General features: G+C 41.7%; 5 protein-coding genes across 9 annotated transcripts in view; 2 read left to right on the forward strand and 3 right to left on the reverse strand.

Moving 5' to 3' along the window:
- Positions 1–4,414, forward strand: part of LOC111578066 (serine/threonine-protein kinase PAK 6) — a 17,097-nt gene extending 12,683 nt beyond the window's left edge. The window contains exons 5-9 of the mRNA XM_023284659.3: positions 49–182; positions 1,278–1,404; positions 1,497–1,622; positions 1,760–1,894; positions 2,877–4,414. Coding sequence (XP_023140427.2) covers positions 49–182; positions 1,278–1,404; positions 1,497–1,622; positions 1,760–1,894; positions 2,877–3,044 — 690 coding nt within the window. The 3' untranslated portion in view covers positions 3,045–4,414. The remainder of the gene's footprint in view (positions 1–48; positions 183–1,277; positions 1,405–1,496; positions 1,623–1,759; positions 1,895–2,876) is intronic.
- Positions 4,415–4,481: 67 nt separating this feature from the next.
- On the reverse strand, positions 4,482–6,604 carry LOC111578082 (uncharacterized). Its single transcript, XM_023284679.3, has one exon. It carries the CDS (start codon positions 6,497–6,499, stop codon positions 4,889–4,891), a length of 1,611 nt encoding a protein of 536 aa, XP_023140447.1. The 5' UTR covers positions 6,500–6,604; the 3' UTR covers positions 4,482–4,888.
- Positions 6,605–21,757: 15,153 nt separating this feature from the next.
- plcb2 (phospholipase C, beta 2) lies at positions 21,758–41,934 on the reverse strand. Of its 2 annotated transcripts, none has more exons than XM_023284528.3 (32): positions 41,719–41,934; positions 41,360–41,437; positions 40,737–40,805; positions 39,736–39,876; positions 39,254–39,333; positions 39,073–39,126; positions 38,910–38,985; positions 38,591–38,691; positions 37,931–38,091; positions 37,705–37,851; positions 37,423–37,580; positions 36,551–36,633; positions 36,317–36,401; positions 35,209–35,422; positions 35,038–35,120; positions 34,839–34,935; positions 34,633–34,717; positions 34,302–34,426; positions 33,865–34,016; positions 33,184–33,348; positions 32,970–33,069; positions 32,682–32,786; positions 32,414–32,478; positions 32,170–32,260; positions 31,581–32,048; positions 31,212–31,395; positions 30,497–30,638; positions 28,434–28,498; positions 27,870–27,929; positions 27,526–27,583; positions 24,158–24,241; positions 21,758–22,747 (listed from the first exon to the last, which is right to left on the reverse strand). In XM_023284528.3, exons 1-32 carry the CDS (start codon positions 41,800–41,802, stop codon positions 22,577–22,579), a joined length of 3,831 nt encoding a protein of 1,276 aa, XP_023140296.2. In that variant the 5' UTR covers positions 41,803–41,934; the 3' UTR covers positions 21,758–22,576. The 2 variants fall into 2 exon arrangements, with proteins under 2 accessions (XP_023140296.2, XP_035810674.2); XM_035954781.2 differs by having other exon boundaries at positions 24,158–24,244.
- A 3,354-nt stretch (positions 41,935–45,288) lies between these two features.
- Positions 45,289–47,270, forward strand: LOC111578043 (uncharacterized). Its single transcript, XM_023284628.3, has one exon. It carries the CDS (start codon positions 45,818–45,820, stop codon positions 46,499–46,501), a length of 684 nt encoding a protein of 227 aa, XP_023140396.2. The 5' UTR covers positions 45,289–45,817; the 3' UTR covers positions 46,502–47,270.
- Positions 47,271–51,977: 4,707 nt separating this feature from the next.
- Positions 51,978–71,486, reverse strand: part of LOC111578140 (coiled-coil domain-containing protein 9B) — a 24,379-nt gene continuing 4,870 nt past the window's right edge. For 3 of the 4 annotated variants that reach the window (XM_035954852.2, XM_035954891.2, XM_035954885.2), the window contains exons 2-13: positions 66,511–66,618; positions 66,312–66,416; positions 66,018–66,173; positions 63,071–63,220; positions 60,759–60,821; positions 58,922–59,100; positions 57,307–57,356; positions 57,169–57,219; positions 56,989–57,085; positions 56,068–56,101; positions 55,387–55,978; positions 51,978–55,310 (exon numbers count right to left, since the gene is read on the reverse strand). In XM_035954852.2, coding sequence (XP_035810745.2) covers positions 55,195–55,310; positions 55,387–55,978; positions 56,068–56,101; positions 56,989–57,085; positions 57,169–57,219; positions 57,307–57,356; positions 58,922–59,100; positions 60,759–60,821; positions 63,071–63,220; positions 66,018–66,173; positions 66,312–66,416; positions 66,511–66,618 — 1,701 coding nt within the window. In that variant the 3' untranslated portion in view covers positions 51,978–55,194. The remainder of the gene's footprint in view (positions 55,311–55,386; positions 55,979–56,067; positions 56,102–56,988; positions 57,086–57,168; positions 57,220–57,306; positions 57,357–58,921; positions 59,101–60,758; positions 60,822–63,070; positions 63,221–66,017; positions 66,174–66,311; positions 66,417–66,510; positions 66,619–71,486) is intronic. The other variant, XM_023284751.3, reaches the window with a different exon arrangement.

Here is a 71,486-nt window from a genome sequence, read left to right on the forward strand (position 1 = left end):
TTATGTCTCCAAAGCCTATGGTCCTAACATGAGTGTTTTGTGATGCAGGTGGTCATCATGAGAGACTATCAGCATAGGAACGTGGTGGAGATGTTTAAGTCTGCCCTGGTGGAGGAGGAGCTGTGGGTAATCATGGAGTACTTGCAGGGTGGAGCACTAACCAACATTGTGTCTGAAACCAGGTAAGAGTACGACCAATAGAAAACGTCGTAAATAATCCTTCTTAAAAAGCTGCAATTGGTGCATTCCAACTAGTTGTCAGATTATTTTTAATAACCAAATCAACCACAAGGGGGTAGTGTGGGATCAACTGGTGAGTGATCGGTGTTGATCCAAGCAGCAGAGTGACTGTCATTCACTCTTCTCTTGCACCCCACGTCCGCTGCTTTTCTCTTGGGAAAAATAAAAATTCAATAAGGTAATTGAATTTGCGCATGTTTACATGCCATGTGGAATGTCAATTTTGGGTGGAAATTTGATTCCCCAGTGCTGTCATATTGCTCTGTAGTGCATACATCAAAAAGTAGGAAAACATATTGACCAGCAGCAGGGAGTTGAGTTAAGTCAGGGTGTATTTGTTTTGAGCTGTCACTGTGTTTTATATTATTAACAGATGGCTGGCTCGATCTCCATAGGACGACCTCAGGGTTAGATCACTTGACTCAAAGGGATGAAAAAATTTCTCTCAAGCCAGATGACATATAAAATGAGCCAGCTGTCACAGCCATTGCTTGTCAAAGACTAAAATAATCAGTGTATCGACAGAACAATCATGAAGGAGAGGCTTTCTTTTTTTCGAGGCTGCAATCTGGTGTTGAATAATTTTTAGATTTATTACAGCCTCTCTACATGAATTACACCATCTAAATGAATACATTTTACTTTACACAGTTTCAGCTAGTGATGGTAGTCATGTGTGGGAGAATACAACACTGAGCCGTAATTGTTACTTTGTGTTATCTTGCTTTGCAGTGCTCACCTGACCTTTCTTGCTGCTTGAAAATGGCTTTTTGTCTCCTGTCCGATATATTTATGTTGCACCTGTAAAATATCAAAGTCACATTAACCCTGCAGAGGAATGAACATGTTCGGCTCATCATTCTGCTGTGTGGGAGCTGTTGTTGTGAACCTTGCACTCTCCATCATTGCCTTTAATGTGCAGTGATTCATGAATTTCAACTTGCAGGGCTGCTGATTTGCTGCAACTAGTAATGGAAAACTGTGAAATGTAAAATCTGTGTGTATGTGTGCTAACTTGTGTGTACGTTTTCCCGCAGGCTGAGTGAAGAGCAGATTGCCACAGTGTGTGAAGCTGTTCTGCAAGCCCTGGCCTATCTCCATTCACAGGGAGTCATCCACAGAGACATCAAGAGCGACTCTATACTACTCACATTAGACGGAAGGGTGTGATGTGTTGTTGTTCTTTCATGTTTTCTCTTTTTTTGGCATCTTGATGGTATTGGTAATTCGTTTTTTTTCTCCTTTTTTCCACACAGGTCAAGCTTTCAGACTTTGGCTTCTGCGCTCAGATCAGTAAGGACATCCCTAAGAGGAAGTCCCTCGTGGGGACACCTTATTGGATGGCTCCCGAAGTCATCTCCAAATCACCATATGGCACTGAGGTGTGGAGGCACGAATTCAACTGTTGCTCCCACTGAATAACAGTGGTGATCTCTGTCAGGTAGCATGAATGCCAACAGTGGCAATCTGTGCTAAGAGATCTGTTACACGTTTTTTTTTCTTTGTCACGGTGTGCCAGGTCGATGTGTGGTCGATGGGCATCATGGTGGTAGAGATGGTGGATGGAGAGCCGCCGTACTTCAGTGAAACCCCTGTAGCAGCGATGAAGAGGCTGAGGGATGAGCCAGCTCCCACTGTACGAAATGTCAACCAGGTACGAGAGCAGACTCACACACACTCACAGCATATTGTCTCTTCAAAGAAAGTGTAGCAGATTTACAACAACATGGTTTTTGGTCTGTCAGGCAGCTGGTTCACCATTTTGATCCAAACCGAAATATCTCAGCAACGGCTAGAAGGATTGTGTTCTAAACGAACAGACTCTTATTACCTTAAAAACATGAACACTTTGCTGGTAAATTTTCATCTTTTTTAATTGGGAGAAAAGCAGAATTTGTCTATTATCTCTCAGACAAAGAGAAATACAAGAGTGACACCTTATTTAGAGTAGTACAGTGAACATAAAAACCCTTTTCTCATTTGCTGTTTTTGAACGGTTTGACAAGTTGAACCTATGGAATTTATTTTGAGCATATCAGAGGCTCTTAATTCCATATGACAAAGCAGCTTCTTCACACTTTAAGCCCATTTCTCATAAGAGGCTGAAGTCTCTATTTTTGACACTACTTATGTAACACGCACATGTGGTTCAGCTTTAAACTAAAAATACGTACGCGTTGTGTTTCGCTGAAAATGAATAGTAAACCTGCAAGTATCTGATTGTACCCAGATGATTAACACATAAATCAATGATAACCTATGAGCTTATAATTAAGCTTCTTTTCAGAATGTCATATGAATGCATCAAATAACAAATGAAATGATTCACTGCAGTTAAAATTTGGTGTACACTGTATTTCTTGTGTGGCTTGGTGGTTAGCACTTTCACCTTGCAGCTAGAAGATCCCGGTTTGGTCCCAGCCTTCCCGGGATCTTTCTTCATGGAGTTTGCATGTTCTCTCTGTGCATGCGTGGGTTTTGTCTAAAACATGCTCAGGTTAATTAGTAATTCTAAATTCTAGACTGGTGACCTGTCCAGAGTGTCCCCTGCCTTCACCCTAAGTCAGCTGGGATAGGCCCTAATGAGGATTAAGTGGTGTAGATAATGGGGATGTATTTCTTGCTCTGTGGTGCAGATCTCTCCAGTTCTAAAAGACTTCCTGGACCGTATGCTCACTCGGGACCCCCTAGAACGGGCCAGCGCCACTGACCTGCTGGAGCACCCCTTCCTGCTGCAGAGCGGCTCACCTCAGTGCCTGGTCCCGCTGGTGGAGCAATATCGCAAACGCATGTCCCGCTGCTGACCCCATGGGGCTCCCGGTCTCCAACACCCAGCTTCAGTCTGACCTGTCCAGGCCTCGGAAGGAGGACCAGCACCGAGGTCCAACTCCTCTAGCACCCAAGCCAATGGGGCTATCAGCTCCAGAGAAGCAGCCGCAGACGGCATTTTGCTGCCAAAGTGATGGCGGCTAAGACGCAAGTTTGGTTGGTTGACAGACATCGCATGGTCTCGGGCATGAGAGAAGCACTTTAGGAGCGAGTTAAAGGCAGCATGCAATTCCTCACCTCTCAACTTGGTTCAATCTGAATGTTGATTGGCTTCCTGTAACATTCAGAGGGATTCAACACAGCACATGGTGCATAGCAAAACGCAAAATTCTACATAACTATATGTAATGAACACATGCTACTCTAAAAATCCCGTATAGTGTTCATAGTGGGCATTACGGCTAGCTTTGTAAAGCTTATAAAGTTGGCATTAGGCTCAAACCACAGTAGCTCATTGTGACATTATCAAACAAGGATGAAGTTACCTCTGCACACTCACACTGTTGTGGAAAGTGGACAACAAACCGGTCAATACACACTCTTTGCATGGCCAAATGGAGGCACACCTGGCCTGATGTGAATGCTTGAATATGTACCAAACTGGGATGTGAAAGACAATTCTCCTTTATTAGCATAATAAATGGGTAGATGAAAGCCCAGCTGCTACTATTGGGCTATTGGAAATTCACCAGTACCATATTCCTCTTTTTCATATTTATTCTTTATTTCAAAAGGTGTTGTGTGTTGTTTGTATGATGTGAAGTTGCAAATAAGGTTTCATTATTAAGTATGGACTTGAAACATAAACAGATAAATTAATAATGTAAATAAAAATATTGAATATTAGGTCTTATACCTGCTGACTCACTGCAGTAAATTATATGAAATGAGTTTAAACTGTTACTTTTCTTTACTGAAATGTGAGCGTATAGTTGTGTGTGTGTGTGTGTGTGTGTGTGTGTGTGTGTGTGTGTGTGTGTGTGTGTGTGTGAGCACATGGGTGTTTGCGTTATGTGTGTGAGAGGCGACGTCTCAGTGTTTGCTTCTGATACAACCCTCTTTGTATTGTGACGGACTTTTTAAAAATCACAAGACGTGTGTGTTGCTCCTGAGGAAGATGCGTGTATGACTGTATTTGCATTTGTTTGCCTAGATAAAGCACACAGGCCTGGCATGTGATGCTGCAGGACATCAGCCTGCTGAGAAACACTTTGCACATAGTCTTTGTATTCTGACACGGATACATGTTGACATGTTTCATGTATTTCTATTTCTGTGTGGATCATTCATGAAAAAGAATTACACATTTTAATTTTGTATAAATCAATAAATAATGCATACTGAATCGAATTCTTTTAATCCTTTCCCCTTCCCTCACGTGCACACACACGCATACATTAATCCAGGCAGAATATGTTTTAAAGTATTTATTTAGCATGATTGCACAGTCACTGAATATCTTTAAGCAAAATACATTTTTTCTTATAAACACAGAAGCAATATCAAAGACATTTAATTCCATGTAATATAAATCTTTTATATGTGAAAGAAAACATTCACTTTAGTAGCTCACAGACTGTTAATATATTAATCTATAAATAATTTAAAATATGAGATAGCAAAATTGTATGCAGCCTTTTACAACTGAACAGCTTTACACCTCGTTTTTAAATCAATAAATACTGAAAAAACTAAGTGCACAAAAGCAAGGGATTGTTATTTCTCCCCTATATAGGCTACAAATAATTACATGTAAGAATTTCATGTGTTGTAAAAACAACACTACCATCCATTTCTGTTGTTTGATATTGTCCTCATCCTAATTGAGGGTGGACTGAGACGAGCAGCTTTCAAATTCACACTTCACTCCGCTGATGCTGTCGACGCTCGGCTGACTGTTGACCTGCTGATGTGTGTGTGACAGAGGGAAGGTTTCGGAGCGGGACATCCGACCTCTGCCGTTTGAGGAGCCTGACGAGCAGTCTATCACCATCCTCATAAACTCTGGAGCGGTGAATCGACGCAGCAGTCTGGTCCCCAGCCCCATGAACCCGGGGGTGCGGCTGGGGAGCTTCCCTGACTCCATCTCCTCCCTGGCAAAAAGTAGTTTGTTGTGTCTGCTGGTCGGGCCGAAGCTGCCCCTCTTCTGCTGCTCTCTTCTGCTCGATGCAGGCATGTCATTAGCCTCTTCGTTCTGCAATTTGACATTGTCCTCGAGTGCTCTCACCGGTTGGCTCTTGCCGTTTAAAAGAGGTTTTGGCACTGAGACAATTTTGTCAGCATCGTTTGTCAGGCCCCGGGTGTTCCCTTGACATTCCATCTTGTCTATCAGGCATCTCTCATCCTGAAGCGAGGCTCTCTTTAATTTGCTGGCTGACAGGCTCATGTCACGCACATCACCCTGATAGGACTGCTTTCTGCTGCTCAGAAGGTCCAGGTTAAATGACTTTGCCTTTCCCCAGAGAGGAAAACTCTCTGGTGTTTGCTCTGGGAGTCTCGTGTCTCGGCTGACATCTTTCTGGCTTGGCTCAGGAAGAGAGTTCAGTGTTTTAGCCCCCCTTAGCTCCCTAAGCTGGCAGTTTTGCAGTTGTTTGGCAGTGAAGAGAATGCTGTGATCCCCTTCAGTCTGGCTTTTCTCTAGCTGAGGAGGCAGAGCCCAACTGTGGGGATGGTTGTCCTCTTGAGACTGACTGCGAGGACATCTGAACCGGTTCCAAAGTCCGTTGTTGTCTGTAATCTTCAGCTGTCTCTGAAATAGCCCAGGCAGCTGGTCTTCATTATTCAACTGCTTTGAGAACCTCTCCAGAACATGCCTGGGGAGCCTGTTGGGCAGACGGCACTCACCTTCAACAGTGGTACCCGCGTCAACAAACGGATCGTCTGTGCCAAGACTCCTCCGGCAAGGAAAGTTCAGAATCTGGACACACTGGTTGTGCCCAAAGAAGTTGGCTACTTCGATGGCTGAGTGACCGGCATTATTGGTCCTGTCCAACCTCAGTCCCAGTCTCTTAAAAGCCCTGACCAGGAACTCCAGGACTTGGCTGTGGCCAGAAAATGCAGCATACATGAGAGAGCTGTTACCCCAGGCATCAGAGACATCCGGGTCAGCATTGAACTGCACTAGAAGTTTGACCACGTCCAGGTGACCCATCTCGCAGGCGTGGCTCAGGGCTGTGCGACCGTCCTCATCCTGGCAGTTGACATCTGCCCCTTTCTCCAGCAGCAGCCGGGTGAACTTAGCTCTGGTCCCCTGGTCTTGGAGGCAGACGGCGTACATGAGCGGGGTGCGGCTGTTTTCCGTCTTGGAGTTGATAATGCGCCCATCCAAGGCGTCCAGGATGAAGCGCGCCAGGTGGACTTTACCACCGTGCATGGCATCTAGGAAAGTCTTGGTGCCAGAGCCCTGGCGTAAATCTTTTGGCCGCATCATTCTTGAACAGCCACTTGTGGAGCTAAGCCGAGAAAGAGAGTGGCAAATCGAGAGAGAAAGTGTGTAGCAAGTTCTCCGAGGCACTCTGTGTTGACAGAGAGTGCATTTACCTCAGAGTAAGACTCACAGAGGAGCTGCCAGTGTTTTTATACCTCCCTCTCCGCATGCCCTCCCCACGTTGCCTAGGAAACAAACGTCTGAGGACCATTATGCAGTGGCAGCATCCATTCAGTCCAAGCACTCTCTGCCTGGAGAGAAATATATGCTATTTGAACAGAATAATTACTCAAGGAGAAAAACAGGGCCAGTGTTTTTCATGTGAGGTCTGTGAGGGTAACTTAAATGCACCATTTTTACTTTTCTTTGACTCAAATAAACTCAATTAACAAATTCTTTCTTTTTGATAGAATAGTCAAACATGTGAAAGGACAATCCAGTATTTTGTAATTAATTGTTACATCCTGTTACATCCTATTTACATACAAGGTTATATTGTAATCAAGACTTTCACTGAAGGAGGAAGACTGAAGTCAGGCTTTGAGAGTTCACTTCAAAAGGAGGGAGGGAAAGAGAGGGAGAATTAACATGTACTTGTTTATCTTCCCAGCATGTCTTTGAAATGCTGTATCCCTCCATCCACTCCGTATTTCTGTTAGCAACTTGCTTCAGCCACCAATCATAATGGAGTGCAACAAGTTCAAATTAGTCTGCTCTATTGTGCTCTGACTTTCTCAAGGTTTTATAATAATGACTTTGCATGAAGGTCTTTTCTTTTTTTATTACGGAGAAAGGGCAAATCCAATGAACTGAAAAATAAAATGGCGGTAAAAGCCTTATTGAATTGGGGAAAAAAAATAAAAACGGAGCGCAGCCGATGTGGTGACTGACTCTGATCCCATTTTATCACACAGATCTACAGACAAGACCACTGTTTGCATGAGGATCTCAGAACGATTTTCTGTTGCTTTCTGAAGTAACACCGAAAATAACTGTCAAATAGACGTGTGATTATGGATTGCTTCTGCAAAAATAACCAGGCTACACTAGAAGTATTGACTGTAGCAGTGTTCTAGCGTTGAACTATGTCTGTGCAATGATAAACCAGCAGGTAATTCATCTGTCACTGCATTTTCTGCGCTAATTAAACAAATAATTTGCTTTTAATTTTTCCAATTTGCTTATAGTCTTCATTTTCATCACTTATCTCTTGCTTTTATTGTCATAGTTTGTGACATGGAGCCCTTTTACACAGCTGTTACTCCTCCACAAGACCAGAATTTCATTTTAATTGCCAATATAAACCTCAGCAGGACCAAAACTGTGTCAAACAGTAGAGGTGTGAGAAACATTACCTGGGTTCCACGTCACTCACTGTTCACCATCTGACTTCATCAGACCCTCAGCAGGTCACTTTATGTAACACTGAGAGCTACTCACTGATCTAAAGATGGCTGAAATTCATTAACAGACTCTTCCCCCTGTGTGTTTCTCAGTACATTGAAGCTGTCACTGCTGTATGTTTCATTACAATGGTATATCATTTTATAACAAGGTCATTTAATGCAACATCTCAGTGGGTGTAAGTTCTTAAGATGCCAAAGATGCCACTCTAAATTTAGAAGCCCAGTGCTCAGATCCTCAGGATTCATGCTTATCCTTCAAGGCATATGTGAAAAGAAAAAGAGTAATTCAGTTCTGATAATGAAATGATTGAAGTGGACTGTCAGTTGGAACATGTCTGTGAGGTGAATGGATGCCATGTATATTATTAAACAAGACTAAGATTTTATAGCTATGCTAGCAGGCCTGTGAAACCATCTTCAATTAGTTTGTTAGAATGCCAACATGCACAAATTTGTAAAAAAGAAAGCTGATAATTAATTTGAAGGGTTTGGTCATTAGCAGACTGATGAAAAAAAATCAAAATCTGTGGCAATTTTAATGGAAATCTCTCTAACAGTAATTTTACTCAAACCACAAATGTGAACCTGATGTTGATGTAAGAGGAAAAATCAGGAATCACCAGCATCCAGCCCCCAGAGAACATGATTGTCTGTCGAAAAAAAGCAATGAGTGCAATAGTTGTTGATAAAGATTGCATACCAGCATAGATTAAATTCTTTGCTTTCATATCTATATGTAAGAAAACTGCCACAGATGCAATGGATAGGTAGTGTTTACTAAAGAATGCATTCAGCAGGCAGTTATATAAATCAGTTATTATATGCATTGAATTTGAGCAAAGTATCCTGATTTACCTGGGAGTGAAAGCTTAGTGTATACTGAACTCAATGCCATGTGTATTCATCTTGCATTGGAGAGCACACGGTTCATTGTACTACCTGAAGGACACATTTGAAAGAAAATATACTGTGGCCTTGAGGGGCTCAACTTTTCAGCAAGAATATTTTTCTCTCTCTGTAAGAGTCGTCCACGTGCCTTCTTGTGAACTCTAGCTGAGATTTAATATGAACTTTATTCACCTTTGACTTGAAGAATGACTGGTGTTGTATGTGCATTCTCTCCCATCTCAGCCTCTGAAGCTTGTAACTTCTTCAGGATAGTCATAGGTGTCTTGGTGGCCTCCCTCACGGGGCTCTTTCTTACGCTGTCACTCAGTTTTTGAACCTGCTCTACGCAGATTTACTCATGTGCCATATTCCTTCCATTTCTTAATGATGGATTTAACTGTACTCCAAGACATCTTAAGTGATTTGGAATTTTTGTTTTGTATCCATCCCCTGACTTATTTGTCTTCATAGTGTAGTTATAACCACGAGAACTGATTCACCAGTGGCTGGACCTTCTAGATACAAGTGTTTTTATACTACAGTCACATGAGACACATTCACTGCACTCAGATGATCTTTATTTCATCAGTCGTGTGACTTCTAGCACCAACTGGCTGCACCTGTGTTGAATTAGGTGAGTCACTTTAAAAGGAGCGAGTACTTCAGCAATCTTTTATTTTACATTTAAAAAAATTTAACTCATTGACATTATTTTGTAGAAATATGTTTTCATTTTTCTTTTTTTCTGTTTTTTTGGGGAAATTCTTGTCAAAGAAGCCACGTTAAATTGCAATTGTTGAAAAGCAATTAAAGGGAAAAACTTCCACTGGTGGGTCAAGACTTTTTTTTATAGGTACGGTATGTATGCTGATCAATTCAAATGATGCTCACCTGTATCTTTGACTTAAAGATGATTCATGAATTCATGCTGATAATGTTTTTCTTGTTTGTTTTTATGATGAGTCTATCCTGTCTAGATTATCTTTCATCTCAAAAGCATTTTTTTTTGTAATGAGCTCTCTGTAACATCTGTTTGTAAATCATATTACATTAAAATGCCACTATAGATGTAGATTCTGCAGATCTTTCAGTTTTAATGTCTAATTTTAATTTGAAGATATCTCAATTTAACATGGTCTCAAGAGTTTAAATCAGAGGGTTCCAATAAAAATTGCAGAGTAGTCCTTTATAGCTGGCATGCATGTGTTTAAAGTGTGGCATCATGATTCAAGCTCATGACCGCAGAAATGTGTTCGACAACCTACTCCGAATATAATTAACATACAGCGCAGTTTCTATATCATGAGGTGGTATTGATGACATAGCCTTTTCTTGGCTTCCTACACAGAGGGCTAAATTTGATTAGATATATTTTTACGATCTGTTACACTCTGTAGTGCTCTGATAAAATCATTAACCCATCTAAGGCTGTGTCAGCACAATTACATATTAAAGACTGCGCCAGCAGCTTATCGCTTGCAGGGTAAATACATTACACATAGGAGGCCACCTTTAGGGTAACACTGATAAAACAGACATTAAGTGCACAGAGCTCGATAACACTGGTGCTCACCATGAGACTTCTTATCAGGCGTCCCAGTTTGGATGCACTCCGGCTTTTGGCAGCTTTTTCAGAGAACAGTTCATTCCCTGCAATAGATTTGATCCACCTGGACATCATGTACCCTCACAGGCACACTATGAGCTGTGCTTCAGCTATTGTGTTAAGACTTCGTATATGAGGTGACATTTCCTGATTCAGCCTACAAGAAAATCTTCGGTTTAAAATACTGTCAATTTCTTAAAATGTCCCTGTCTATGAACATTAGACACCTTTTTATTTCATTTTCTAGTAAAAACAGTGCAATTACGTTTTATGTGATTTTTTATTAACTGTGCAGCCCATTTGTTGCACAGCACAATTAAAATCGAATTCTTTATTTTTGTACAATAGTACTTCAAAGCCAAGAGTAATAGTTTAAATAGATCGGCAACAGTATTTAGTTACTGCTATAGCAGACTATAAACCTTCATAAATCCTGCTCAGTGTACCTCTATGCATGACATAAAACCACTCTACTATCCATTCGCTGAAAATGAAATGAATGAAATGTGGATGAAATATTCAGAATGTGAATGACTTGGTACCATGAGACTCGCTAATTGAACAGATATATGCAATAAAGCAGAGATGTCATGGTAAATACCTGATCTCCCATTCACTGCGGGCCTGGCCCTGGCAGGAGACACTCTGAATGCCTGATTAGAAATTAAAGCTCGTGTCAAGTTAAGGTGTTATCCACAGCCCTAAATGTCTTAATTAGTCACTGGGGAGAGTGCACTTCCAGTGCAACAACAAAATCAACAAATCTCTCCAGGTTCTCTAAGAAAAACTTGTAAATGGAAACAAAACACTAGGCTAAACCCTCTTGGTAACTCCACTTAGCTACTAACACCTGGGACTAAATTAGCGTACGAACACAAAGTAGGAAATCAAGTTCACACATGGCCCGTTCATGGTTACTAAAAATGTTTTCTTACCGGTGACTCAACATGCCCTCATCCTCCATGGACTACTTCATCTTCTCCCTACTAATTGAGCACACCTGGTTTAAACTATCATCTGCCTTGCACTGTGAAAAACTGATGCAACTTGTGTTGAGTTTTGCATTCCCTGGACAACTTTGTAATTATGGAAAGATTGCCAGCTAAGGCACAAAGTTCTAATGTCAACCTGAAAAGATGACACCTTCCTGGAACATGTCACCATTATTACAGAGGTATTTTCAGAAGCACAATCAGATTTTTGTTCCCTCACAGTTATGTAACATCTTAACACAGGCAGCTCTGTCATCTGAGCAGTCAGATATCACATCTCCTGCAATGGCAAAGTGCTGAAATTATGCATCTGTATTGAGCCAAAACAATCATGTGTCTCTGTGTCTATTCAATTTCTCTAATGCCCTTTGATTTGATAGAAGGACGCAGCAGTCTCAGGTCGAATTGAGATTTCACACGCCATCGGTTCCAGGAAAGAGGCAGCAGCTGGCCTGCTGTCACTGTGTAGCCACTGTGTATCATCACTAAGGTGGAGGCAGGGTCACTGTTGTCCCACAGCAGAAAGCAAGTGTCATGTTTAGCAGCACAATCTTTAAATGAACTTCGAACTTTAATGAAAGTCCTTGGGGTGTTTTTGGTGTTTATTTCCAAAAAACTACAATGTGCCAAACCCTGTTTTTCGTCTTCAGTCAACTGGAATAGGATCCAACAGTGTATAGAAAATGAATGGAGAGATGGAAAAACTTAACAGATGGACTTTGTTTTTGTTTTGTTTTGTTTTTTTGAGAAGACAGAGGGCAGACAGAAGAAAGCCAGTGAGAAGTGGATGGAAGAGGATAATTACCCAGAGTTACAGGGTTGCAGCTGAAGAACGTGACAGCTCACCACAAGCTGCCAATCACAAGGAACACTGACATGTTATTGGCCATGAGGCGGGCCCCCTAGTGTCTTTGCTTCCGCTACTCTCATCAATTATGGCCTTAACTTGGGCATGCCAGGCTGCCACAACCAGATGGTAAACAGTAGGCTGGTCCTTCAGCCTTCGGATTTAGCGGGCCTTAATATCAGCTCTTCGACTGAGACATTTTGGACAACAGTGCATTAGCACCTAAAGGGCGTGTTCCTTTGCCACAGCAATAGGGGGGTTGACTATTAATTAAAGAGAGAAAGCATCACTGCAGAGAGAGAGTGCAAAATCCAAGTGCAAATAAGGATGGAATTTTTGGTGGTTTTGCTCAGATACGGTCAGAAAGTTACGGTTCTAAGGAAAACAATACACACTGAAAGTATTGCTCTTAAAAAGTGCTGTTGGGTGGATTTGTCAAAACTTTAGAGTGAGTGAGGTTTTCTGTTCTCAATGCTTACAGTGTCAGAGACAAGAGTAACATGGACCTTCTTGTCTGATTCTGAGCAGGAATGTAAGTAAGCGTACTTCCCAGAATGCAAGGCTGTTCCTAACAGTGTTCCAGCAAACCCCTCTAGCTGTAATCAAACTTGTTACCAGTTTCCTGTTGCATAAGAGCATCATAAGAGGAGTCTGTATCTGCAACACTTTTTTTCAACACTGCAGTTAGTACCCATAAGCCACCTGTATCCTCTCCATAATCTATCAGATCTGATGAAAATTCCTGTCCTGCAATGGTGTGGAAGAGATGGAGGGCCTCAGAGCTCCCTCTCCATCTCCCACCTGACAGGCCCCATTTGTGGCCTTGCAGGCTCGCTCACCTTTGACAGCTCAATAAATTGTACAAATGGATAACAAATGTATTTTGTTTCATGTCCACATTGTGCAGAGACGGGTAACACAAGGTCTGCCACACTATCACATCCACTGCAGCAAATGGCAGGTTTGGCTGGGTCAGTGGATAAAACAGAAAAAAGCACCTGGAGGCTATAAGACAATAGCAGATGCCAGGTTTCATTTCGCTTGATGTCTCGACCGCTGACACTGTTGCATCTTTCATCAAGTTCCCTCTGTCCATCACTTTATGGACTTTGGGATAAAAGGAAACCCATCTTTTTATTTTGTTTGTGATCAACATTTTATAGATTTAACTATTTTACATTTTACTTTAACATCTCTGTTGAGTCCAGACGTCAGTACTGACAACATTAATAACTGAGGCAGACAGTATCAGTCAAGCCTCACCTCAGGACACAAAAGGCTCTGTAAACGGCAACCTTCTCCACTCCCTGGAGGAGTTTCAGTTCTTCTTAGATGAACTAACAGCCCTGAGGCCCATGGCTATCCATTCTCTCTCCCACATGCTCTACCAATCACGTTGTTCAGCATTTACCTTCTAACTGCTCAAATTGGCTTCTGCGGCTTTTTCCGTAGCTGAAAAACAGCATACAGTAAATGTAGCTTTTTCATAAAATTAACTCGCGATAGGACTGATATTTCTTAGAGAAGAGGCACTTGGTGACTCACCTGCCTTAAGTGTATAGCATAAAAATGCATGTTATCATGACTGTGTGGGTTTTACTGTGACTCACAACCCTTTTCATACTGAAGGTTTAGGTAAGCTGCTGCCCCATGGAACACAAATGCAAAAAAAAAAAAAAAGAAAGACAAAGAAAAGAAATAGGGAAGTGAAGTAATGATTTAGACGAACTTAAAATGTAATTTCAGCGAAATGCATTAAAAGAAGAGTGTTTCACACGTGTGGATTTGTCAGGGCTCAAGGACAACTTCAAACAGGCAAAAAAAATTGCACAGACTAATGCACTGAAATGGGAATTTATTTTCTTATTTTTTTACTGTGTCTATAAAATTCTTTTTAGAGAGAAAATTGAGTCTTCCAAAGAATTTGGTGGACACCTTCTTTGACGAAAAGTAAGACAATTAAATTTTTTATCAAACTGTAAAGGAATAGCTGTGGAAAACATGCTTATCAGAGAGGTAGATGGGAAGACTTGTCTACACAATAAATATGAGAACAGAACCAGGAGAAAGAATTGCTTTCTTGTGGTTCGACCATTTTTCTGGGAAATATTTGATTTTGATTTGAAACCTTGAATAAAATCTTTTTCAAATTTTTACCCAACAGGCCTTACACTGCCAGGAATGCCAAACCAAACTCATAATGTACTAAATATAATGTAATTAAGGTGATTTATTTTTCCAAATTTGAATTTAAGCATTTATTTGGAAGCATTTAGAAAAGTTAAACAATACACATTGAACTTATTAATGCTGCTGAAAAATAAGTGGACTATGTAGATCATTCTGTTCAGCCATTTGCAACTCAAACCAGACGTCCTTGTGATTACATAACTATGTAGTCAGCTGCATGGGTTTTCACATCACTCTAGTGTCTCAGTCCTCTTAACTCACGGTGAGACAGATGCTCTCACCCCAGGGAGCTTGGGCCCATAATGGAGATGTCAGAACACAGAGTAATTCACCCAACCTGAGCCTGATGGCATGAATTTTTGTTCCAAAACTGCCAGGAGAACATGAGAAAATCAGAATTCAAGTAGCTGTGAGAGTGCTGTCTGGCGCCACTTTAAAGCGTGTGGGTGCGTGGTTGTGCATACTAGTATGTGTCTATGTGTATAAATGTAAGAACCGTATCCTCAGCACATGTAGGAAGTTAAAATTTGCATCTCTGAGAGTGTGGAGGCACCTCTCACGGGCCCTCAGCGCTCGTGTGACACACCGGAGTAGAGGTGGTTAGATGAGCCTCCCGTAACACTCATTAGTCTGCCGATCCCAAGTCCATATTATGATTTTAATTGGATTACATAAGCTAGCCTGCAGCAAAAATCTACTTTCTGCAGCGTGGATGCAAATTATATCCAAAACTCATTCTGAAATTGCAATCCCTAGTCTTCTTCTTTAAAGGCAGCATTAGTGCAGTGTGCAGCCCACAGAATCATCCACGCACGCACGCACGCACGCACGCACGCACGCACGCACGCACGCACGCACGCACGCACACACACACACACACACACACACACACACACACACACACACACACGCACACACACACACACACAGTCTGTGACAGCGCAGCCTCAGCAGGTGGTGTGAATGTGGGAGGTGTGGGTGCTTAATATTCATCCAGGATGGCATCCACTTCAAGCCAAGATGGACTACGGATCATGACTCCACCTCCTGTGGGTCAAGCCTGCTTCCTCAAACAGGAAACAACAAGGAGAACAGAAATGCATTTTATTCTTCACATGCACCTCTCAGTGTTCTTATTCTTACACAACCGATCAACTCACCAAAAATATTCCTCGTCTATTATCTGCTAATGCTGCATCTCACATTTTTTACCAGAACATTGCGAAGAATTGAATCTTGAAATTGTTTCTTACTTCATTAAAACTGAATGACGGAGCTCAGATGACAACAGACAAAAATTGTATTTTCAGTCACCACCAAGATTCAGCATGAATGCACTGAAGGTCGGTGTTAACAGTTTATTTGCCTTTCAGCTGTCATCCACCCATCCTTAACTATATGCAGTTTATCCTGTGGAGGGTTGTGGGGGACTGGAGGTTATCCCAGCTGACACTGGGTGAGAATCGTGGTATAGAGGAATAACACGAAGAGATCTGAATAAAACATGAAATTAACATGAAACTTTACTTGGTTCATAAGATGCCAACATTTGTTTCAAATGATCAGACCTATGTCCACTGTGCTGTGTCAGGGCTCATTATCATTCTGCTATAGGGGGAAACCGATGCTCTGGTTTGTTTGTATTTCTTTTAACCAATCACAGTCATCTTGGGTGCCAAGCCCAGGATGTAGCGATGGTGCCCCTGCACGATACGGATGAGGGAAGCATTTAGGTGGAATATTAGGATGCAGGAACGCAAGCACTATCATTAAAATCGCAAATTATTGTGAAAACCAAGCAGAGCAGCCTTCCTAGATGATCCAAAGCCTCTACAAAAAAAAAAATCATAAAAATGGCTGCATTGAGGCTGTTTTGGTTTTGTGGTGATGGGGATTATGAAAATTGTTACATACAGATAGCAGAAAGGGAGGAGAAACACAAGTAAAATGCAGACTGGAAATGTCAAACTTATGTCTGAAGTCTACATTCTTTATGTCAGTTATACCAACATTAAACCCTCTATGACAGAGGTGTCAAACATGCAGCCCGTGGGCCAAAACGAGCCCTCCAGAGGGTCCAATCCGGCCCATGGGACGACTTTGTAAAGTGTAAAAATTACAGAGAAGACATTAACTGCAGATTGAGAATTTGTGAAACTGTAAATTTAAAATAATTTCTAGATCTTGACAAGTTTTGATCATAAAGTAAAACACTACATTGCTCATTGTTCTTGTCGTTTTGTGCCTCGTTTTTGTCATATTTTGTCTCGTCTTTGCTGATTTTTGTCTGACTTGTTGTTTGTCTCATGTTTTTGTCATTTTGTTTCTCGTTTTTGTCATTTTGTGAGTTTTTTTGTCTCGCTTGTGTTCTTTTCTTATTTTTGTCATTTTTTGTTTTGCTTTATTTGTTGCTTTTTGTGTCTCGCCTGTGTCGTTTATCCATTTTTTGTCGTTTTGTGTCTCGTTTTGTAATTTTTTGTCTTGTTTTTGTTGTATTTTGTCTTATTTTTGCCTGGCTTTCATCATTTTGATCATATATATATATATATAAGGTAAGTATTCTCTCAACCAGCGTTTCCAGAAAAGGTCTGAGATGTACTGAACTTGTCTCCACCTCCTTTTGAGGTAAAGGTCAGACTTCTCGAACAAGCCGGGTGGTAGGATTGGCTTTCCTTTCATGGTGAGAATATGATTGGGAGTGAGAGCTTCCAGATCGTTGGGATCTCCTGACAGTTTTGTTATGGGGCGGTCATTCAGGATGGCTTCAACTTCACACAGTACTGTATGAAACCCCTCGTCATTCGAGGTTTGTTGGTGTAAGACTGAGGTAAGTATACGTCTAACACCATCATTATGATTTGCTCCCATACACCTCCGTGATGAGAGGCTGCTGGTGGGTTGAAGCTCCACTTCATTCCTTCCTCCAGGAACGCTGACTGTATTTTGCTGTGATTTAAAGCAGCAAGAGCTTCCCTCAACTCTCTTTCGGCACCGACAAAGTTGGTACCATGATCAGATCGTACATGAGAGACTGGTCCCCGTCGACAAACAAACCTGCGTAGAGCATTTATACAGGAGTCTGTATCCAGTGAGTAGGCAACCTCCAAATGGACTGCTCTACATGCCATACAGGTAAAAATGACTCCATAGCGTTTTTCAATGGATCGGCCTCTTTTGATCTCAATTGGACTGAAATAATCAACTCCAACATTGGTAAATGGAGGAAGATCAGGAACAATGCGCTCTAGAGGCAAGTCTGACATCTTCTGCTCACCCAACTTCCCTCTATGGCGCCTGCAGAAGACACAGTCAGACAGCATTTTACGTGTTGCTGCATTGGCACTAGTGATCCAATACTTTCTCCGCAACCTTGAGAGAACATGGTTTCTCCCACCATGGCCCACCTGCTCGTGGATGTGCTTGAGTAGCAAATTGGATACATGGAGGTCCTTTGTGAGGACAACAGGATGTTTAGATTCTGCAGACATTGCTGCTCTATTCAATCTCCCTCCTACTCGAATTAAGCCATCCTCCAGGATGGGGTCCAGCTTGTAGATGGAACTCTCTTTCTTCACTTCACCCCTTTCCAGAGGACAGCACAGAAAGTTCCTCGTGGAACCTTTCTTGCTGCATGACGCGAATGATTGCCGTTTCTGCTTTTGACAGGTCATCTGGAGTCAAACTCAGATTTTTTAATTTCGCTTTAATGCGTTGCATATCCTGTTCCACTTTATCTGCATCTTCATGATCTAATTTTTTCCGTTGTTGACTCGTTTCCAAAAGAGTCTTCCTTATTTTCAGGATCCAAGCAACTGACCTCTTCAACCACTTCCAGTCTGAGAAGTATGTGATCAGTTGGTGTGTGGGACTTGGTGTATTTACAATTACTGCATTGGTGGTGAGCTCCTTTTTGACCTCAGGGTCATTAGCAGTAATGTTGTACTCCAAGCTAATAGATGGCTATTGTTCCTCTGGGTTCTACAGAAACTCAGGGCCTTCAATCAATGTTCTGTCGGTCAGCAAGTCATCCACTTTGACTCCTTTTGAGGCTTTGTGGTGGAACTTCTTATCTCTCGCAAACCTCCTTTTCAATCCAAGAATGCATTGCACAGCAACACATTCATTGTTTGGCAGAGAGATATCTTTATGTTCCAAGGTGTAATGACCATTTTTAATCTTGCATGAATCCTTCATGATCTCCACTGGCTCCATGTCATCCCTTGACATTTCCTGTTTGTCTTCTGATGACCGTTCATTAAAATCATGTTTGTACTGACTGATCAGTAACCGTTCCAAGTTTGTAATGGAGATTCTATTCACAGAAGCAACAGGGTAGCCACTCTTACACTGTTCCTCTCTGTGTCCTGAAAGGTCACCATTAATAAACCATCCCAATAGGGTCTTAATGGCATATGGCCCATTGCCACGACTGTTAATTACCTCCCATGGTTCAAGCAATTTAGAAGCATTGGTTCCAATCAACAACTCTACTTCTGCTTGAATGTAAGGAATTACAACACCTTTCAAATATGGCCAATTGGCCAACTCCTCTTCTTTTATGATGTTATTTCCTTTTATTTCAGGAAAACGGCCCTGTGTGTGCACACAATTGTTTATAGTTAATTATGGTCATGTATTGTGTTGGTAGCGCAACATACCTGTTGTCCATACGCTGTATGTGCCGCTTGTCTGAAGTAAACAGCAGGCCGAGCAGCGTCGTCCTCACATCCCGCTACACAACGCGGCTCAGGATTGCTCCGATCCAGGGCTGTCCTCAACGACCAGCAGTTGTTCATCAGGACAGTAAATCCAACGATGTCCTCAGCGATCAGCAGTTGTTCAATAGTACAATAAATCCATCGATGTCCTCAGCGATCGGCAGTTTCTGGAGCCTGAAACGTCCAACGTTGATCCTCTTCCTGGCTTTCAACTTAATAGTTCGTGTTCTCAACAATAAGCCAGTTTTCGACTTTATGTAGTGACTTTACCTGTAGTCACTGAGGTGGCAGTTAGTGTCCTTTAGTCTGACGCGTACGGCTTCAAATTAAAACAGTGTCTCTGCTCGTTTTTACTGATGTTTCATTTATTGACGGCAACTGCAAGTAAGTTATCATTCAGTCAACATTAAGTCTCCAGTAAACCAAAATTATACAACCTGACAACATTCACCTGCTTGACACGGCATTTGAGCACGGTCGAAAACTGTTCGGCTTCCTTCGCCAAACTGCACACCTGCATTCATTCATTCATTAGCCATATGCAGTCCACTCCCTACAGTGGGCAACCCCGTGGCCCCTAACGCCACACCCACACAGTCATACCAACATTCATAATAATAAAACAAAGAGATCATATTTTGGCTCCAACAATTTAACCTTCACTTTCACCTTCTCACACCTTTCTGTTTAATCCCATTTTACCTCTTTCTTCCTGAACATACTGGGACTTGTTCTTTCAATCAAGATTAAAGTTTCCATCTGCTCCTGCAGCTCAGTAATTTCATGTGTGCGTGTGTGCGTGTGTGCGTGTGTGTGTGTGTGATCAGAAGTGGTTTCCTGCTTTTGACTTTCCGTCCAGTTAGTGGGCAGTGAAGTGTTGCCTGGTGGTTAAGATCTCCCGCTCAGGCCATCCCTCTCCAGCTGGTATGAGACAGAGCAGTCAGAGCCGTCTTCACCTTATGTAAGATCATGAGCCCAGTGATTCAGGGCTGACTGCATTCACACTTGAAAGCTAACGGTTCATCTGTGTTGTGCATGAGGTGGCAGGACTCTCAGGCACAAGCTGTGTCTCCTTGTGACTTGTGCATATCCTCCACTTCTAAATGTCACTCATATCATTTGATTCAGAGGACAAGACTCAAACCGAAAAGGAATTTTTCAAGTGAAAAAAACCTGGACAGATTGCTATGGATGGTGAGTCAAACAAAAGCTGTGTTCATTAATAAATGCATGAATGTGTGTGCAAGCACTTGAAGATACAAGTGCATCTATGCTGATATAACAGATTCATTGTATGTAGAGATGATATTAAGCTGGAACATGTCTCAGTTTCTAAAAGATTTTTATCCAAATTACATACATTCTCTTTGGTCCACATACCTTTATTATGGATTAGTTTAGAAAAGCACACTTGATCCACCACAGATCTCTTATTAGTCACAGAGAAGAGCTGCTGTAATTATGCTGCATTGTGAATCAGTCAGGCCATAATGTGACAAATTACACTGGCCAACAGAGAGGTTTGAAGCAATGCACAAAGAGAGAGATAAAGGCTCTTTTTCAGTCATCACTGGACTCTTTCCTCATGTTCCAACCTCTGACAGAACCACTGAACTTTGCAGCTACAAATAGCGCAGTTATCTTTAGCCTGAAATTTACTTGACTTCAGTTTTTGCCATTAATGTCTGCATTTTTGATGCAGCTGAACGGTGGATCTTGTATTTCATTTAGTATGTGGATCATTTAAAATCCCTTTCTGGTCAGTGATTTAACTTCTAAAAATCCTTTTGTATCATGATTAAATATTTATGTGTTTTTTTTTCCCATGAAAATAATCTCTTCAACACCTTAAAATGAGTGAGATGCAACAAATGTGCAAATATATGTAGTCGCCACCTTCACCTCCATCTGCCCTTTCCTACTCACTGCAGCTGGAGCACACCGGCTCATCTACAACTGTGCTCAAACACTGTAAAAAAAATTTACGCAGTGTCAAGTTGGAATAATAAAGTGCTTCAGCCCAGCCATACATGTTTAACAGAGACTGCCATCGGTAAACTATAATGTCAAGGGGGAAGTGCTCAGGCACAGCAGTGACTGTGGTGCTTATTTCACTCAAGTTTAAAAAAACATATGGAAAATGCTTAAATGGTTAAAAAAAAAAAAAAAAGAAAAGAAAAATCATGGATTTTACCAGATGGTGTCACACACTAAATTATATTGCCTGAGAATAAAGTAATATTTATATCTATACTTAAAAATCTCCTGTACAGAATTATCCTTATTATTCAGACGTTCATATCTTTTTTATTTTTTTCCTTTGAAATACTGGATACTTTTTTTTTTACCTATAAAATTAAACAGTTAGAAAAGACAAAATTTTCCTTCCAATGGGCTTTTACCATGTAGCATGTGGTTGCATACTAGTTGGTAATGAGCAGCCAAAACCATAAAAAAGTTGATGCAGTGACTAAGACAAAGAGACACCTGAAGACCCATGTAAAGATGGACATGAAAAAACTTTTTTTTTTTTAATGTTCTATGCAAACATCATGTCCCACAAGCAATCCAAACCAAACCTTTCCTGGTGAAATGAAGGGAATCAGCAGACATGTTCATGGTAAATCTAAGTTTATTCATTTGCAACCCACCACATGAGAAAAATTCTGACTGCAAGGTAATACATGTCCTAATAGGATGAGTCCAATTATAAGATAAGCTCCACTTTTCCAAACCTAATTTCCATATTATGTGGTCAGTATGATGTTTATGTATAGTGTAGCATGTTCTTTATGTCCACATGTTGCGGGTTTTTAATATTTGCTACTGAGTGAATTCAATTCTTATTCTGCAAAACTTTTTTATTCTCACTTTTTGTGGTTACATCACAGAGTCCGAATGAATGCTACTCTGCAGAGTATCACACATGCCAAATCAAGCTGTACTGAAGTGTGACACAGAGTCATTGTTTCATTCTGCCTGCAGACTCCGATAACCCATTTCTGCTGCCACATTTTCCTTGCTACAATTATTCCTATTTTGGAAGTCATTAGGAGAACAGAAAGGAGAAAACGAGTACCAATCTACAACCTTAATAAGGGGCCTTCATCTGGAAGACATTTGTTACTGTGTGGCCAAATTTAGGGTGTTTTTCACTGGTGAAAAGAAACATAAATAAAGAGTAAAAATGATTTCCAAATCATCTAACATTGGCCTATGAGACATCAATGAAAACATTCATTACTGGTTTTATAATATTCCTACTATGAATAGCACATCTAAAATGAAACTTCACTCTGAGCTCTTTGCTAATAAAATTATTTTCTTCTATTTCCTTGCTGTGCTCAGGTTATGTAAGTAGTTGAAATCAGATATAGGTGTGGAAAAAGTAAGCGTGGGGTTGCACTGAGGGATCAGCGGTCAAAAGGCACATCTACCCCAGGAAGACGTCTCCGTAGAAGCCCACTCCCCCGACCTTCTTGTCTCCAGCCTCGTCCACCAGTTCGGGGAAATGTGCCCCGACGCAGACGTTCACAGCCTCTTTCACTTCTGCTGGCAGAGATCTCACTTTCTGGTCATGCTCCTTCAGGGCCTCTTGATTGAGCTGCCGACACAGGGGCCAAAGGTTAGTTAGAGGATTATCTAAAGGACAGGCTGACATTTTCCTTTTTATTTCAGCAGGTGCTTATCATAATCTTTAGAGAATTGACTTCTGTGTTGGCACAAGTAAAAAATAAAGATCACTGCTGACCTCAGGCTGGCTTCAATCCAGCGGTCCAGTGGCATGGCTTGATTTTAAATAACAGCGATTGTGAGCTATTTCTAGGAAAACTGAAGCAAACGTAAGGATTTTTTTTGACCCCGTGCGATTTACCTGTATCATGACTCAATACTCTGTCACGTTAAATTTAACACCACTGATTTGTCCTCATTCGTCCCTTTGTTTGCTAAGCGCTTGAATTCCTCCCACTGCCTCTCATAATATCAACTGCATTTGCAAGCTAATACTATTGGTGATGCACAAAACCACACCATCCATCTGGCATTCAAGCGTCAATGTCTAAACTCTCTCGCGCCTCTTCTTCTCAATATTAGCTGCCAAGATTCCATCAAGTCAGAGCGATTGTCATGCAAACATCATCATCTGACATCATTTGCAGCGGTGGGCTTTGTCTTCGCTTTGTCGATCGCCCAAACTGGATGTGTCACACTGCAGCATTACGTACGCTCACCGAATGCACAGATGGCCACATTTGACAGAGTATTTGAAAAAGAAGGATTTGTCGTTGGCATAGTTTGGATTTTAGATGTCCGTAAGTGCATGTAGTAAAATTTGCAGTACAAATGCATGAATCAGAAGGACAAAAATCTCTTTGAAGAATAGCAACATTGAACATTCAGGAGGTGAGTCTTTCCAAAGGTTATAAATTGGACAAAATGTGAATCACCACAGGCACTGCATTTTAGAATTAATTACTTTTTGATTAGCTTAAGGGTAAGCCTTGAGGGAATTAATGTAATGGGGCCGTTCCACTGAAAGAACTTTCCCAGGGGAGGAAGATTTTTTGAGGGACTCATTCATTCACTCATTCATTCATTTAACCTTTATTTAAACTCAGAGTACACTGAGGTATGAAGGACGAATACGATGTAGCCGAGCAGGAGAATAAAAGATGTCGGCACACAAATAAGACACACATATATAAAATATTAAAAGGCAAAGACATTAATTAGAGCATTTAAGGATCTCTGGAACTAAACCTGTTTTCTGTATAATAGTTCCAAGAGGCTTAATGTGTAGCAGTTTCGATGGTTGAGGAACCTTCAAGGTTTGTAGCACTAAATGCGGCTGTTTTTTTTTTTTGCCTAGCCTTCATATTCAGTGGAAATAGAATGGGCAAAAGGGACTCACAGTTCCTAGTTTAGCTCCTAAGTTCTACGGTTTCTGCTGAGAGTCTGTGAAATATCCTCCTGAGGGACCAAAACAAGTGTATCCTTATGTCAGTGTATGTACCTGATTAGTCAGGGCCTTGATTTCTTCCAGTGTAGCGGCCTGTTTCTTCATCAGAACCTCTTGCTGTGGGTTGTAATCTGAAGACTGCTACAACACAATAGAGCACAAAACATGTCACAACTGAAAAACACCATCGATTTGTGGTTCTGAGCCCGTGTTGTGTGTGCATGTGGCATGAAAGGAGGGATAAAGACTGCTCGCACGTCTATAAGCACTTCATGTGCTCATGTTTCTCCCTGCGAGTCTCTCTGTGTGTATATATGTACCCATGGGATGCAACCAGAGATAGAGAGGCTCAATACCGTTAAGTCACAGGTTGGACTTGTCCAGTTAGATTACACAGCCCCCGTGCACTCGGGCTTTCGGTACTGAGGGTGTGCTGATTAAACAAGTGATTGTGTTAGAAGTAGTTGAGGTAATTAATGGGTAAAGGCTGATTAGGTAGACGTAAGCTGCAATGAGACCCTAATGTGTGGAGGGACGTCGGGGGTGTTTACTGCTGTCCAGACTGAGCTGACGGAAGAGGAGCAGAGCGAACTGTCCGGCTCTTTAACGTAGATACAACAGGTCTGAATGTTGATGAGCTCTACAGAGGAACCAGAGCAGAGCCCAGTGACTCATCGACCACACGTGGATTGGCGCGCTCGCTGTAAACAGCTTCTGAGTAATGGACAAGCCTGGCCTATGGTCAGGGCCGGCTGCACTTTACTCATCCGTCAAAGGGCTGCATGCGTGTGTGTGTGTGTGTGTCCGTGCTTGTGGAGCTACTGTGAGTGATTGTGTGCGCACGTTCACGTGTGTGTGGGTGGGTGTACTTACAGTTTGGCGATGTGTGTGCGTACCTGTAAGCAACACGTGGGCGTACTGTATGTGGACATGTGTGCAAATGTATGAAAGAAAAGTGCTGTAACGTGCCTAAGGTAGTATTTTTTTCCGTCTGTTGTTGAAATGTTAGACACTTTGTAACCATAGTTACACTGTTGAATACAATATGTGTTGGGCACATCAGTGCGAGCTGCTTCTTCTACTGTCAGCTACCAACAGAGTGGTAAATATAGTGAGGCATAAAATCATGTAGCTTTAGAATTAGATGTGAATTGGTGACAGTTCAACATTTTGGGAAATACATTTGACAATGGACACACATTACAGTCTCCCCTCCAGTCTGGATCAGACGGTGCTAAGAGTCAGCAGACAAAAACATGTGCATTCATAATTCTCAGGAGACTACGGAGGTACACTCTGGATGGTATCCACACAGTTCTAGCTCTTCATAAATACTGATGCCATCATTTCTGTGACACATGACTAAATGAAACCTTAAGTTTGCTGTGAATCACAAAGTTCTCCCCACTAGCAGTTGCGATGTCCAGGACTCAACCAAACTCTGCATTTTCCTGTTGCCTTTTCACTGGAAATTGCACTACTTACAGTATAAACAGTGGAAGCTCTTGGTTGCCAGCAATGTTTGTTTTAGTCCAAGAACATGCAACAGTTGGCGTTCCTGCAGGATTTTCACGCCTGCCAGAACTTCAGCTGTTACCGGCCAACAGTGTATAGAAAGCCTCAATGAAACTGGGACTTCCTGTTTGTATTCCAGAGGTAGAAAACCTCATTTAAAAACCAAAAAAATGCTACTTTGGAAGAGAGTCTGCCTTAACAGTGTGATGTGTGTCTGGTTCTGTCTAAATAAAACAATCTAATATCACTGATTATTCTGTCTTTAATGAACATCATCTCTCATAAGCCTTCAACGTTCAAGAGCTGATGGAAGAGTTGTGTCCATGATCAAGTAGTGAATTTATGATTAGTTAGACAAATTAGAGAAATTACAGCTAGACCGATGAAAATTTTATCTTAGCAAAGAGCACTGGTGAGTTGTATAAATGGGGTCAAAACTGAGTAATTAAGTAAGTAATTGTTTAACTGATAAAATAAGGAAGGTTTCTGTTTTTGAAAGCAAGTGTGGTAATGGCCGCCAATGAAAAGGAAATCCAAGAGCATGCTTCTTTCTACAGAGACAGATGAATGAAATGCTAAATAAGACTCTGGAAGAGGCTAGTCCAGACTTTAAGTCATGATTTGGGGATTTTGTACTAACTTCAAACTGTCAAGGACTCAAAAAAGTAAGAATTTTTAACTCCTTTCAGACCTGCACTCATTTCTGTTAATTTGATAGCAACTAAAAATGTTGGCTTCACATCTGAAAGAACACTAATACTAGGACAGGTTTAGTAACATTTCTATATCACTTTGAGCAAGTCAGAATGGCATGCCTTCGCAATAACAGATAGGGATGCACAATACGTGTACTTTAAGTTGTAGGAAGCAATTTAAGGATTTTTTTTTAGATATTTCAGCAACAATATTGACCAACAAACATCACAGCTCAATCACAAAATACCTTTGTTGGCCATCTTGCTTCTCAGTTTCTCATCGATTACTTACCAAAATGTCAATATAAATTAAACGTTACAGCAACGATGACAGGGTCTATAACACATTAGTATTGTTGCTTCCGGCTGTTTGTAGGAAACTTTTCTCCGAGTTGATTAAACACCTGCAGCATCAAACAGCAGCAGGATCTCTGTAAGTTTCTTTAAAGCAAGAGAATTGTGCCTATTTAGGCAAACGGAACAGCAGTAGCGTCATTTATTATTCAGGATTATAAATCATCCCCGTCGATCACAGCTTTTGGGCTTTTTAAAAAATATTATCACACAATGACTGATTTGGAAATCATAAATGCACTTGGAATTTTGTTATTTGGACAGTTCCATAAACTTGCTATTAGCTTTGGTTCAGTTTTTGTCTTTCAATGCATTATTATCCATCATGTCACTTAATATACTGTCTGTTCCTGCCATTATAATAACTATTACATGCATGTCATGGTTCTCTCTGCTATTATACTGTATGTCTGAATGAAACAATGAGGAAAATGAACTACGTCTGAATTACAGAATGCTGTCACTGTAACAGACTGAGGAAACAGTTAATGTTACTTATCCCATATCTGGAAAGTCCTCAAGCGTGTTTACAACTTTCAGCCAATCATCAGGTTTTTCCAACCTACATTTACACTAAATATGCAGTTAGCTTAGCTTAGCATAAAGACTGCAAACAGTTAATCTGGTGCCGTTAACAAGTGCTAACAAGATCAGGCTACCAGCACCTTTAAAACTTGAGTCTAATATGTGCTGAATACGAAACTTTGTTTAGGTGACAGAGATTTTGTTTCTTGGGACCCAGTCAGGCCTGCTGTTTCCCCCCTGTTTACAATATTACTTTATTATACATTCATGCTCAAAGGAAACTGTAAATCTATGACTTTAGGTGAGTTTAAAAGAGACTGGCTTTGTACTTACGGCACCATCGGACTGACTGGGCTCATCCAACACCTCCACACTTTGTCCCTTTTTCAGCCTAAGTGAAGATAATTATTTTCAGTAAGACCTCTTATGCATATTTGAAAACTCACCAAATCAGTGGTCATTTGCATGTTCGTGGGTTTAAAATATTCTAAGACGTGTGTGTAGCTACCCTGCCATGATGACTTGTTGGATACAAAAATAACAATAATGATTAAAAATGAATAAATAACAAATCAAGCCAGTCGTCATATGCAGTGTCAATGCCTTCTCATATTCTTTTCATCTGTGGACAAAAAGCTGTAACTTGGTCAGAATTTACCTGAGAGCTGTGAACTCACTTTGCTTTCTCTGTGGACGAACATTTTGAGAGCGTTTTCTTCTTGTTTTCTTTGGTTTCACTGCAAAACAAGGCGAAGACAGATTTAAAACCTTCAAAGTGACCCTATAAACAGCTTTGTTTTCCCGTTAAGAGTTGCAGGCTGTGAGAGTCTGATGCGACCTTATCGTTTCAGGGAAAGGAAGGATTAAATGCGATGTTGCAGATTCTGTGTGGACAGGTAGGTGATCAGGGCTGCCTTCGCCTCTCTGCTGCTGTTTATACACCTGTTGGATAATAGCTGTCCTGAGATAACCATCTGTCAGCTGGAGATTTGGGATAACACGCACACATACAAGCACAACACCGGTCAAGCCAGCGAAGGACATCGAAAGACCTGCACGCTGAGGTGAATCTTTTATTATTTGAGGTTTTCTTTTTGCAAAATGTCAAACAATTCTCCTCAAATGACACACACACACACAGACAGCGTCACACCACAGTCTCAAGGCACAGATTGGACAGACTCGGCAAAGCCTCGTTGTGTGTGCATCATGTTCCAAATGTGTTGCATGTGTGCTCACACCTCTCCAGGGTCTTCAGCTCGCTGCTGTGTCTCTCTGTGGCCATCTCCAACAGTTTGGCCAGTCTCTGTCACAACAGAATTAAGGAAATGGCACAATCAGTCAAGATAAAGTGCCAAATGAGACTTAAATAGCTCTAAACAACAATGTCCAGAAGTTCAACCCTTCTGTTGTTAATTTGCAAGAATTTAAGTTTAAGTTTCAAGAAAATGCCCAAACCCTGTAGTGCACGATGCTAACTGGCTCTTCACTACACAGCACCCTTACAGTACAATCTACATTCTGTCTACTCAAACACTGAAAAGTTAATGGCTGACCCTGCAGTTGTATTCTGAACTAAGAGCACCCCAGTCTGGTGCATAATGAACAGAGCCTCTGAAGTACCGGTTGATCGCCCATGAGCCCAAATACACAGCACAGGGAGGTAAAAGTAGGTGCTCCAAGAGAATTGTGAATGCATCCTGAGCAGTGGAAATGAATGCTATTTTTGGAGTGAATCATTAAATATAATAAGGACAGCCAAGAGCTGAGTAAGAGGAGAGTTCTGGCTGAATGAGGGGTGTATCAACACTACTACAGTAGAACAAGGAGCAGATTTTGTCTGTCAGGTACCAATATTTAAACAAAATTCCATATATGGATGAAATGCAAGAACTCATACATTGTCGATGTGACTGACAAAAATGTTATGTAAAACTTTAAGTAAAACTACTGCTAACTATTCACTAAAGTTGAAACAGCACAGTTATTTAATTGCACATTGTGATGCAGTAATTTTTTAACTGTTAAATAGACTGTTAGATTATTTAATTAACAATATCATCATATTTAGAATAAGAATAACAATTTTGGTATGCAAATCTAAAGATACAAATTAAGGAGCAAAACAGCAATTAAATAAATGTTAAAAACTTACAAGTAAAATGTTTAATATCCTCCTCTGAAGTGCAGTGAAGAGGTGGTATAAAGTAGATGAGAACAAAAGCACTAAAATGAAGGGCATGCACCATCAATGTGTTTTTAAACCTGCTATAATTGAGTTTTTGATTATTAGAAGATGAATGCAGCTGAAACTCATTGTTTAAGAAAGTGTTGGTGTCTAAGGTGTTCACAAACAGCAGTGGGAAGGAAAGTGTTCAAGCATTCTTTACCAAAAACTTTTAAGTTTTCTCATAAAAATGTCCTTCAAATGACATACTCAATGCAGAAAAACATTCCCTGTGAGTATTATAACTCTGTATTAGATAATTATAATATTACTTAGATTGCATTAATGTAAAAACATGATTTTAGGGATGTAGTTCAGCTCGTTTTGAAGTAATTTGTATCCATCTGACTAACGATTATTTTCATTTTACATTCATCTGCAGATTATATTCTCCATGCATTGACTGATTGGTTTGGTTTGAGAAAAAACACAAAGGCAGTGGTATTTTTTGACAGCTTTTTCTATGTATTTTGTCCAAATGTAAATGCAGTGTACAGTCAATAAAAACAGAGATTTTGAAAAACTCTGTTTGCAGTGCTGGCGTGTAAACAGGGAGAAACCTTTTGGTTGTTACATGAACTGATTCTGTGCAATAGAAAATGTGGACTAAATAGTGCCAGTAATAATATTTGTAACAGGACTTTTTGTATCTAAATGCACCTTAAGGCTTCCACTATACTGAGGAACAGGCTTCAGAATCAGTCCATACATATGGTTCCCCCAAATGGTGCGCCATCATTGGTAGCCTACTGGAAAGCTGCAACAGACTTTTTTCAGGTTTCTTATTGGCAGTCATGGCTTTAGGATTATGTTCATATCACTGCCTCTTGGTTTGTGGGCCAGAAATCCAAAGTGATAAGCTGAGAAGAGGCTAAAATACTCTGAAGAGCTGAGAACTGCTGAGTTGGGTCATAATTTGTATCACATGGAACCATTTGATTCACTGTCACTATAAAATATTGATTGGAGCAGCTTTAAGTACAGCATCTGACTAAATATGCTGAGTTTCTTGCCACTACTGATGTCTTTTTATGCTCATTTTAAATAGAATCCAAGGAGCTTCAAGCTTTTACGAACCTCTGTGGCACACTGCTCTTTCTTCTTCTTCATCTGGTCAGACTGCTCTGTCCACAGAGCTAATAGCTCAGCTTGCATTTTTTCCTTCTGCTCCTTCACTCGTTCTTTGCTCACACTGGAGTCAGAGGTGTCGCCTCCTCCCCTGGTGAGACACACAGTAACACGTTACAACAATGCAGGCCATATGAAAGGGGAATACGGCCATCGACTAACCCTCTCTACACCTTCTAGTGCAAAAATTAGTCTACAACCATGTGGTTACTGGAAACACTACACAGTTGTGCTCATGTGGCCTTTAATAACACATGGCTTGCTCTGAAAGCTCAGTGTGGAGGACCGAAAACAAAAAGCACTGACGCTCTTACTCATTTAGTTGTTTTCCTGCACCTCTAACATTCTCCTTTCGCCAGAAAAACCCATTAGCCGCCGAATATTCTTCATGCTTCTAAATATATTCTCGTTAATAACATCGACCAAAACAACAACAACTTCATTAGTGTGGCAGTATTAATACACTGTAGAATTCGGTGCTACTTTGCAGGAAACAGAACAGTCTTTGAATGATTAACCATAAACAATTGGACAGATGGTTCTTCTTCCACTAACACCATCAAGAAAAACCTCTTTTGTCAAATATTCTGCATATTTCAGCTCAAAAACTGACTTTGAAAAAGCATTATGACAACAAATAGAGAGGGAAAAAAAATCTGTTTACTCTTTTTTCTTCACTGAGGCTTTCTTCTTGATGGCCTTGAAGGAGTCTGTGTATTTCTGAATCAAATCCTCTCCTTTTTTCTGATACTTCTTCTCTGCTTCTTTCATCTCTTTCTCCTGACGCTTGATGACCTTCAGATAGTTCTTGTGTTGTGTCAGTTGCTCAGTAGTCACAGTCGAAGGCTCTGCGGCATAAACACAAAGGGCTGGCTGTGAGAATCTTTTTACTTGTCAGCCCTTGATATGCATTGATAATAAATCTATTCAGTAAAAAAAAATACCTCTAAATTGATCTGCGTTTCCTTTGTGAGAGAGCTTTTACCTACAGTGAACTGGGATGAGTGCAGCACATGAAGCACTTCAGTGTTACCTTCACTGCTGGTCGGCGGCTGAGATGAGTCATCTGATCCTGCAGGCACGGTCAGTGTGTTTACTGGACAGGTCACAGCCTCTTCAGGAGCAGCAGCCTCTTCAGCAGCAGCAGCAGGCTCTTCAGCAGCTTCTGTGGCCTCCTTATTGTCTGGAGCAGGCTCAGGGTTTGCATCAGTGTCTCCGCCTGATTCTTCTTTGGCTTCTGGAGCTGCTTCTGGCTCCGGGGCTTCGTCTGTCTCAGCTGCGGCCTCCTCAGATGAAACCGTGGCTTCAGGAACGGTTTCAGATGCCTCTGGTGCCACATCTTCAGCAGGAACAGTGACAGGAGCTTGAGGAGGCTCTTCTATAGGCTGGGTAGCATCTGATTTTTCTTCTTCTTTAGCTTCTTCTGCAGGAGCTTCTGGTGGAGTCTCGGTTGGCTGCTCAGTGGCTTCGGTGGGTGGTGCAGCTTTGGATACAGCGTTTTCTAGAAGAAGTAGAAAGTTTAGCAATGAAATACACATTTAAACTCAGCACTGAGACCACAACAGTCCTAATAAAACCTTGATTTTTTTTCTGAACTGCGTCCCCTTCACAAATTTCATTACCTGCAGCAGGAGCTTCACTTTCTTTAGCTGTGTCTGCAGGGGGTTGGACCACAAGCGGCAACTCATAGGGAGAAATGTAGTCAGAGGATGACTGCAGGGGTTTAAAAAGAAAAAAAAGAGACTTGACAATCTAGCAAAGCTGGTCATCTTCCAGGAAGTCAGTTAGTGCTGTTAAAGCTTTATAGGGAACCTGGGGATATAACTGATATGTCAGTTTTAGTGTCTGAGCTTCAGCTGCTGTTACCTCTTTGGGGGTCTTTGTGGTTTTCTCTGTCCCCTTTGTTGGATTGAATAAAGCATCAGTGAAATCTGAGAAAGAATCAGAAACATTACTGTACAAGGGAGCGATATTCAGGAGCAAAATTCATTTTTAATTAAATAGAAATGTGTGTTTAAACACAGCAAAATGCTCCACCAGCTTCGTAGATCAAATTGCATTAGGCTTGTCCTTGACTGTCACTTTAGCTACATGGATTCAGTTTTTATTTTGCATACAGTGAAAAGCTAAGTACCTGCAAAGGCAGCAGGGATGTAGTCCTTGACCTCGATGTACACAAAGAGAGCAGGCAAAGTGAGAGGCATGTTGCTCTCACTGCGCAGGCAGATGTGATGGAAGCCTACGGGGTATTAAAAAAAAAAAACCTTGGTAATTAAAAACAAGGCAGCATCTCCTCTGATCCAGAAGTTGAGGATAAATCAAGTTAGCAAACATTCTTAGGGCCTTGAATGACTCAGTGTTTTAAATTATGTAGATTAGATGAAAAACAAATTCAAATGTTTTTCCTCTCAGAGTCACTGACCTGACTGAATGGCATCGACAGGGATGATTCTGTGGCCCAAGAACTTTCCATTCTCTTCATGCACGACAAGTCTTAGAGAGGCCATCTCTGGCAGCAGGATCTAACAACGATGACAAAAAGTAGCAGCAGATCAGGTTACGATGGATCACACAAATGCGTTCACTCTTGTTTGTATTTGTGCATATCTTAAGATGTTAAATGCTGTAACCCACACCTTCTCAAAAACAAAAGGCTCCTCATTCCACACTGGGTTGATGGCATTGGGGGTGGTAGACCACTTGGTGCGATATTTCTTCTTGGGGTCTCCTGGCAGCCCAATCACCTCCACCTCCACCCCTGTTTTAACACTCTTCTCTGACAGAAACTGACCTGAATAGATCTAATGAGAGAATATCTGATCACATGCATGTATGAACTGGTTAACAGTATGGCTGCGTGCTGCTGTGTCCATGCATGTTGGCGGATATAAATAGAGCTGAGGTTTTCAGCCCTGCAGAGTCTGCTGAATACCAGGAACCATGTTACAGTCTCAGCAGGATGCTTGTATTATTACGGACTCTGCATCCAAACTACAAGGACAACACACAGCACATGTAGACTTCCCAAGGCTATTCAGGTTCATTTAATGCTCAATTTAGAAGAGCAGAAAACAGCTGCCAGCTATACACATATTGCACTGATTGCTCATCAGCTTCCCTGCAATGCGATATCATAAATGATACAGCTTTAACATATGAACAGTTTTACCTGAAGCTTTGAAGTCAATTATTTTGACCTTTTAAAATTGCTTCCTTTTTATATTTGTTTTGCACAAATAATACAGGCCCTAAGCTGAACACGTCTAAAGGATGGTTCAAGTAATAGAGTCGCTATAGTAACAAGGCCGTGAACCTGCCTTTATGGTCAGTGTGCTTGCCACAACGGTGTCAATCCTGTCACAGAAAGGGTCAAACTTCTTGTCACCGCGGCGCATAACGTCGTGTTTGAGCAAGTAGCCCGTTCTGCCGTTGAATTCAAACAGAGCCATGTTCAGCTGCATGGGGAAATCTGAAAATAGACACAAACAGCCCATTCATGCCACCTCTCTTCAGCTTCAGGAGGAGCACTGAGCATTTGGGATGCAGAGCACAGCTGAGGCCTGTGCAGCACAAAGAGGTGCAACACTGACCTGCTGTGGTGAAAGACAGAAGCTCAGTTTTAAAAAATACAAAAGGACATGACATGTTAAGAATGTCAGGACATTATAGTTAATCGAGAACTGGGGACAGTTGATGTAGTGCAAGAAATACGGAATATTTCTGAGTGGTTTTCAGTGCTTGTGTCAATTTGTACCCATTGTCTGGTAGTTGAGCGCCACCATCTGGCAGCCGACATTCCAAAAAGGTTGGGGGTTGTAGTTGGATGAGTCCATTCTCGTCCCTTTGGGGTAAATCCTGCTCATCTGCCTCTTATTGTACCTGAGAAATATCATTTAGGAAACATGGATGTATAACTGCATTTGTATTTTTCTGTGTATTCTCCTCTGACTGCATCAAACAACATATTTTGACCAGAATTGCAGCTCTTACTGAGTCATTTCAGAATACAGAACGCAAAATTTTCATTTTCTTATTTCTTTTTCTTTTTGGAGCCTCAGAACATCTGCAGCACTCTAAAAGGATACTCGACAAACTCAACAGCAGTCTTGGCAATCATCGCCTCCCCTTTGGTCTCCACAAAAGATGAGATAACGTAACTCTTGTTTTTCTCTGTGAAGGAAGAGAAAAATGAGAGGAAGAATTGCATAACTCACACTGACTTTGATGTATTTACCAGGGGTATTAGTAAAATCTACTTTATGTGAGTTACATTCATGATGCACAGACATACTTCTGGCGTTGTCAAAAGAGATGAATTTGTTGGGCTGGATGTAGTTGACGATGGATGACATCGCCTCGTACGCTGTTACTTCTTGTCCAGCTGTGCCCTGTGTGGGGTTGACAGGAGGTTATCTGATGTTTGGACTCTCGAGGCCAGAAACAGAGGAGGTCATAAAAACAAAACCGTCATCACAGTCGTCATCATGTACCTCATCTGATGTCTTCATTTTCTCCTCATCCTGTTCCTCCGTGTCTTCTTGCTCCTCGTTGTCCTCCGCAGCTGCGTCCCCTTCTGGTTAAATGTATAATCATAATGTGAGTGACACCTAAAATAACTAAACAGGCCTATGTTTGGAACATAACTAGATTTGTATGTGCACCTTGGTTCTCCTGGGTGGCAGGGGCCGGGCTCGTGCCATCTGGGGAAGGGGTGTTTGGGTCCTGGGTGGGAGCAGCTGTGGCTGCAGGCTGGTCAGTGGTTGCTGTGGTGGTTTTCTTAGCTGGAGCTGGTTTCCCATGGCTGCCCTTCTTGTTCTTAATGAGGATCTTACCCAAGAGCTCAGATGGGCTGGGAATCTGCTGGCCTGGCTTCAGCTGGATGTTAGAGACAAATACAAGAAAAAAAAAAACTTTAAACTGAAAGTAGTGAAAGTTCAGAGATGTAGCTACAAGGTCTGTCATATTTTTGTTGCTGTTTTTTTAAGGGGCATGCATACAAACATTATGTCACGCATTAATCACCATTACTAATAACCACCGAGCACAAACTGAGGCTGATGTTTCTTTGAGTAAATAAATTTAACCTGATGGCACCAGAGGAAAAGTTCTGAGGTCATAAAAGTAATTTGCCTTTATTCTCTAAGGATCTAGATTATTTGATTCAAAATCCAATTCATTCAACAAATGAATAAATCAAAAGTTGAAATATTTCACTCAACACAAAAATGCCACCTAAGTCAGAAGACTTCATCATCTGGAGACTAAAATGATCTAAAATGATTTTTTTAAACACCCGCTACAGGAATAAATTAAAGGGAGAAAAACTGGCTGCTTGAGATATTTTTAGGATGCTGGGTTCGGAGGAAAAAATAACATCTCATGACCTAATTTCTGAAATCCTGGCAGTGTCCCTGATATTATCTGAGACAGTTAAACTCATGCTCCCTTTGCCTCAGGGATTCAAGCACATGTATATCCTCCACAGAGCTGAGAGGAGGTGAACACACACTGGCTGCTGATATAAATCAGTTGAATGGGTATGGGAGCCTGTGAGGGCCTTGTCTCCTGGAGATAAGAACGAGGACAAACATGAAACTTGAACTTTTGCATTTATTGCTCTCATGTGAGTAGACTGCAAAATTTAGCTAAGTCACGCATTGTAACATGACAATCCTGCATCTAATTTATCAGACAAACTGCTCTGTTTGACAAATCTCTGTGTTCAAACATTATCTAGCTGTTATTTTGACAGCAGGCTGTGTTACTCACAGGGTATTTTTCCAGAGGCTCTGTTAGCAGGGCATCACCAAATATGGTTTTGCAGTAGTTGGCCATCTTCTCCTGCTGTTTCACGCTGGAAGAAATCAGAGCAACACCTGTTACTATCCCCACTTCCTGCTGCAAAGTCTTTACTTACATCTGACATATTTTGGATAATGACAAAAGAACATTATTGCATTGTGTTAATAGCAGTACATGGCATGAGTTCATGTAAAAGCTTACGAGTCAACGTGGTTCTCGAATGAGAGGATAACGGGGTACTGTGAGGTCTTAAAGGCGCTCTCTGCAATGGCCTCGATTACATCCTGTTACATGCCACAAAAACACAGGCCTTTTTGTTATTGTATGCTCTTAACTTGTCTTTTACTGGATTGAGATTAGACAGAACTGGCAATAGAGCAAAAGAAAGCAATGAGATAGCAAAAAACTTGGGTATGAACACAATAAAATTGTGAAATCACACAAAATCTTGACACCAACGCATTGGGACAACTATTCTCTGAAGACATAAACGGGGACAGAGCTGTCCCTTCTATGCAGAGACCCTGAGGTCACCTCCAAAACCATCACATCCAGCCTGACAGTGAACCGGACTGAGGTGTTTGGGACCCTGTGACTGTGGAGCTGTCCTTAAATGGAAGTGCTGAGTGTGAGAGGAAGACGTGGCCGCCTGCCTGTGTGTGTTTGTGCATTGCTGTGTGCTTCAAAGGCTTCACACGCTTTTGCTCTTTGGTTCGAATGAGCACCTCGGCATGAATAAATGGTAACTGGGGAATCTATGGGCTCATCACAGTCGCTGTGATACATTCTGACACTGTGTGGTGAGTGTGAACAGCTTCTGGCGAGTGTATACGAGAAGACGTCATACTGAAACAATGAAAACTGTGCAGACAGGATGCCAGGGAAGGCCATTTACTAGAACAGAGGTTTGATATGAGAGGATTTGCTGTCTGATCACAGAGTTTAAATGACGCCGCAAAATGCATCCGTTGCTCTTCATATCCAAATGATGTATTTGCTGATATGCATGTTGTTTAAATGCTGTTGTTTAAAATACATGTGAAATGTGAGAAGACTGAAGAACGTGTAACCACCTTGAAGAGGATCTCAGTGGTCATAGTGAAGCCATGAGTAATGATGGGCTCTTCATCCGGAGGTTTACCCTTCCAGCAGTCCAGCTCCAGACACCGGCAGCCGGACAGCAGACACTGACGGTACATCTCAGGAGAGGACACGCCAGAAAACTGACCAGCTACACAGGAAGAGAGGAAAAATAAAAGGATGTGCCCAAGATTTCACACATAAAATGTCCAGCAGCATGTCATAGGAGCTTGGTGCAGTGGTTTGTGGGCGAAAATCAAGGCGATATATGTGACCTGTTAGGTATGTGTTGTGTGAAGACTTGATTAAGTAGTGGGGTACAGGTTGGGTCATGTCCTGACACTTGGCCAGCCTGTCCTGCATCACAACTGTTGTCTCCGGACCCATCAAGAAAAACCAAAGCCCCTCTGGAGAAATCAGACCTGCAGATGAACATTACAGATGCATTGGAGCATTTGAAAGAAAAGCCCAAAAGCAAATCTCAAGCCCTCTAGATCTCACCTCTGTTAGAATTAGAGGAGCACGGCTCATACTTGTCAATCAGAGCTTTGATCTGATCTTGCCTCAGACGTGGAAACAGCTCCTCGTTGAGCCGAGAGTCCCTCTGCTTCTCGTTGAGGAACTTGGTGAAATTCTCCTTCGTCATGGTGGGTTTGTTGGAGCTGCAGGGCACAGTGAGGCATGACAGTCACATCAGCGCTGCATCTAATGCTGCTCGTGTCCATCACGGCCCACTAACTGCCACCTGAGCTCATGCCAGGCAGCTAATGCATGAGCTGGAGGCTCAGACTGGCCCAGCATGAAGATGGCATAATTTACTTGACACCAGCCATCTCCAGCTACCAAATTAGAATATGTACACAAACATGTTTTTTTTTTAGCTTCATAACTATTAGATAGAAACTGAGACCCTTGGAATGAGTGTATTTACATGCCAGATGAACAGGTTTACCAGAAAGGAAAAATGTTGATAATACAGACAAATTCAAAACATGTTTTTGGTTGAGAACTTGTGGAAGTCTCAAAAAGTAAATGTGAGATTAAATAAATTTTAAGAATAATACACAATTTGATACAAAACAATACAGGCTATACAATACACAAACAAAGGTTATTGAGGCATATCAGAAGACAGCCAATGAAGCACAAACGTTGACTCACTAAGAAGTGAAGATCTCATAAATCTCAGGTCGAGGACAGAGGTTTGTCAGGAAGGTCTTGAAAGCAGCTTCAGTGAAAACATCAGGCTTTATGGTGTCGTACTAAAAAATGAAGACATGATATCTATATCCGATCTTTATTATCAAAAAACTGTTTAAAAATACGGTAAATTAAAAGTACTAAAGTTTGATTTTATCACATTTGTGCAGCTGGAGGGTTAAATTATAAACAAAATATCTTATCTAAGATATCTGAGCCAATAAGAATAAAAAGAAATAATAGAATTTATTTCTAGTAGACAGCAGGTGCTGTTTCTAACCTTTCCTTTAGGGAGGTGTGCTGATGCTAAGGCACTTTCCACCCTCTTCTTATCCGCAGGGAACATCTTGTAAATACTGAGAAAACACACAGTGAAACACCGAGTAGGAAATATGTAAATCTACTGTACAAACTAACCACTGCGTGGTTGTACTGTAACCTACTGCTTCACTGGGATCTTGCCGTCCTTGTTGGTCTGAAGAGAAAGGCGGACGTATCTACGATTGAATGCAGCACATGTATAAATACAAAGCTGTATTTCACATTACATGATGAAATGAAATTGTTTTGTGTTCAGTCATTATCTGATACAAGCTGCTGTCAGATTACATGACGTTCACTTACATTTTATCCAGGAAGACTTGTCTGCATGCATTGGTTCTTGCAGCATTGTAGGCAATTGCAAGGATGTCATTAGCCCAGTTCTGATGTGCAGTTAATCACAAACACAAACAGGCATCTTGTATTTAATTCAACAACATGAGTTGGCATTAGCCCTTTAACTGTTGTAAAAGCTTTGATATCCACACAAACTCACCACTAGAGGGGGTTAAAATAAGTGTACCTCAGGAAATGAAAGTAGTGGATGTTGCATTTGAACAAAGCACAAAAGTGATTTCATTACAGTTGATTAAATCTGGATGTTGGAGTCATAAAGTCTAATAAAGACTAAAAGGAAGAGAGAGAGGGTGCCTTACTGGAGGAGAAGCAAGGCCTCATTATATAGCAGCTAATGGCCTGTGGCTGTGTTTGAACCATCAGAGGGGATCAGTGACAGAGAGGATGAACTGCAAACACAGATTCAGCAAATACTGTGGTTTTTATACCTGTGTCACTTTCTCCTTGGAGGCAAAAAAGTTATGATAGGTCAGATTGACTGTGTCTGGACCTGAGACGATGGTCAGGGTTTTGGCCAGATGGTTGCTGTCTGGGAAATCCAGGTTGAACACGTTGCGGACCTTGGGGTGCTGTGAAAGGCAAAAGAATGAATGAAATGTGCAAAGAATACCTCTTCCACATGATTCACTACCATATTGTTCTTGTGAACGAACTTTTCAATTAATAGCTTTCACAGTTTTCTTTTAAAAAAAAATAGTCCAAGCACATATTGTCTGCACAGATTGGACACCTGGAAGCTTCTTCTGCGCAGGCAAATGTGCTGACCAGAACATGCAAACATATGCACACCTAGACTCGTGCACACGCTCTCAAACTCACACAAAGGCGTGCATGTCCTATGAGCAGTTTATTTCTATTCTACTTTAAAAGCTGCAGAGCTGATGTCAGCACCAGAGCAGCTTTCCCCAAAAGCTCCTCGGCGGGGGAGGCAGGAGGAAGCTGTACGGCACCCCAACTGGGATGATGCAGTGCTCTCTGCTCTCCCTGAGGGGAACAGATTTCAGATCTCCCGTCGGCGAGGGATGACGATGGCTGCATACTGCAACCCTCTGAGGAGGCCAGCGAGGAGTGGAAAAGAACTGAAACTACAACTGTCAGCTTTCAACCCAAAGAGAGAGAGAGAAAAAAATACACGCAAGCTCACTCACAGAAATCTCAGCTCATGACTCACTCTGTGGCACAGTGCTTGTTTATGTTTGTTTGTTTGTGTGTCTGTGCGTCCGTGTGTTCCTGTAGTCAGGGTGTAGCCTGGGTACATGTGTCCACTGCAGTTTTTGCAATGCAAATATGCTCCTCGTATTAATGGGCACACTAAGGGTTTTACATTTTATTTGCATGCGTGCAGCGATTCTTACACAAGAAACACATCCATTTGGCTTAATTGGACCAGAGTGCTGGTTACAACATTAAATAATACCACAGTACTCACTTTGGGAAGTTTTGCATATTTCCCTGTTCTGGTATCTCTGATGGTAGCAACATCCAGGAACGTTGTCTCCTAGAAACAAGAGGCAGAGAATCATCTTCAATACTAAATTCAACATGTAGGCGCCTGTCCAAATATGGATTGAGATACAAGTCATCCTTTGGCAAAGTGCAAAAACTATGGGATTTACTTTGTGTGTGTGTGAGGAATGTTTGGCTGCCTTTTAAACATCACACAGGAAAGTGTAGCGATGTTTTTACAATTGAAAATATGCATTTGGAATTCAAAATAGCGTGTTTCTGATGTGGCAAAAACCAGAAGGTGCCTCAATGAGAGTGAAAGAGAGGAAATAAAAGAGCACTAAAGACAGAAAGTCTTCTCCACTGAGTGCATCACAGTCCAGCTGCACAGTGCAACAGGAGTGTGAGGCCACATCAGCACCAATCAATAATCTCCACAAGCTGCTGGGACTGGAAAGGTGGTCAATGAAGCTTTTTAGATATCCCACAGCTTTGGCAGATCCTAATCACACGCACATTAGCCACACAGAGGATGTGAATCGGACACACGACTACCCCAACAATGGCTTTCTTTCTTTTCTTTTCCAGACACTTAATATTGATTACCTTGCTCTGGTTAATCCAGTAGACATAAAAACCTTTCGGATCCATCTTCATGGTGACGGGAACAGTCTTTGTCGAGTCCTTGATGGAGACAAGGGAATTGGCTTTCACAGAGTTTGGACTCTTACTCCTGAGTTGAGATCTATTTTGATGTGTTGATGCTAAATTAGACCATTTAAACCAGACTTGTAGCTTTATTTTAGATTACTAGTTGGGAAAGAAGTGATTCAGATATAACAAAAATGTCTCTTTTTATGGAATTTAAATGAAAAACCTGTGCACATCTGCATATAAAGCAACATTTCACCTTTTCTGACATTTAATAACCACCAGCTCATGTTTTAATTGAAATATTCACTCACCTCCGACCATTTGGTGAATCTTTCTCCTTTGACCAGGTAGTCTTTGACTTCTGGAGCCTCCAGAAAGTATCTTTTCTTATTCATTTTGTCCTTCTACAGTGACTTTTCCGCCTGAGTAATGCTATAGCTGACGTACATCCACTATCTCCATTCCCACAATAGTCCTAAACACGCTTATCCCTCCATCTGTATCCGAAAGGTGCACTAAACTGGAGTTGAGCTGATCTGACTGAGCTGAGGACGCACCTCAAGAAATATGCATTGCAAATGAAGTTGGAAGAAAAAAAACATGTAGCATGACTAAAGGTCAATGTGTCGGATTTCTTACAGATTCAAAGCTCTGGATCTCTCAGACAATATGAGATAAAAGGCTGATATTTGATCGTTTACATAAATGTCCCAGTCTGAATGTGTAATTAACTGAGAAATAGTCCATAAACAGTAAAAAGTGTTGACGCTGTATTCTGTGGTTTGTCCAGGAGAACAGAGACGCTGGTTCTAAACTTCATCAAGAGAATCTGAATCACTAAACACCACAAGTGGAAAGTGAGAAAATGTTTTTCTTGTAGCTTTAGTGAAGCATTTAATAGGTGGTTTTAGCAGTTGCTTTTCACACCGAAATTTTGAGTTGTCATTGAACATATCAGTTTTTGCTTTTGGCTGCAAAATGAAACATTGGCCACCTGAACAAGAAATGAAGGATTCGTGCAGTAAATATTCATTTAGTCTTAAAATTGTTCCTTTTGCATCATGCAAATAAATGACTGGTATGACTGTGGCCTTACATACTGTTTAAGTTCCAGTCGTGTAAAGAAACAAAATAAATTTACTCAAGTACTAGACATACAATAGATACAGTTCTAAGGCATTTGTGCTTTGCTTGTGTATTTTTTATGCTACTTTCTGCTTTAATTTAACTATAATTCATAGGAAATGTTGCACTTTTTACTCCACTACATTTGCTGTAGCATTTTAGGTCATGATGTAATGAATTGCACAAAATACAATGAATTATATAGTAAATTAAGCCATTTGACAGTGTAACTTAATAAAAACAGTAAACCTCAGTCTACCAGTAAATTTAAATGCTGCTTATATATTTATGCATCAGTAACATTAATACAATAATATATCATGTACAAATAATACACTGAAAAAGACCATTTTGGTGTGTAAATAACGCTTTTATTTGAAACACATTTTGCTGATGATACACATTTTGACTTTTAACTGAGTATTTTTAAAATGTGGAATTGCCGCTTTTGCCTCAATTAAAGATCTGAATATTTATTGCACCAGTGTTAATTTGCATTAAAAGCAAATAGTTTTATCATCAGCTTAATAGGATTTGATCAAATGATGCCACAACCACCTGTCCAGGGTCTCAGTGTCATTTATTACTCACGGCAGAAGACCGACTGCTGTTTCAACAAAAGATCCCTGGTCATTTGGATATCATTCAAATAAACCTTCAGACGGAGCAATATCAAATGCAAACAGTGAGCTAGTCAGGCACAAGAGGAGCGACATCTGGGGAACTACCACAGGGTCAGTTTGTTCAAGATACTGAGGTTATTTAAAAAAAAAAAAAAAAAAAAAAAAAAAAGCTATTTCAATGAAAAACAACAAGGCCAATAAACACACACCTCACAGCTGATCATCTCATGTCATAAAACACATTAATGAAAACAAGCAGCTTTCTAGTAAACACCTGAATGTTTGTAGGAGCTCTGCTTAACTCACCTGTAAAATGGAGACACCAGCATTAACAGTTCTGATTGGGATTAGCTGCACAGTTAAAAAGATAAGGTTTGTCCATTTTTACTGTGAATGCTACACTATAAAAAAACCAAAAACCCAAAAAAATTTTAATATTTTTTAAGCAGCTTTTTCTCATCTTAAATTTTTTTTCCTGTTTTGTTAAATTTCATAATCAGTGGAAAATGGGTTGCAAAGGATGTAAATAATGGCCATATTAAAAATGTACTGTATTATTATTATTTTATTTTTTTTTGCATTTTTTTCAATAGTAAATTCTTTTTACATGTTTTTTGTTGCTGAATTTATATTAAGGATTGAAAAATAGTAAATATTTTTAACTGTTATTTTATAGATGGTCTTTCTTTTGTTAAATTATGGATATTTTTTAGTAAAATCGCAGAAAACAACTTGATGAAAAAAAAGGAATTTATTTTTTACATTTTTCTGTTTTTTCCCCAAAAAATTCTAAATATTGGTGTTTTATGGATATTTGCTATTACTTGAAAGAAGATATATTTTTGTAAATATTTAATGTAAATATTATGGATGATAAAAATTGTAAATTATTTTTTAAACTATTATTTTACACACTACTGTTCAAATGTTTGGGGTCACCACGGTTTTCTAATCACCAGTAAGCCTTCAAATAGGATTAGCTAGCACAATATAGCATTAGAACAGAGGAGTGATGGTTGCTTGAAATGTTCCTCTGTACATCTATAGAGATAGTCCATTAAAAATCAGCCGTTTACAGCTAAAATAGTTATTTACCACATTAACAATGTCTGGGCTGTATTTCTGATTATTTTAATGTTATCTTCATTGAAAAAAATGCTTTTCCTTCAAAAATAAGGACATTTCTAAGTGACCCCAAACTTCTGAACGGTAGTGTATTTCTATAGATTTCTTAAAATGCAGATAATATCCAATAACAGTATTAATTTACATGTTGAACAGATCTAAATAGTATCTAATGTCCACATCAAAAATCAATATTTTTATAAACAGAAATGTATTCATTTGCAATGTGTGTCTTTAAAATTACACTCTTTTACTATTTAATCCAGCTAAAAACATCACGATTTTATGTAGGCTACAGTTGCTGTTATTTCCCCAGTTTTTAAAATAATACTGAAAAAACACCGTTTTTAAAAAGGTTTATTTTGGCACACTTGCTGTCAGATTTTTTTATTTTTTCACAGATTATTTCCAGTTGAAAAGATTAGATTTGTGACATCCAAGCAGTGCACTTTTCCGTTTTGTCTGCTGCTACATGTTAACATGACACATAATAATCCAGCTATATATTAAACACCAAACACGTCATGCATTTAAAGTGATGCAAGCAAAGTTACCTATATGAATAAGAAACTAAAGTTGATGCTTCTATGAAAATGTGTTTTATTTCCACTGACACTTCCGTGATTTATGGTGACGACTGCACTATTTCACACATCACTGCTCATGTGTTGCCCTTCACCTGTTCCACCTGGCAGCCTCCTGGAGGACATGCGCAGTGATAAATAAATCCGGGTCGCTGTCCATTGTGCTGAAAAGTCTCGCTGTGAGTGGGAACTGATCCAAATCCAATGTAAGTAAATATGCAGCTTGATTGTATGCTCATTACAGAACTTACAGGTGTTCATCACAATCAATAATGCTGGTCAATCACCTCTCTGCTGGCTCACCGTCATTCTTACAGGTGTGCGCACTGGAGGATAAACTGACTTGGAGACGCGCTCATCACCACAACATCCTGCCTTCCATGTGCAGAAACAGCGTCCTGATGTGAAGGTGGTGTTTTTTTTTTTCTTTTTTTTTGGTTTCTTCTCGGGCTGCTGCACAGCTGCTGCTTCTTTAAGAGCCACCGCCCGCCCCCTCTCCTGTATTTTTAGCTGAGCCAGCCACTTCATTTGCTGGATAAGACAGACAGTTGTGTACCGTATGATCTCACTTAATCGTTTTAATAAATGACATCAAATCGTATACTGCGGATTCGCCGTGGGCCTGCAGCCAGCTGTTCCCTGGAAATCTGCTCCAGGGCAGACATTTGTCCCGCCGCTGTCGGATGCTGAGACGCGCAGTGAGCCTGTGGATGCCTGATGTCCATTATGAAACGCTGCGCTGGGTACCAAATATGAGGCGCAGCGCTGGTGAGATCAAATGAATTAGAAGAAATCAATTTAGCTGCAAAATCTCGCTGCGCTGCGGACGGTTCAAGGTGGTCCGAGCATCTTTTCTCCTCAGCCCTCCGCTTCCTCTTCTCTTGGACTGTGGATAACAAAAAGCCTTCAAGACGGAGGGGGTGGTGGAGCATCGAGGAAAAAATAGGGGCAATATGAGAGAGCGGGACTTCATGCCCAATATGGAGAGGGGCAAACCTGCTACTTATACAGGGGACAAAAAGGCTAAGATGGCTGCTAAGACTAACAAGAAGTGGGTGAGACTAGCCACTGTTTTTGCATATGTGTTGTCCGTGTCCTTAGCAGCCATTATTCTGGCAATTTACTACAGCCTGATCTGGAAACCGACCAGCGCATCCTCCTCTGCCGGGAAGCAAGGGGCGACTGAGGAGGGCAACCCCGCCGCAAACATCTCAACTAATATTTCCACGAGCAACAATGTCTCGGAGTGGAACTCTACCACACAGACACGGCTGCTGTCTCTCAACCAGAGCAGGCTGGGCTCAACCCCGCACAGTCAGGCGTTTCAGTGGGACGACAGAGCCGAGAGGGTGGCCGCCGAAATTGCGCACACGCCGCCGCAGCAGCAGCAGCAGCAGCGGGAGGAGCAGGACGGACTCTACGCGTCTTCCCACGGTCACACAAGCGCGGAGAGATCGAGCACTTTGGGGACGTCTCGCCCGCATGTGAGCCGCTACATCCCCAGCACCGGGAAGTCTGTCACTGCCGAGGACCAGGAGGAGGAAGAGGAGGAGGAGGAGAGGGAGGCGCACCGGCGAGCAGCGACCGACGACCCCGGGCAGGAGGCTGCAGGTGCGGCCACGTTGCCTCCGACCTAAGCAGACGAGCTTTAGAGGATCGGGCCTCATCCCCCTCATCACCACTCACCCTCTCACATCTGAACTGACCCCTCAAATAGGAGTGTTTGACATACTCAGTGCCGCAGGTCGGATAATACACAGGTTCTTAAAACTGCAGAGCCCCACATGGATGCTGAACTGCACATACTGAACTGATTATCTCGCTTTTTTGGCTGAGAAAAGAGGAGAGCTCTTTTCGTCTGTGAACAGTTTCCCCCTTAACTATGCGTTTTTTTTCTCTTTCATTTTTGTTCTAGGCCATCTGTATGCCTTAAATCAGTGTGTGTCTACTTTACCTCGGACAGCTCTTGAGGCCACTAACCTGCCTGTACGTGTGGACAACACCGATATAGATATTTTGTTAAATTGATAGGACACAGGCTCGAGAGATACTTTTGGTCTTGCAGGATGTGTCTCACAGGCATAACAGCGCTTAACATCACTGCCATTCATCGGAGGGTTTTAATCAATACTGCATTATTGCATTTTAACATATAGGCTGTATTTTTTTTCCATGGCTCAAACCCTGGATTCCGACTAGAAGGACCTGCATTATTGAGTTATGCTCAGGTATGTGCATATAACCATGTAAATGTATTGTGTATTTGGTTATGTACATATTGGGCAGGCATACATCTTTTGGCCTTGATTAACTTTTAGTGTAATTAGATGATTTTTATTAAAGGTACAGTACGTATAATAGGTATAACTATATCACAAGGTACAAATAAACACTTTTAGACAATGATTCATTTCTATGATTTTATAAAAAGTCTATGTAATTCCAGAATTAATCATGTATGTTGATGATATTTTATTTATTCAGAGCCACACTGGATAATATAGATTCGAATAAATGTTAGGTTTTTCCTAACATCTCACATTTTGTTTCTAAAAAAAAAAAAGGAAGCCAGATGGATTTAAATGAACAGCAGCTCAGTTCAGAGTGGAGCAATAATTATTGATTGATATGAAGGCGTGGGTTCAACAGAAATAACAGCAGAGCCAGCACAAAGAGGGCCCGGTTTATGATCGGCCTTGTGATCCGAGTCAGATTTGGTTGGAGGCCCTTTCATTACCTGAGTGAACTGTCCAGTGTGTGATCAGAGGACAGTCTGCTGCTCATGGAAAGAGAAGCATTCATCTCCCAGTCGGCCACAGCTCAGTGGCTGCATCTCTCACTGAAACCACTTCACACAGTCACATGTGGTGAACTATGAAGTGGAAATAAGACCAACCACCCCGTGCGCTCTCTCAGCAGCATGTGAGGGAGGTGTATTGATTTAAGAGCTCTGTTGTTGCACTGTACAAAACAGAGGGGAACGCATTACACAATGCCGCTTGGTGCTATTTTGATCCATCTCTCTCTGAAAAGGATTGTTTGGCTGAAAGGTTTGGATTCTGTGCCGGCGGTGACAAGCATCATTCACTATCACACTCCAAATAAAACCACTTGATTCCAGTCGAGCAGCCAGAGCCTCAGCAACGTTGCACTGTGATGTAAATGTAGATGACATGCACTGTTGTGTTAATGTGACAGATTTTCCGAGGCAAAGCCAAGGTGTGTTACTGCTGCGCTGAATAGGAAGCGCATTCATCAGGAAAGACAGCACAAGACACAAACATCCAATATAATCACAAAGCAAACCGTGTGTGCCGGAAAAATGTAATCCAGAGTGTGCATAACACAGTGACAGGCCTGTCAATACTGCGGTGACCTCTGCTTCCAGGATGGCTTTGACAGATGTGTTTCCACTGCCTCTTATGGCTTCTTGTAATATATGAGACGAGCAATGACTGACCTATTGATGAAGGAGGTCATCTGCGCTGCCATTTATTGCTGGTGGCCACATCTGAGTCAGGATTCAGCATCTGACCTTGTGACTCTTGAACTTCGTCACTCAGGTAGATGATCATATGTTGCATAAGTGTTCAGTACGAGATTCATTTGTGGTTCAAGCCAGGCAATGGATTACTGACTCACAGGAGAGATGAAAAGAGACATTACATTTAGTTAATCATGAAATATATATAAACATAAAAGACAGTAGCTGTCTTTACTGTTGTATTTATAATGATTCAGTTTAACTCCTGCCAGCTACAGTCACTTTAACATCAGCTTTGCTTTAACAACTGTATCATCTACAAATGGAGGAAATGGAGCATCTGTGTAAGGAAATTCAGACACAAAAATGTGTCCCATACATTCAGCACAGTGAATGTAAAACAAGCAATTAGAAATTAAGACAAAAAAAACCCCACAACAACACACATTTCTGAAGAAGAGAGACTTTAAAGTTCTGCTTTCCAGAAACTCTTTTCCCTCATCAGGTCTGACATGACAAGCAAGAGACCTTTCCAGCAAAGCTGGGGGAATTAAAGGCCTTTCAATACAGCATTGTTTGTGCAAGACACCATCACAAAAGTTGTGAAATATTAACACATTGTCGTGCAACACAGGAGAACAATAAGACGGCAGCAAACAAGAGCTTTTTCAATTAATGAAAGGGCAAAAGTGCGGAGTTTTGCATTACAAAACAAAAATGGAGCTGTAGGTAGACAGGGGAGTTTAATAATAGCATTGCCTCCAGACCTGAAGACTTTAAAAATACATGGGATTCATTTTCAAATCACTGCTAGGACAAAAAACACTGGAAGAGACTCAGGTTGACAAACCAGTAACGTTGTATATCTATGACGTACATGATCAAGACACACATATATATACAGCATATTCACCAGAAGATGGTTTTTAAGGTATCAGATGTTAATATTTAGAATTTACCTAATAATTAAGTAGAATATGTATGTTCTGTCTGTGGAGGTCAAAATGTCAACAAATGGGCCTGAGCTGAGTTTAAAGGTGTTGTGTGAGAAATGAAACATTAACTTTCAGCTGACTGAATCAGGTTTTTCGCTCACTGCAATTACAATTGTAAACTAATGACAATGTGTCACTATAATAATTAGAATATAATTAGAATATTATTAATAGTTTCATAATACATTAAAGTAGAGACTAAATCACCTGAGATTTTTAAGCTGCAACATTTCGCTGTCGACTAATGTCAAATTAATGATCCAACACATGTACTAAAACATCCCGATGAGATGCAAGGAGTTTTTAATCACATATCAGTCTGTCCATTTAGCTGCTTTATCCTATGGAGGGTCACAGGGGGCTGGAGTTGATCCTAGATGACACAGAGGTGTGGTGCACATTGGACAGGTCATAACTTCATCACAGAGCTGACAAAAAAGACCTAAGAATCACCACTGAACCTGCCATGTATGTTTTTGGACTGTGGGAGGAGAAGAAGTCACACAGGTGCAAGGAGGACATGCAAAGACCCCAGTCGACCTGCTGGGTCAAACCATCTTGCTGTGAAGTGACAGTGCTAACCGCTGAATCAAACATTTCTAAAAACACAATTAGCTTAGTTTAAAGTGACAGGTTTTTGACCGCATTTATTAAATGATGCTAAGATCGATATGGCAGACAGCTCATGGACATCTTGTCAGCCTCCTGTCTGCAGGCTGAGGGGGAGACAGGTGGAGGAGAACACTCTGTCCTTGATCAGGGCAGCTACTGAGGTGTGCTTAACATACTGAACCATGACAGGGCTGAAGGGGGTGGGATGACGCACATGCTCAGTGGGGACTGCCAACCTGTCAGGTTCTGGCAGGGTCGCAGGGCCGGGCCAGATCCTGCCTCCACTTAACCTACATCCATCAGCTGTAATGAAACACCTCGAGAGCCTCCGACTGTTAACCTCACTGTGCGTACACCACGGCTAATAGAAGGTGTTACCGACCCAGGCAGGAAACCAAATGAGCATTTTACGGTTTTCCTTGCAGTAATGGGTTATTTTTGCATTCTTGCAGAGTTAGATGAGAAGAATGATACCCCTCTTATGTCTGTCAAGTAAATATAAAGCTGGAGCCAGCAGCCTGACAGCTAAACTTGGCGCAAAGATTGAGAAGAGGGGGAAATCTAGTCTTGCTCTGCTCAGAGAAAACAACTACCAGCACCTCGAAAGCTCTCTCATTAAAACATTGTATCTTGTTTGCTTAATTTTCACAAAAGATTGCGGTTTATTTCGGGCCCTTCTTGAAACCAGCAGAGACTTGAAAAAGTTATAGTAGAATAGTCCAGCATGTGAACCCTGTAAAACCACAGCATGTTGTTTTTATATTTCAGCTTTTGTCGAATATGTTGTAATCATTAGTGACATTTAATTTGGCCAGTTTTTACAGACTCTTAATGCAGAGCTGAACTAACAGGCTGCTGGTTAACGCCTTATATTGACTGGACAGTTAGAAAAGTTTTACTGATGTTTCTGTGTCCCAAACTGTAGACGTATTGTTTTAACCCCAATACTAACCCCGAGCATCAACACAGCTCAATTTAGTGATGGTATTTTTGGAGCATGGACTTGAAAGACAGCTATTGTCAGAGACAACTTTTCTCGAAGCCACAAATTTCAAACCCAGCCCCAAAACAAAAGGCTGTTGCTGCACACAGAACCCGCCTGTGTGATCTACGATGACAGGCCCCAGCACCACCTTCCTTTAAAGCTGCTTTGACCAAACATTCAGCTTTTTTTTTTATATATATATATATATATATATATATATTTGATTTTTTCCTCATGAAACCAAGCTTGTGAAGCTTCTCTCCACTGCAGAGCAGCTGACATAATCCTACACTGCACTTCAATCCTCTAACACAGCCTACAGGACTTATTTCCATAATATCTACACCCCCACTGTAGTGTACTAGTGTGTCAAGCCCTTCAAACTATTAGTTAGCTTAGTACCAAAGTGAACCAGGAGTGTTCAAATAATGGGTTTCATAATATCCTGTGCATAGATCAAGAAAAAAATTCGGGCTTTAATTGAGTGAAGCATTTCAGTGCAATTTCATGGAGCTGCTTCTACACAATGTACAGCGGGTACAAGCCCCGGAGTCTCAGTGGCAGAAGGCTGCTATGGAGATAGCCTTGGGAGGAGATAATTAAAATAGTAGCACCTATGGGAGGTTCCACCTGCAGGGCTCGGAGGGAGCCGTCTCCACTGTAACAGCCCTGCAGAGAGTTCATCTGAAATTAATCAAACCCAACGTGAAGACAGACTGTGGTCAGACTTAATGGACGGTTGATGCTGCCACGTTCTCTGTCCTGTTCCTTTCACTCGCTTTGTTCTTTTTTCTTGAGATAGAAAAAAACTGTAGAGAATGAATCTGTCTGCTTTGTTCTCGCAGGTGCATCAGTAAGTGAGGGGCAGAGGAGACAAAGGGTGACAGTCAGCAGGCAATCTGAGGGAGGATGACGGAGGGGTGTCATCTTCTTTGTTGACCAAAAAGCATCCACCCCCTCTACCCTGCCAGACACCCTCTTTGTGCATATTGGTTGGTGGTGTTGGACAAATCATCAACGCCAGTCATTAGAGAGTCTGAAATAAAGAAAAACTTTATTGATGTTCGGTACGCCTCCTTCAAAACTGCTCTACAGTAAATGAAGCCATGTTGCACACAGATTCAAATTAGCGTGAGCACTCTGAACAGCAAAAAGCTGGGATCACACTGTGAAACACACACTCATACAGACGCACACAAGTATTCCTTCCTTATGAGTGTATGTGAACACGTGGAGGACAGTGGTACACACCCAGCTAGACAATCACAATCACCTCTTCAATTTGTACCTTAAAGAAAGTGATCGTGCAGATGTCTAACAGCTAAACAAACAAGTACTAAACGAGGACATATAACATACAATGTCTCAATGATTGTAGGTCCTAAATTTCATTTTACTGAATTGAATCCCACAGGGAGCTTTAAATACGTCAGAGGTAATCGATGACCTGATTTTCAAACAGATGTTTCCATCATCAGTCATCCAAAATCCACATATAATACAGAATAAGGCCCCTACTCATACAATTTTCTCTCTTAATGGATGGACTGGCTTCAAACATCAGGTTTGCTGCTTGGTTCTCCCAGTGTGCTTCCACTAGCTTCCTGATTAGTTGTATTTTATGTAACCACAGATGAAGCTAACAGAGCCCTGCAGCTCAGAGCATGTCCACTGTGTTCTCTACTACTGGTTACATAACTGTTTACTATACTGTAGCATTGACAAAAGCCAAAAACTTCTTTGAGGACAGAGTTCTTCTTGTAAGGCGTCTTATTATAGTCGTCACTTGATACCAAAAATAAAATATCAGAGGCAATAAATAAAAACAAAACCATACATGGCACAGAGAAACACAGACATCGTTTTAAAATAGTTTTAGAATTGCAAACTCATTCTAGGTAACATTCGGTTGTCCACACGGAGAGGCAAATAAATAAAAGAAATGAGGCTTCACTGTCAGCACAGTACATGTAACAGTTATGATACAAACCATGACATTAAGGTACACCTTCAGTATTTGAAGAAGCCAATATGCAAGGCACAACAACTGGCTAAGTTCTTAATCAAGGGAAGCTGTCTCAAAAATATTAGCTGTCCTTAATGATTGTTAATACAGAACAAATGAAAAACAACACCAAAAGGAAAGTACAGCTAAATCCCAGTAAACTAAAGGATGAAGTCTCTTCAACCTGGAAGATGAATTTTGGCTCTAACAGCCAAGTAAGTCCCACAGAGGTTAAAAAACCCAACAGTGAAAAAACAATTCTGTATCAGGACTCTCATCGCTGCTTAAAACAGCATGAGCAAACAAATTTAAAAAAATAATATTTTACCTACCAGATTGTGTTTGTGATTCAGCAGCTTGATTTTCATGTCTTAAATTTGTAAAATTAAAGAGACAAATGATTAATTCATATTAAGTGCCCAAAACATCATCAACATAAGATGAGTCGGAGGAAGACCAGACAACTGGGATTCAGCTGTAAAACTGTGCTGACTTTGAGAGCACAACAGCAGTGTGTCAAGATATTAGTTATCTGGTGTTATTGATCATTTGTCAGGATGTCTCTCTGAACAGCAGTAGGTTGTATTATTAAAGGGGCACTCCATCGAGTAATACACATATTGAAATGCAATCTCCCACTGACGTCTATTCAGGATTCATTCAGTCCTGAATAGAAATCTATGGTTAAATTCTATAATACCAAAGATAATGATACATGCCCCACCCTCCATCCAAAAAGCCAATTGGCTGCTTTATAACAGCTGAACCAAGAAACAACAAGCCAATCACGCAGCCGTACTGACAGAAACAAAGTGTAGTCGACGTATAACCTGTGGATAAAACCTTTTTAGACTGTATTTTGTGTCACCAAACACTTATTAATCAGGTTCAATTGCAGCTTTTATGTCTCAATGACCATTAACCCTATAGTTATGGTTCTTGTGAGACAATGAGGCCTTTAAAGAAAACCACTTCCTCATTAAACCTTTTCTGCCTGGTAAACACCACATCCCAGGTTTTCCGTTATAAATCTATAACATCTACATTCAGATGACCTTGATAACATCAGTATGAGAACATCTCTTTTACTTTAACAGACTCGATGAAGCTCCTTTAGAGACACAATACAGCAGCATTAATCATCACGAGTAAACTCATAAGACCTTCATATGTAAAATCAGTGGAGTGGCCCTTTAAATTACTTGAAAACAGAAAACATTTATGTCAGTAGTAACATTTTGAAAACTTTGGAAACAGTGTCCTGGTCATTGGCCAAAGACAATAAGTTCCAAATGTGCGCTTTAGCAAGGTATTGATTTCTTATTTGTGAAAGGCATTGACTGATGCTGGAAGCGGTTAATAAATAACATCTACGCACACAGTTTAGAGTGTAGAAACACAGACTCTGCTGCAGGTCTGTAGCTATTGTATTGTCATATAATACAGACTTTATTCACTTATTCAAAAAACCTCTAAGGCAGAATCAGGCACTAGAAAATTTGACTGTGGCTTAGTTTATTGTCAAGGGCTACCTAAGTGAAAGGGTAAGCCTCCTGATATGTACCTTGAAATTTTCATACAAATGTAAACATTCAATGATATTGCACTCAAGCAGCATACTAACATATTGAAGGATGTGTCAGTACACAGACTTTTATACTCATAAAGTGCTTGGATGTAAAAAATATTTGAGCGGGTAAATGTCCAGAAACATTTCTCGCCATTCCTATGTCAAATTGGAGCTAAAATTTCAGCAGGTGGGAAACGCCACAGCAAAAATGAAACCATGGTTTTTGCTCGTAAGCTGTAAGCGGGGTATCTCAAATGAACTACCTGAAGCGAGACAATGCATCCAAATGCTGTGTTTTGGTTTCAGTATTTACATCCCAAAAAAAATGTCAAACAATCTTCCCATGCTCTCTTGCCTGTAGAAAAAGATGACAGAAAAACAAATATTAATAGTTAAAACTTTGACTTCTTTTCTGTAATTTCATGAGCACCACTTCTCCATATGAATGATTGAAGTTTGAGGTCATAAAGTGCAGCATCTGTTCCAGTGATGATGAGATGAAGAGGCATTCTCTCATGAGACTATTTATCCTGCACTCCATCAGGCCTCAGAGGAGATGAATATACTTGAATCAAAATTGGATAACACACAGCTGCAGTGCATATATACTGCATATCTCGCTTCATCTATTTACCTACTCATCCATTTGCGCCTTCCCTGCATCAGTCCATCCACACCTCTACTGACTGACTCCCATCCCTCTTATACTGACCTTGTCGCTGCTGGTGGAGTGTGTTGGGTGAGTTTCTCCTAACTCCAGGCTCAGGACAGACAGACCGGAGTCTATTAGTTCCTCTATGAAATGAAAACCAACGTGAGTATACTCATATTCCATCTACGTGCCAGAGAAGTCACCGAAGCTGCTGCATACCTGTGTTTGTGTTGCTGATGTTGCACTTGGTAAGCTCCACAGGCTGGACAGAGCTCTCATGTAGAGAGGCACAGGCTTTTTCAGCAGGAGGGGAGCTGGGAGCTGTGGGGGGGTTGCTGTCTTTGTTAGTGCATTCAGTCTCAGATGCCTGCTGCAGGGCAACAGGAGGAGCAAATGGACCACCGCCTTTATCCTGAGGACTGCCACCATCCTGCTTGGCACTTTCAAGAGGCTGCCGTGGCTCCTGTTCTTCATGCTTGATCTTTTTAGGTGAGTACGCTTTTAAAGAGCTCGGACTTCTGGATTCTGAGTCTTGAGAGCCGGCGGTTTGCCTTGCGTGAGCGCCCTGGATGAGTTCCTCCGAGAAGCGCACTTTCTTCTCCGAACCCCGAGGGGACGAGGCCTCGGACTTCCCCTGAGTGGGGGTGTCCTCCCTCGAGCTAGCAGCTGACACTCCGCTCGCTTCCTCGGGCAGCGAGTCTGGGCTGGGTGAGAGCTTCGTTATAGCGTCCTGATCTTTCAGATCCTCCACATCGGCATCTGTGAGGGCGTCGAGTTCCTCAAGGAATTCCTCCAGCGTTGTATCAGAAGTCTAAGAGATGAGATTACAACAGCCTTATTGGGTGTCTTTTTCTAAAGTGTGCAGTTTATATATACACTCCCACAGGTTTCACCTCTCACCTGCGGGTTCTCTCCTTCATCATTTGCCTGCCATCTGAAAAACACAGACTTCTGTCAAAAGATTGTCAGCAATATGCAAAAGTAATCTGCTGTAAATCTGTTTTTCTTTCGCCAGTTACAATGTGCTGTAACACTGCATAATCAAGTACTGCAAGAGAAAGAATGAGAAAGGCAGCGATAGAGGGCTGTAGTTTGTTTGATTTGCTTCTCACTCACACAGATGCTCACACACCAGCTTCCACCACACAAGGTGATAGTGAGACCACTGGGGGCAATTTGAGGCTTACTTTCTTGCCCAGGGACACTCTGACATAAGGTGTAGCTGTGATTAGACACAGTGGCTCAATCTTCAGCATCACAGGTCTCAGGTGTTATCGCTTTAGTGGCTTGTGGGTTTTGTCTCACCCCTTCCAATCTGTTGCCAACTGTGTTAGCAGAAACAAGAATCTCTAGAAACACCTGAGTGCTGTTTGACCGAGTCCCCTGACCCTTAGCTACCTCCAGTCCCCGACACATACAGACAGAAAATCATCTGTCACATTACACTTTCACACTGGATGTGTAAAGTCCCTCACTTCCAGGTCTTGCAGCTTTCTGAGATTAAGAGCAACTCCTATGTGACAGCATCCAGTAGGAGGAGAAGAGCTGAATGCAGTGGTGAGATATGAGTGAGGCCTTCTGGGTTATTTAGTCAGCTGCATCGACTCTCATGACATCCTGGGGAATTTGTACATTAGGGCACAGTGCAGGAAAACAACATGCCGTCCCACATCCGTTTTATGAATTGCATTAGCTATAGTGATTTTTCTTATAACAATGAACTGATGCTGTGGTGAGAGACGTCCCAGTGATGGAATCAACTTTAACATCAGGCTGTTGTGTGCAAGTCCCATAAGTAGATGATGTTCAGCTGTTACTGACCTCCTGGCCCTCCCAGTCAGGCGGTCTTTGCCTTTTGCTTTGCTGCTCATCACCAGCACATTTTTAGCTCCCTTGTCTTTGCCTCGCTTGTCATGACCTAGGACAAAGAACACTGTAAGTAAAATGTTTCTCAGCTGTGGGAATATTTTAAAGGAATCAAATAAATAATGAGCAGGATACCTCTTGAGTCACCGCCTGACCTGGGTTGTCCTCTTCTTGCATTTCTTCCACCTAGAAGAATGAAATCCATCTTTTTATCATCGTGTATTGATGTAAAAAAAACACCTCCTTATGTTCTCAGTTTAGTCTGTGTCTCACCTCTGCTGGAAGGACCCCAGTCTCTGTCAGCGAGGGATTTGTCTGAAAACCTAAAGCAGAGACTCAGTTTAGACAGGAAACAAAACCCAACTACAAGCAGTGTCTTGGTCAGTTTCAAAATAATTCATCACTTCCAACTTTGTATCTACAGCACACCTCATAAACAGGCTCTTCAGACATTTCCTGATTATGACTGAACATTTATTACGGGAAGAATTTGAGATTTCGCAGAACCAATAAGAGGATTTGCTCCACGAGTCACACCCCTACGTTTTATATCCACTGAAACCATGTAAATTGTCGAATCCCAAACACATTTCCTCATCTGTTCTTACTCGAGGGCCTTGTTTAAGCTTCGCCAAATAAGGCAAGGCATTCCATCCCTTATCCCGAGCTAAAAATAACCTCTCCTCCCTTGTCTCTTTACATTTTGATGCTTCCTTAAACAGCACATTAATTTACTCTGCAACTTAGTCACTATTTGTACTACAGCTCAGTTTGTTTGAAATCTAACAAACACTTCAAATTAATGGGTTGTATCATTTTTCCTGCTGCCAGTTTGGGCTGCTATTGTGTGATTTCACAAAGCAGTGGGATAGCAGGCTGTAGGATCATAGACGGTGCAGCTCATAGGCTCATTTCGAAAGAAGAGAAACGTGATCAAATGGAATCTTTTAAATTTAGGCATACACAAAACTAAATTTGGCAACATAACATTACATACTCTTTATATACTGATGCAGTTTGCATGAAAAGTAATTATTTGGCAACGTTAGCATTGTGCAACACCCTGTGACTTGATGCGGATTAGTCTTGTGACGGTGTGGTGGAACATGCAGTCCAGATAGCTCATCTAATGGATTCTTCCACTCAATAATCTAAACACAAAGAAGCATGCTGTTCTTCAAGGTTACTTTCGCCTCTCATCATCTGCACTAAAAATGAATTAAGACCTTCACTGGTGTAAGAAGCAAATGATGGAAAGGAAAAATTAGCAACCTTAATTATTCATTTAACTACTATGTGGGCAAATAGCTAATGAAGCTGGTAGTTTAGCAGGAAACAACAGAATTAAGTTCTTTTTTTGAGAAACATGCTTTAAAGAAATAGTTGGTTAAACTAGTAGATTGACATCATTCTCATGTCTGCCTGCTAAATATAGAACTACAGCCAGGAGGCAGTTAGCTTAGCTTAGCATAAAGGCTAGAAGGCTGGGAAGCTCGCAAGCATGGCTTCATACAATGTTGACTAGTTAACACGTCTAGCTAGTGATCTCGTCTGTTACATCCTTTAAAAAAGACAAAGGTGTGAAAACATGAGTTTGTGTCCAAGAAGAACATCACCCTTATATAGAAGTTAATCTATGGCCAGGAGGATAACATGGGTTTGAAAGGTGCACATATAACAGTCGTCTCCTCTGTATCAACCACCTCTCAGCAAAAAGGGAAGATGAAATGTGAAGCTGTGCCTTTCTGGATAAGATTCAACATATTCAGTTAAAAACCATTTGAAATAGTACAAAGGGGAAATACAGAAACTAGAGGAGCAGCTATGGGAAACCGACTGCATTAGCAGATAAAGTGTCTTGGGAAGGCTGGGCGCTTAAAATTCTTACATGTTCTCAGTTTTGTCCATGTCCCACGCCCGTCTCCACTGGCCCTTAGCATTTTTATGGCGCGCCACCCTTTCCCTGTCAATCTGCTCGCGCTCCTTCTTCCACCGCAGATACTCTTCCTGCTCCTCCCTCGATGTGGGGATGTTGAGGTCTGTGCTTGCTTGTGGGTTCTCAGGCTCCTATGTGGGCACAAAACACTTTGGTGGATTTTAATGCATAAAAACAAGAAGCTCTCTTAATGGAGCAGTGAAACATGACTAAACACCTCTCAGAGTGTCACATTATAACAAATCACTACACACCAGTCAGTAGAGGGGACAAGCTCACATAAAGCATCAAAAACAGCTTGTCATAAATAGACAACAATTTAACCATGTTTCTGGTATTTTCATGCCTTCCACTTTACTTGAAATGCTAACCACTGCCTCACTGTAAATACTAATAGTTTGTTTTCCAGGAAAAGTGCAACGTACAGTAAATGCAATTAGGTTATTATCCATCATTTCCTTCTTAGTGTGTTTATTGATCACTGTGATGAGAGCAGAGAGGATTGCTCACTAATACTAAGGGGATACAAGCTCTTTAACACATCAAAAGGGACAGAGGCTGTGGGCTCATGTTACACAGCCTTGGAGCAAAGCAGGACGACAGGCAGCGCTGAGGGAAAATCACGGAAAAAACCAGCAGTCTGTGAGTGAAAGAGCCCATCAGCCTGACAGCAGGAGGCAGGGCATGTTGATGTCTGGAGAAAAATGTAAATTGTGCGATTTTTGACTAACAGGCAAAAAAAAAAAAAAATAAATCCACATGCTGCTCTACAAGCAACAGTGTGAGAAACAGACACAACACAGTGCTGGGAAGAAGCTACGGTGGATCATGTTTTCCTCTCCTCTCAGGTGTGGACCAATCACAGTGAAGTAAACATGTTGCCTTCCTGCGTACAGTTTTCGAAGAACATGGCATATGTGCTCATCCCTGTTTTCCATCTCCTCTCCCCTCCCTCCCCTCTGGCCCTCAGAGGATGTCCGGGGCCACACGGGAAGCCACTTCTCACATGTTCCAACAGGCCGTCTCCTGCTGCCACCCTGCTAATCAGAGCTTTTCAATTTCTTGCCTCTGTGGTACCCAGCGGGGAGGTTACCAGGGGCCCAAAGCAGGTAAGAATGGACATTACAACGCGAAACTGGCCAGTGGAGAACACCATGCTCTTATTCCAAAACCTGCAGCAGCTGCACAAGTTCAGGTCCAAAAGAGGTTTACAGCATATCTGTTAACCAAAACAAGGCCAAGAGACTTTCTTCCCTTACACAACACCTTAAAAAAAAAACACTGCGCGGTATTTCCTGGAGCGCTGACTGGGGCCCAGACCGCAGAGCAGGCAAGATACAGAGAGCCAGGGAGGCATGAACAGCATCAGTTGTCATGTGGCGTATTCGCCCAGCCTTTGAAGCCTGTTCTCCCCGCCTCCCCAGTCGGCCTGTTTATCGCACGCCTGATCTGTGAGACAGCTTTGCGCTACTCCAGCAACGTTAACACGCAAGCCAGCAGGAGGCAGATGGGGACAAGCACTAGAGAAAAGGGGTGTGCATGGCAACGTGTTGTGCCTGTCTGTGTGTGTCTGTTTGTGATGAGGGTAGAGCGCATATTTGCATTTGCATCTCTCTGTGCTTTTGTGGCGCTGTCATATGGGAACCCTGTATTCCAATTTGTATTCTTTCTTGGGAACCATATGGTAATTATGAACTCAAGCCCTCAAAACTCGTGGGTTTTCTCGAGCTGATGTTTAAGAGATCGAGTAAAAGTATGTAAATGTTGATAGCAGTGCACGTCTGTTTACCTGGCATTGTTCTGACACTCTGTGATGCTCCTCGGCGTGCTTCTGCCCATGTTTAACCTCATCCTGTCAGAGAGGAGAAATTAAAAAAGATCAGCATAACAACAGAAAGAGTGAGACAGCAATTGTACATGGTTGTGAAGAGTCACATTACAGTTGCCATAAACAGTAAAAAGAAACTCAAGCGAAGGCACAGATTCATTCGGATGTAAAAGCCTACACTGCCCCCAAGTGGTTTTAAAATGTAACAGCGTGACTTGACATGAGCCTCAATCAGAATCGTCCACTCTGCTCGAGGGTCATCAGTGCAGGTGGCTAGTTTGCAGGGAGCTAAACATGGAAACTACCCGGCGATTTGGAAAATCAAACTCATCTTACTGCAGCTAGAGAACTGTGTGTGAACTTTGCTTCTGGTGTTTCTCTGATGGCAAAGATGCGCTCTGGTGAACACAGAGGATGAGTCATGTTACGCTTGAAGAGCCGAGGGGATAAAAGAAGACAAATAGTGGACAAAGCGGTGTAGCGGTGCACCTACAGGCACTGACGCCCACATTCCTGCTCACACACCCACACCTAGATGTAGCGTAGCACATGCACAAACACAAAAAGACCCCCTGACCACCTCCTTCTCTCTTTTCTTCTGTCTCCTCACACTCCTTCTTCCTCTCTCTCTCTGACTCTTTCCTGGCCCCTCGCCAGGCCTGTCTCTTTGGCAACATAATGAGTCTTTTCAGAGTGAGAAGGCAGTTGAATGTTAATTAGATCAAATCGGCCCTTTCAGGATGGTGGGAATAGGGAAACAATCATGCCAGAGGAGTGTAGACCGCTTAAAGTTTCAGAGGGGAGAAACGGAGGCTGGAAACAGACGGTGGGTTGCCAGTAGTCTCCCCCCCTTTTGTTCCCCTCACTCCCTCTACATTTCCTTACTCCCGTCTTTTCTCTCCCTCATGAGTGTGAACAGACAGTCTAGTCACGCGGTGCTTCCAGGCATTACAATCTGCCCTGGACACTGCCTGATTACCGCACCCCTCTCACGGAGTCATTATTTATTTCCAGGGTGTCTCTCACTCTTGCACACACACTCATTAGAGAAATATTTCAGAGGCAGGGCAAAGCGGTAGCAATGTGCAGTTTGCCTTGGGTCTGTTCTACGCAAACATTTTCCTAGCACTTGTCGGATAGATCCATGACACGTTCCCCTCCAGTATCACCGGTTTGCAGCACTCTCACCCGCTGCCTCTCGGAAACTGTGTTAAATGATACTGGTTATGTAAACAGCGACCATGTGGAAACCAGGTCTCTGGGATTCACAGATGACTGGTGCACTGGAGCGCTGGCAACTGTTCAAGTGCTGATTCAGTCCACATGATAAATAAAGGGGGACAGACCTAGCGGGCCATAAATAAAGGCAAGAGAACAGTGTGTTCATCCCATAGATTTAGTGCACATTAACTCTGACGGCCCACTAAGCAGCGCTCGGCGTGTCGGCCAATCAGATGCAAACATACGTATACATATTTAGACTGAGCCTCGACTGCTGCTGCTTCTGTTTTTGTGACCCCTCCTACGACCAGACTGTGACTGAGTTCACAGTGGTGAGGATCAGCTGCCTGTGCATCATCTTATTGATTGAGCAGCTTGTGTAAGTGTCTCCGAGTGTGTTTGTGTGTGTGTGTGTGTGTGTGTTGTCTGTGGCTTCAGATTGAGGCAGAGCAGCTGTTCCAGAGTTTCTGCATACCCGGGGGGCCTAAGGTCAGTGACAGTGTGGCATTTCACAGCCCAGCCAGGGGTACTGCATGTGCACATGTGTCTCTGCCCGTCTGTGTTAAATATGGGCTCTCAAGTGAACCACAGCATGCAGTGAAGTTAGCGGTGCCAAGTGAGATATCAAGTCTCATTAGAATGTAAATAAATATACCAAAAGACCTTTCTTTACAGCCTGTTTCACATAAACAGAGGCCCTTACACCCAGAGGGTAATCAATTCTTCTTGCACTAAAAATACAATAAAAGCTCCTCGGAGGGAGATAACAATCACTTACACATTTGAAAACTTGGTTCTGCTCAACCAACAGCTCTATTAGCAACCCCTCTTCTTCTCTAATCCCAGTCAGTCACAGCCCAGGTCCACCTCCCATCCACACACCATTGTGTTCCATCACTGAAGGGGACGGGCCAGCCCACATGTCTGACATCTATGTAAAACACATCGGTGCAGCACGAGACAATAAACAAAGGAGTTGGAGCAGACAGGAGGGGGCCCGGCAGCTTTTAAACACTACGATCACTGGAGTGTTCAGTGCGTCTGAATCAGACCTGCGCTGCTGCGTCTCTCTTGGTCATGTGAGATGGCTGCTTCCCCCTTCCAGCTGACTCCACACGCCTTGCCTGTCCGTCATCAGTCGGGCTCTTGACGTCTGCAGGGCCCGGCCTCTTCTCTGGCTTCTCACTCACCACTCTCTTTCCCTGGAGAGACAGTTACTCATATTATATATAACTGCTGCAATGTTAATAGTAATATAAGAGCTTAGGTCTTTATCATGCCCAAACTGTGAAGTGATAGTTTGAGGATACCTATATAATGAATATGTTATACCAGATTTTAATACAATAAAAGCCTAATATGTGAAGGAATATCATATCATTCAACACTTCAACCTGGCATTTCCTACACAGATCATTCATATCATTAGGATTTTGACCAGTGCTAGACTTTATTTTTGTTTTCTAGTGTAATTTCTCTTTAACTAGTAGATTATAATGGAATTTGGTGCACACACTCCTGTTCCCATTAGAATAAATAATAATCATTTTGTGATCATGACATTTCCTCTAGCACCATCCATGAGGTCAAATTTTTGATTAGTCTAATAGGAAACTAATGACAGTCCCATGAGCCTCAGGTGTTGACACATCTAGTGCTAATTAGCAAATGTTAGTATGTAAATAGATTCAACTAAGACGTTGAGCATAATAAATGTTATGTGTGCTAAACAGCTGCATGTTGGTGATATCACTGTGAGCAGGTTAGTGTGCTGACATTTGCTCAAAACGTGATTTTTTTGCAAGCGGCAACCTTCAGGGCTAAACAATAAAGCCTGTGAAGTGCCAAAAACTGCGATTCCTTGAATGGCCACTTGAGGCTGGCTCCAAAGTGAATAAATCCCCATAGACTGCCATGTTAAAATGCCCACCTTTACAGGCAGAAATAAACATGTTTATAACCCTGGTTGAAAAACCTGCTTTGGCCCCTGTTCATGACAACTGTCTGCCGGGTGTTTTTTTTACTCTGCCAAGGAACGCAGCGTAGTTATGCATCAATTGGCATATGTTTGTCTGTCTGTCTATTATTCTGTCTGTGCGCAAAAACTGTCTAATGGATTTGGGTGAAATTTTCAGGGAAGGTCAAAGATGACACAAGGACCACCTGATTAGATTTTGGCAGTGATGTGGCTTATAGTCTGGATCCACGGATTTGTTAAATATTTCAATATCACTGCAAAATAGTGGCACGGCATCACTGCAACTATGACAAGAAGTGAACGCTATTTCAGCTGCCTGCTGACGATCACATGATTGTGATCCGACTACAAATCCACCACTGTGGACTTATCGGGACCTATCCATCAGAAATGATGAAAGGAATATTTGATTAAATTGTGGGGGTGTTTCAGAGTTCCATTAATTCCCGCCGCCCGCTACATATTTAAGTGACGCGATTCGGTATCTGTACATAACGTACATATGCATAACACACACCTGTACTCAGCGCAAGGTAGTTTTGTTTGTGGGTACATCTATATTAAATGGTCACATTCGATGATTTCTGATCATCAATAACAATATCAATAATAATATATCAATGCTGAATTTCTGTCAATGCCATATGGGGGAATGAACAGCCTTGGAGGAGTACTGCACTCTCTGAGTGCTTTTCTTGTTATATAACTCATACATTTAAATTGTATTAGAGTTAAAGTTATGCATAATTAAGGCCTCTTTGAGTGACAGCTGGGTGCGGTCATAAGACAGTATATTTTAGCCGGCAGTTATATTTTTTTCTACTAACTTCATCATGAGAATTTACATTCATCAATTCACTTGCCAGTAAATGAGCGTCAACCCTTGCCAAACACTGAAAAGTGCATTGAGTAATACCCAGACTGAAAACATAAGTTCATTAAACATTAACCTTTCTGGATAAAAGCAGTGACGGCTGAGTTTTTAATACTGATCTTGTAATTCTTACTGCAGAAGTCTTTTTCATAAGACATGTTTCCATTAGTTGTTGAGCAAATTTGGAAAGAATTTGAAAATTAAATTACAGTTTTGTTTTTTTTTTTTTTTTAAAGAAAATGCGAATGAGGCTTGTTTCCGCTTTGGAGCAAATGAACTCAGCTGCATAATACCATCAGAAGAGGTTACATCATGCATAGCTGTAATAGAAGAAGAAATAGAAGAAGAAGAAGCCAGAAACAAAGCCAGTTGCTTGCCAACTGCCAAAACATTCAGGAGAAAAATGGAGATAAGTCCTCAGTAATTATTTTTTGTGCATGTTTCATGCTGTACAGAGGCAAAGACAACAAAACAAGTGGAAATAGCTGACCAGTGACGTGAGCTGAATGTTTGCTACATCAAAATTTAGACTTTGAAGTCCAAAACTACCTGAAGCGGGTGTAAAGCTCCTTGAATTTAACAAAAAAAATGTTTTATATATATGTATATATATGTGTGTGTGTGTGTGTGTGTGTGTGTGTGTGTGTGTGTGTGTGTGTGTGTGTGTGTGTATATATAGAGAGAGAGAGTAATATGTAGGGTTAATTATAGGATTTATTTACATGAACCTAATGCAATACTGTAAAATGCACAAAAAAATAACATGCACAGCTGTAGTGAAATAATAACTTGTCTCATTATACATTCAGGTCTAGTAAATACTTTATTACAATTTCAGTTTAGTATCCTCAAATTTTGTTTGTGGTCTAACCTACTCAAGCATTTTTTGACTGCTTCCTTGCATATTCCTCACACCTATGTGCGCCCATTTTTTCTTTTTAACTTATTGTTATAATTTTCAATAATGGCCTACTTGTTTTCAACCTACAGTATGCTAGCTGAATGAGCATGTTGCTACTTTTAGTGAGTTGCACTTGATCTGTATGATGAAGAGCTTTTGTGATATTCTTCTATTCATATCAATAAAGCTACAGCAATTTTTTTAGATTTTCAATTTTTCTTAAAAATGCCACTGCAGTGAATTTACCTTTTTTCCAGCCATGGTGACCATTAGCTGCTTCCTGTGGCCTCGTCCAGCCCCCTGTGGAGGGTCGTCTCCCCCTCTGTCGGGCCCACCCTCCTGCTGTCCTTTCCCAGCTGGTGAGCCGCTGCTGAAAGGCTTCGTCACCACCACACGACTGTCCTGCTCCCAAGCAAACAGAAGAACATTTTATAAAATATTTATACAGTTTCCAGCTAGCTTCCCCAAAACACGACGCCCGACAGCTATAATGGCAACGCTGCGAGGCAACAGTTATAGTAGCTGTTTGTGGACACTCACACTGGTGGACTTGCTGATTGTGATGGTAAGATCATCAGCTTTGCCCTTTCGGCTCTGCAGCGCCATCCCTTCCTCTTCTGCTCTTTTCTTGTCCTCTTCCACCTCCTAAATGCAATGAAAACAACAAATGAATAACATGGATGCCTGCAAGAGCTGCAGGCCGGAAATCGCAGCAGCTCCTCTGCCTGTGAGCGCTCACCTTGTACCTCTTCATCAGTGCTTCGTTCTTCCTGCGGAGAGCCTCGATCTTCTTGTCCAGCTCCAGGTCCCTTTCATGATCCCTCTTGGGCATCATGTCACTGGAGGTCTGGGAGTAGACACATTGGTTAATTAGCACAACGATTTAAAAAAGCACATTTTCATGGGATCAGGTCTCATATAGGTGTTCTACATTAGTGCTTTTGGACATTTGTACCTTGAGCCTAGGTATTATAACCTCACAAAAATGTTCAATATCAATGTGTTACTTTTTTTTCAACAACTTGCCTGGGAAAAATGTGATTATTATTCACCTTTACTATATCATTACTACATTATGTCTAGAAATTTAGAAAAACAAAAAACTATTTAGGTATACTGTCTTGCCCTTGTCTGTTATCTCTGATTACATTATTTTGCATGTCGGTTTTAGCTGTAGCCAAATGCTGTGACAGGGGCTGGCTAGCTAGTTGCTGATTTTATTTTTATTTATTTTCCTGATTTATGAAGGATGCAAAGTGCCATTAAGGGGCCACGACCTACTATGAGTGTCAACAAGATAGGTACTGGCACAGGATTATTTACAACAGTATCGTGTGTATTTAAAAAAAAATTATATCAATATTTTTATTTCAAAATACGATGTACTGATCATGGGCTGCACAGTGGATCGGCGGTTGGCACTTTTGCCCTGCAGCTAGAAGATCCCAGGTTCGCGACCTGGCCTTCCCAGGGTGTTTCTGCATGGAGTTTGAATGTTCTCCCTGTGCATGCGTGGGTTTTCTCCGGGTACTCCGGCTTCCTCCCACAGTCCAAAAACATGCTCAGGTTAATTGGTAACTCTAAATTGTCCATAGGTGTGAATGTGAGTGTGATTGTTTGTCTCCATGTTTAGCCCTGTGACAGACTGGTGACCTGTCCAGGGTGTCCCCTGCCTTCGCCTTAAGTCAGCTGGGATAGACTCCAGCCCCCCCGCGACCCTAAAGAGAATTAAGTAGTGTATAGATAATGGATGGATGGAATCAAATGATTCCATGTGATACAAATTATGACCCAACTAAGCAGTTCTCAGCTCTTCAGAGTATTTTAGCCTCTTCTCAGCTTATCACTTTGGATTTCTGGCTCACAAACTTACTGTTCACTCTCCAAATGCAAAAAAGCATGCCAAACCAACAGGCAGTGATATAAACATAACCCTACAGCCATGACTGCCAATAAGAAGCCTGAAAAAAGTCTGTTGCAGCTTTTCAGTAGGCTACCAATGATGGCGCACCATTTGGGGGAACCATATGTATGGACTGATTCTGAAGCCTGTTCCTCAGTATAGTGGAAGCACTACTGTGCATTTAGGTGTAAACATGTAAAAAGTCTTGTTACAAATATTATTACTGGCACTATTTTGTCCACATTTACTATTGCACAGAATCAATTCATGTAACAACCAAAAGGTTTCTCCCTGTTTACACACCAGCATTGCATTGTCAGTTGTTGTTGACTGGACACTGCATTTACATTTGGACAAAATACATAGAAAAAGCTGTCAAAAAATACCACTGCCTTTGTGTTTTTTCTCAAACCAAACAATCAGTCAGTCAATGCATGGAGACCCTAGTGAGAATTAAGTGGTGTATAGATAATGGATGGATGAGCTGATCATTATTATCATCAGCACCGGTATATTGCAACACCTCTACTATGGACACATTTTCAGAGAAAATGCCCTCTATTTCTGTATATATTGTGACATTAACCACAAATTGATTAAAAAAAAAAAAAATCATAAAACAAAAAGTTACAACATAAAACCTTTGACATTGTCGTTTAGAAGTGTGAACACATTAGAAATTAAGAAGAGAGGGAGAAACACTAATCATTTATAAAATGCAAAGATGTCCCTGTGTCACTCTGCTGCATATTCTGCACACAACACTAACACACCATAACACCCACCACAGATGGAGCATTCATTATAAAGCTCAGTTACACAGGCAGAATGCATATGCAGAGCATCCTAAACATCCCAAGTGCGGTCAGCAGAGCACACCTCCTCAAACGACAAGAGGCCCAGCACTGAAAATGTCCGTGTACTCTCATGAAACAGCAGTTACATGTGTGTTAATGCTTCCTTTCAAGAGAACCTCACTTTAACAAGTTACACCGACTGCAAACATGGAAACAAGAGCTGCAGCTGAGTTGAAGACGACTCAAATCTACAACAAGGCTCACAGAATGGGGAAGTATCAACTGTCTGTAACACAAAGATCTCATTTCCTCTGGGCCGGCAGTAACTTAATGTTCCCTCTCCAGTCTGGTCTGTGCAGAGTGAGGAAAGTGTGCTTCTTTTGAGTGGCTGTAGCACAACCTTATGTGTCAGAAGCCTGGGGGAAGAGGAAATCAGCAGCACGAGGGCTGGGAGAGAATGTCGTCTTCTTTAAAGCACAGGTCAGGTGCATGAGAAGTCAGAGTAGAACATGCTGCAGTAATACCGCTGCACTGTAGATTGGTTTAAAAAAGTAGACATCTCAGAAAGCACACTTAATCACTGTCTTGTCAAGAGTGAGATAAGACTGAATCTCTAAATATGAAGCTACATCCTGTTACGGCCTCTTTAAAGTTGACAAGGCTCGAATAAACAAAGAGACCGGCAACATATAAACTAGACAGACACGGCAGGTAACGTGAGAATAGGGAAAAACCCAGCTTTATTAACAATTAATTCAACTAACGTAAATCAACTAAGATGAAAATAATGGTGAAAGTAAAAGGGCTGTAGCTGCTGGTCAAAAGAAACAAAAGAGGGGTGGTGAACGTGGCTAACCCTGCAATGGGCTCTTGGACCAGTCACCACCCCATACTAAACTTCCTAACCAAAAATTAATACTACAAAAGAAAACAGCGAAAATAGGACTACCAGCAACTACAGCCAAACTAAAACAACAAAACCCAGCAATCTAAACATGCGTGGGGAGGGAATAGCCAAAGTACCTGAAACGAAAAAAAACACAATGTTAATCACAAAGGGAAAGGTTATAAACGCAACCAAACCCCTCACGCGTTTGTCCAGGAGGACGTGTGGCTTGGAGGTGCTCCAATCTCTGCTCTGACTGCTGCTCTCTCCTGCCTCCCTAAGGCCTTGTCCACACGTAGCAGGGTTTTTGTAAAACCGAATATCCTGTCCCCTCCGTCTAGAAAAAAAACTTACGTACACACCACTTCGTTTTTAGAAAAAAACTTCATCCACAGCTAACCGCATAAGTGCGTTTTTAAGCACATTCATAAGCATGCCGGACCTTTAGGTGGCAGTAGTTCCCCAAATCCTAGCAAGGTGGTGGAGAATAACCGTCCTTAACGTCGTCCTTCGCCTGTGTTGTTGAATGTGGAGCAGTATCTGGGCTTGTAAAAACAAGCAAGTAAAAAGCGCCTGTACAAGAAACAGCGTCCAAAACCTTGTGAGAGCATCCATACTGTTACCGAATGTAAACACAGGTCGCATATGTGACGTAAGAACATATTTTGTCGCAGGCGGTGACGTTTCGAAACGCAAAACCCCGGTTACTGATGTCCACATGCAGACGCATAAAACGGAGAATTCGCAAATCTTCACTTTGGTCGGAGTTTTTTAAAAAGAATCGTTTTTGATGACGTAAATCTGCGTTTTCGTGTGGATGATAGGCCGAATCGTAGAAAAATATCTTCGTTTTGTGAGAGACCCGGCTACGTGTGGACAAGGGCTCAATACCCTCCTCCTCCCTAAGTGCTAACAGCACTCAGGTGTGCTGCAATTACACAGATAAAGGGAGGAGGGAGATCAGAGAGAGCAAGGGGAGAGACAGCAGCCAGCCACACGTAACACCCCCCCATAAGATGTTGCGTGGAGGTTTGCCCCAACCTACACGCAACATACACGTGACAACGCATCCGCCACCACATTTCTCTCACCCCTAATATGTTTAACCTCTAGATTAAACGATTGCAGCGCGAGCGACCAGCGCATGATTCTCTGATTTTTATTCCGCATTTGTTGGATGAAAACCAGGGGATTGTGGTCTGTATACACAATAACTGGACCTGAGGTGGAGCCGACATACACCTCAAAATGGAATAAGGCCAAAACTAGGCCAAGTGCCTCCTTCTCAATGGTGGAATATACACGCTGATGGCTGTTAAATTTTTTTGAGAAGTAGGAGATCGGATGCTCGACACCATTCTCATCGTCCTGGAGGAGGACAGCATCGGCTCCTACGTCACTTGCGTCTACCGCTAGTTTGAAAGGACGATCAAACACTGGCGCAGCCAAAACACGGCCGTTTGATAACAGTGCCTTAACACATTCGAAAGCACGCTGACAGTCATCTGACCAATAGAAACGCCTTTTTGGGCTAAGGAGGTCTGTGAGTGGGGCGGCGACAGCCGAGAAGTTCTTACAAAAACTACGATAATACCCCGCCATTCCCAGAAAGCGACGTAGCTGACGCCGAGACGCAGGAACAGGGAACGACAGGATCGCCTCCACCTTCGCCTCTACTGGCCTAACTTGCCCACGACCCACAACCATTCCTAGGTATGTGACAGTGGCCTGACCAAATTCGCATTTTGCCAAGGGTCAGATTGGCGTCACGTAGCCTTGCAAACACTGCCCCTAGCTGCTGAATATGGTCCACCCACGATCTCGAATACACCACTATATCGTCGAGGTAAGCCTCACAACCAGGTAAACCATGTAAAACAGTGTTGACCAAACGCTGAAAAGTCGCCGGGGTATTTCTTACGCCGAACGGCATAACCCTATACTGCAAAAAGGCGCCTGGAGTGACAAACGCAGTTATCTCCTTAGCGCGCGAAGTCAAAGGTACCTGCCAATAGCCTTTAAGGAGATCTAGCTTTGTCCCATAAGTAGCACTGCCGACATGATCTACACAGTCATCGATTCGAGGGAGTGGATAACAATCGGGCTTAGTGACACCATTAACTTTACGG

Source organism: Amphiprion ocellaris, chromosome 20, assembly GCF_022539595.1.
Source record: "Amphiprion ocellaris isolate individual 3 ecotype Okinawa chromosome 20, ASM2253959v1, whole genome shotgun sequence".
Lineage (NCBI taxonomy): Eukaryota > Metazoa > Chordata > Actinopteri > Pomacentridae > Amphiprion > Amphiprion ocellaris.

Bases quoted from the DNA above. Each gene is read 5' to 3' on its own strand.
- LOC111578082 (XM_023284679.3), bottom strand. From the start codon at position 6,499: ATGATGCGGCCAAAAGATTTACGCCAGGGCTCTGGCACCAAGACTTTC.
- plcb2 (XM_035954781.2), bottom strand. From the start codon at position 41,802: ATGAATAAGAAAAGATACTTTCTGGAGGCTCCAGAAGTCAAAGACTAC. The intron at 37,852-37,930 runs GTGAGATCTAGA...GTTCATCTGCAG, and splicing joins CTCCTCTAATTCTAACAGAG to GTCTGATTTCTCCAGAGGGG. The intron at 24,245-27,525 runs GTAAGTACAAAG...ATTGTGTTGTAG, and splicing joins CCAGTCAGTCCGATGGTGCC to CAGTCTTCAGATTACAACCC.
- LOC111578043 (XM_023284628.3), top strand. From the start codon at position 45,818: ATGAGAGAGCGGGACTTCATGCCCAATATGGAGAGGGGCAAACCTGCT.